General features: G+C 43.7%; 1 protein-coding gene and 1 pseudogene across 1 annotated transcript; both read left to right on the top strand.

The window, feature by feature from the left end:
* Nucleotides 1-10,189: 10,189 nt before the first annotated feature.
* On the top strand, nucleotides 10,190-11,224 carry LOC115291176 (annotated as a pseudogene).
* A 3,639-nt stretch (nucleotides 11,225-14,863) lies between these two features.
* NRROS (negative regulator of reactive oxygen species) lies at nucleotides 14,864-40,448 on the top strand. The gene is made up of 3 exons (XM_029939536.1): nucleotides 14,864-15,080; nucleotides 34,559-34,679; nucleotides 38,226-40,448. Exons 2-3 carry the CDS (start codon nucleotides 34,572-34,574, stop codon nucleotides 40,194-40,196), a joined length of 2,079 nt encoding a protein of 692 aa, XP_029795396.1. The 5' UTR covers nucleotides 14,864-15,080; nucleotides 34,559-34,571; the 3' UTR covers nucleotides 40,197-40,448.
* Nucleotides 40,449-54,779: the final 14,331 nt, after the last annotated feature.

The following is a 54,779-nucleotide window of genomic DNA, read 5'->3' on the forward strand; positions in this document are numbered from 1 at the left end:
TAGAGGTGGAATTTAAGGAAAGGTATTAAGCAGGCTGTGTTTTAGCTTATGGGCAAGTAATAAATTGTATCATGTATCTTGAATGTATCATAGATAAGCTGCTATATAACGATTGCCACTTCAGATAGCTGTGAAATTAGGTGATTAACTAGTTGTTACTTAACCTTCTAATTTCTGTATAAGTCTAATTACATGAAATGGAAGTGGGGGTTTTGATTTTTTACTTTGCTTTTCTGTTTAGAGTGTCATTGTAACTACTGTATTGTAAATGATGGAAAATAATTGCATATGTTAAAAAAACAAATTGTGTTATACTAAAAAAAATGAAAAAATAAATAAATAAACATTAAGAAACTTAAAAAAATATTGTTTATTAATTTTCCACACGCTTTATTTACTTATTTTTCTCGGTATCATTCCAGTTTTAGTGTATGTGCTGCTGAAGCGAGCACTGGCATGTTTTCAATAGTTCAGTTATCCTGTATTATTATCAAGTTTTAGCTAACATTTAACTCTTGTTCTTGTACATGTTTCCAAGCCTAACTCACCCTGAAGCATACCCCAAAACACTATTTCAGGATATCAGACACAACTCTCTCTGAAAAGAGCTCTATCACTCATGCGACTCATTTCCCTCGAGGGTGGGGACTTTATTTTTTGCCTGGTGCCAGCTGGATTGCAGGTCTTGTTTCTTTGGGCTCCAGCAGCTTTGCTCACAACCGCAGGTAATGTGGTCTCATTCTAACAGGAGTTGTTGCTGTCATTTCTTTCGACCAGTTCCAGGAAAAATCTTATTTTTACCTTTCCAAATCCCAATACCTCCTTCTTTCCACTGCTTCTCCTCCTTTGCCCATCAACTTTTCCAACTTGAAGAGTTGGGTTTGTTGTTTTTTGTATTTTTTTTCTCATTTGGAGCGGTTCTTGAATGCAAGTGTTCTTGACTGCAACCAACAGAAACTGATTGTGCACCCTTTGGGCAGGAAAGGAATTCTTGGAAAGATAGTCGGTAGAAGTCTATGTGAAGGCTGAAGATCCTGATGAGCAAATGAGCAGCACCAAAGAGAGGTGGGCACTGTGACCACAGCCATGGTCATGCCATGGGGACAGCGTGGTGGGAAGGCTGTGTCACTGTGGCCACTGAGCACTGTCCCTGGCTCTGCTGCCATCATTGCCTCGGACATCAGAGGCTGCCGCTGTCATCTCTGGGGCAGTCAGCTTCTTTGTATTGCATCCTCCAGACCCACGGATCTAAGCACAGACTAAGATGTTGAGCCTGGATCCTGCAATCATACCCTAATTTCCAAGGCCTGGGGCTCTGTTTCCTACTCTGGCCATGCAAGGAAAGACTCCCCTACATAGTAAGGAGGTTTGGATGCTGACCACTCCTCAAAAACAACCCAACAAATACTATTATAGATCCAAGCGTTAGTACATGGTGTTCTTTTCCTCAAACAGAAGAAGGGAGTCATTTCTGCTCTCAAAGGGATAAATGCCCCTTTTACTCTCCCAAGGAATACCAGCTGCCTGGTGTTTTCTGAAATATAATGATAGAATTAATTTTTATATTTAAATTTTATGAATTTGTAAACATTTATATATTTATTATCTTTATATTACACTTGAAATAATTGGATTATATATTATATTAATATTGTATAATTCATATATATTAATGATCTCCTTAGCAACCATCTCCAACATAGAATTAGGATAATTGTATTTTAAATAAGAAATGTATAGCACTCACTCTGGCAGCACATATGCTAAAATTGGAATGATAAATAAGAAACCTACAATTTCAAAATCTCGAAAACATAACATTTAAAAACACTTAAACAGGGGCGCCTGGGTGGCTCAGTCGGTTAAGCGTGCGACTTCAGCTCAGGTCATGATTTTGCAGTCAATGAGTTCGAGCTGTGCGTCTGGCTCTGTGCTGACAGCTCAGAACCTTAAGCCTGCTTCTGATTCTGTCTCTCTGCCCCTCCCCCTTTAGCACTCTGTTTCTCTCTCAAAAATGAACAAACATTAATTTTTTTTAAAACTATGTTTAAACAGGGAGAGTTCAAAGCAGGGAAATATTTTTACTTTGGAAGGCTAAATATATAAACTCGAAATACTCCACAGCTACAAAGAGAAGCTCTGTGCACTTCTAGATAGTGTGGTCAAATACTGTCACTCCAGCACTTCGTATAATGTTTTTGAGCATTAAGATGTTGACAGTTGCTCTAAAATCTCATCTGCTTTAGAGTGCAATAGTTAGGGAACAAGATGCTTTCCATAAATGTATTTCCCAGATAACCAGAGAGTATCTACCTCAGCACTGATTTTTTTATTCTGATTTTTAAAAATTCTTTTTTTTATGTTTATCTATTTGTCTTGAGAAAGAAAGTGTGCGCAGCCAAGCTCGCACCCACAAACAGGGGAGGGGCACAGGGAGCGGGGAGAGAGAATCCCAAGCAGGATCCACGCTCAGTGCAGAGCCCACGCAGGGCTCGATCGCACGACCATGAGATCATGACCCGAGCTGAAATTGAGTTGGTCGCTTAACCCACGGAGCCACCCAGGTGGAGATTCAGAGTTGTACACTTAACACCACAATTTTAGAACATTTTCATCACTTCAGAAACTCCACACCCATTAGCACTTTTCCCAACACTCTCCAAGTCCCAAATGTAGGTAACTGCTAATCTTTCCATTTCTATCAATTTGCCTATTTTGGACATGTCATATAAATAGAATCATATATGTGGCCTTTTGTGACTGATTTCTTTCACTTAGTATATTTTCAAGGTTTATCTGTGTTGTAGCGTGTATCAGAACTTTATTCTTTTTATGGTCAGATAATATTCCATTGTATAGATATATCACATTTTGTCTTTCTACGTATCCTTCAATGGTTGTTTTGGCTGTTTCCACTTTTTGGTTGTTGCAAATACTGCTGCTATGAACATTCATGCATTTTTTTCTAAATGGACCTATATTTTCATTTCTTTTGGGTACCTATGAATGGAATGACTGGGTCATATGATAAGTCCACGTTTCACCTTTTGAGAAACTGCCAGGCAATTTTCCAAAGTTTCTGCACCACTTTACATTCCTGTCAGAGGTGTGTGAGGGTCCCAGTTTCTCCCCATCTTTGCCAGTGCTTGTTATCTGTCTTTTTATTTTAGCCGTCCTGGTGGGTGTGAAGTGATATCTCATCGTGGTTTTGAGTTGCATTTTTCTGATGACGAATGATGTTGAGTGTCTTTTTATGTGCTTATTGGTCATTTGTGTATCTTCTGGAGAAATGTATGTTCACATTCTTTGCCCATTTTTCAATTGTTGATTTGTATTTTTATTACTGAGTTGTAAGAATTCTTTAGGTAAGTCAGTCTGTTCTTGACTTAGAGCCCTGTTATGAGCACCAGTGACTGAAGTTCACGGTTCATGGGCTACGACCCCTGCAGGGCTGTCTGCTCTATGTTAAAAGGCAACATGGCATGGGTCAGGAAGAGCTAAAAAGCGGTTATAAGAGCATGTCTTCGTATATTTATGTTTATCTTTTTCTCTTACTCTCTGCCCTCACCCCTTATTCTCGGAGCCCTAAATATTTATTACTAGCGAGGTAGAGGCTGGCTCCGTTTATCTCATGTATGAGGTGCCCCGGGTTTGAGACGGCACTCTGCTATGTTTGGGTTAATTATAGTTGCCAGAAATTTGATTCCTGAAAGAATTGAGGCGTTTTACATAAGTAGAGCTAATAAATTGAATAGGATGGGATTAATTGAGGCAGGGTTTGGGGGAGGTGACTCTTCAGTGAAATCATTAAGGTAGTGACAATAACCTGGTAGAGAAGAGGAGATCCCTGTAGGAGGGACTTTGCAAGATGTGAATGGGAAATGCATCGTGGATGCAATGGATCGTGGTGACTATGGTGAGAAGCAATGAAGAGGAAAAATGTCCTTCAGAGTGGTGAAGTTTGCCTAAATTCAGCCTTTGCACTCAGTAATAATAATTGGTTCTGACAGGTCAATCATGCTCTGTTGGCTGGTGTGAGAAAAAAAGAAAAGATCACTCCTCCCCGTTTCCGCTCACCAGCTTCCCCTCCTTTGTGGACCCCACCCAGCCCCCATCTTGTGGCTAAACTGCCCAACTGCCAATTAAAACCCACACTTCCCAGCATGCCTTGCACAACGCAGAAGTCCCTGTCCCCACCATTCATACAGTTTCTCAGCTGAAAGCAGCGGTAGCAAATCAGCTCCCAGCTTCAGGGCGCCCACCACAGGGCCCCTCGCTCTCTGCTTGCTCTCCGGGGGCCTCTCCTCACTACCTCCCCTGACTGTGGCTGAACCTGCTACCACTTGACAGCAAACCACACTTGACACAGGAACAGGGAGGAGAATGGGGCCCACTGCTCTCCATGTCTACGAAATCAACAAGCTTGTACTCCTCCCACAACAAGCTGCTTCTGAGCCTTCCTTCCTCTCTCCCAGGGTCTTAGGAGGCCTGGCAGGCCCCTTGTGGGTCTTCTTTTTGACTGTCTAGGGGTGGGTGTGTGTAAAATGAATTTGAGAGCTTTGGACAGGTGCTCTGTGGCAGTTTGCACCTTGCCTCACAGCCTAGGCCTCTTGGGGAGCACTTCTGCTCTTCAGCGCGCTCCCTCCCCTCTAAGAAGGGCCTTGTCCTACAGCTGACCTCCAGGCCCACATCCCCCTCCCTGTTTGAGGAATCCAATCACCATTTTTTTTTTTTTTAATTCTTTTGCTTCCCTGAGCGAGGACCTTGTTTCATGCTTATGCCTTCTCTTCTGCGGGCATTCTAGAACGCCCTAGCTGTTGGGAAACATGGTCTGGCTATGGAGCAAGCCAGGCTTCAAATCCTGACATGAGTCCACCATTCTGAAATCCAAAAAGCTCTGAAAATCAAAGGTGTTTTTGTTTGTTTGTTTGTTTTGATATTTTTTGTTTGTTTGGTTTTGGGTTTTGTTTTGTGTTTGGCACAAACTTACTGAGTTGCAAAACCTGACTTGACCTGACAAAACCCTACTTTATTCACTTCTGCCCACTTAGTGTAAATATTCATGTTTGTTGACAACACATTAATTTGCTGATTTGGGGGTGTGGTTCTAGACCCTGTTGAAAGAATTAGCTAGCATATGCACTGTGTTACTCTTGTAAATCATGAAAAATCATGATTTTTGGAAACACTTTTGGCCCCAAAATTTTAGGATAGATTATTTTGGACCGATACTATAATGCCACACTGAAGAAGGCTGAAAATCCATGTGAGAGAATACCTCAGAGCTGATCAAAATCACAGCCATGAAAACTGAAGGGTATAGGAAAACAATCGCAATGTATTGTTATAAATTATTTACGTAAATTTTTAAAAAGAGCACATGGAATCTGAACTTGATTTTTGAGAGAGCATGCGGGCGTGCACAGGCAGGGGAGGGGCAGAGAGGGAAGCACGGAATCCAAGGCAGGTTCCGGGCTATCAGCACAGAGCCCCACTAGGGGTTCCAACCCACAAACCCGGAGATCATGACCTGAGCTGAAGTTGGTGCTTAACCGACTGAGACACCCAGGAACCCCTGAACTTTATATTTAGAAAATCATATTCCTGGGGTGCCTGGGTGGCTCAGTCGTTAAGTGTCTGGCTTCAGCTCAGGTCATGATCTCACGGTTCGTGGGTTCGAGCCCCACGTCGGGCTCTGTGCTGACAGCTCAGAGCCTGGAGCCTGCTTCGGATTCTGTGTCTCCCTCTCTCTCTGACCCTCCCCTGCTCACACTATCTCTCTCTGTCTCTCAAAAAAAAAAAAAAAAGAAAATCCTATTCCTTATGTGTAGAAAAAGTGTGGAATGCACCACACCATGATGTTAATAGGCAGTTGTCTCTGTATTATGCCTCCGTGGTTGATTTTCTTCTTTTTAGCCTTTCCAATGTCGATGTAATGCTCTTATAATCAGTAATTTTTTTTTTTAAAACCACTAACTGTTACTAAAAACAAGTTGGTACTAACACTTTTTACTTCGTGGCCTCGGGCAAAACGTGTGACCAACCTGAGCCCAACTTTCTCTTCTGTAAGATAAGACTATTAGTACCTACTTTTCAGAGTTGTTGAGGGACAATGTGTGTACCTGGGAAGGTGGCTATGATTTTGGACCTCATGTCAAGGTCTGCTTTCTCCACCAGCTGTGGGTTGCCCGTTGTTGTCTTACAATAGCCCAGGGAGGCAAAGTCCCCACACCTTGCCTGCTGTGGCTCCTTGTAAACAGGGATGATCAATCAACAGTCCTTTTAGGTCTCTCTCCGTCACGTTGCCTTGACTTTTTTTTTTTTAATTTATTTATTTATTTTGATAGAGAGAGAGGGAGACAGAATCCCAGGCAGGCCCTGTGCCCTCAGCGCAAAGCTCAATATGGGGCTCGAATTCACAAACCATGAGATCATGACCTGATCTGAAGTTGGACACTTAACCAATTGAGCCACCCAGGTGCCACACGTTGCCTTGACTTCTGCCACATGCGGAGGGTTTTCCACACTGCCAAGTCTTATCCCGGTTATGAACTTGATCCCATTTCTCCTCATCTCTACCTGACCCCTCTGCCAAGGAAAAGACATATATTTATATGGCACTATATGCTTTGTGAGAAATGTTCAGCACTGGCCCTTTCTTTCATTACCTTATTTCTTGAAAGAGCAGTGTCCCTCCCTGTGTTTATTTTCATACCCTTGGCACTAATTAGCCAGCAACCTGGCTCCTGGCCCCACCCCTCTACTTAAAAACTGCTGCTTTTAAGATCATTCATTCACTTGTTCATTTAGTCCGTTTCATTTAGTCCATGTAGGTTGATGAGCACTTGGGGTGTGTCAGCAGTGACTAAAAGTTCTTTCCTTCAGGAGCACTCAATCTAGTCGGAGAGGCAGACAATTAGCAAGGACATTTATAATAAGATGTTAGTGACATGAACTTAAAAATATTATAAAGAAAAAGTAAAGTAAGGGAAAAGAAAGTGATGGGGGCTGCCCTTTTGGATGCTATGTTCAAGGAAAGCCTCCTTGAGGAGGTGACATTTGAGGAGAGGCCTAAAGGAAATTAGGGAGTGCGGTGTTTGGGTGTGTGGGGGAGAGAGAGGACATCCAGGCCTAGGAAAGAGCAAATGGTAAAAGCTCGGAGACAGAAGTCTGCTTGGCTCAAAGGAGGAGCTGTCAGGAGGATAATATGCTCTAAGTGGAGCAAATAAGGAGGAAAGTGGCAGGGTGTGAAATCAGAGGGAGCAGAGAGGGGACATGTAGGTTCACAGCCCTCCCAGGAGAGTGATCTGAAAGCCCTCCCTCATGTAATCTGAAACTGGCCCCTGTACTCAGAGCACAGGGAGAGATCTAAGAAAGGGCAGGCCTCTCTGCGTTGGTAGGTGGTAATGTTAATAATAGCTAAGAGAACTTACATACAACGCTTGTCCTAGGCAGCAGCAAGATGAATGCATCCCCAGACCTGCCCTCCAATCTTATACATTTATTTAGAGGACCTGACTGGGCACATAGATACCATGCAGGTGTTTTCAACATCACATCACCACCTCAAGGTTCTGTCCTTGGAGGAGCCTCTGGGAGTGGGAAAGGAAAGTGGAACTCATGCTCCAAAGGACAGGGGAGGGAGGGAGGAGCCTGTGTGTGCCCAGGTCCGGCTCATGGCTCAGTCAGTGGTCATATCTTTTTGGATCACATTTCCCAACAGAACCAGATCATGCAAGGCCTTGAGCCCATGATAAGGACTCGGATTTATTTTATTTTATTTTATTTATTCGATTTTTTATTTTGAGAGAGAGAGGGAGAGAGAGAATCCCAAGCAAGCTCCATGCTGTCTGCACAGAGCCCAACATGGGGCCTAGTCTCAGGAACCATAAGATCATGACCTGAGCCAAAATCAAGAGTCAGATGTTTAACCAACTGAGCCACCCAGTAAGGACTCAGATTTATATTCATCAATTGTGAAAAAGGATTCTCAATGACCAATAAGTGACTCTTCTCAAATCTTCAGCCTCTCCAACTGCCCTAGAGCAAATGACACTTCAACCTTCATTTATTTAAGAAATTTCGGTTGTTGGGGTACCTGGGTGGCTCAGTAGGTTGAGCTTCTGACTTTGGCTCAGGTCATGATCTCATAGTTCTTGAGTTCAAGCCCCACATTGGACTTGCTGCTGTCAGATTGTCAGCGCAGAGCCCATTTTGGATCCTCTGTTCCCTTCTCTCTGCCCCTCCCCTGCTTGTGCTCTCTCAAAAAATAATGGTAATAAACATTAAAAAAAATTTCTGTTACCAGAAAACAAAAAAAAAGAAACAAAGATTCCCTGGGTGGCTCAACCCATTGAGCATCAGACTCTTGATTTGGTCTGGGGTCATGATCTCACAGTTCATGGGATTGAACCCTGCACTGGGGGCCATGCTGGCAGCGCAGAGCCTGCTCGGGATTCTCTCTCTTTCTCTCTCTCTCTTTCTCTCTCTCTGCCACTCTCTTGCTCTCTCTCCTTCCTTCTCAAAATAAATATTCAAACAAACAAACAAACAGAAACAGACTCGTGCAGAAAACAGTCTGGGGGTTTCAAGAGGGAAGTGGTGGAGGGATGGGAAAATAAAAGGGGATTTAAAAGGTGTAAAATAAACCAAGGAGACGTGGTGTACAGCATTAGGGAATAGAGTTAACAATATTGTAACAACCTCTTATGGTGACAGGTGGTAGCTAGGCTTCTCACAGTGATCACTTCTTAGCATATGTGATGTTGGATCACTATGTTGTACCCCTGAAACTAATGTGATATTGTATGTATTGTTCGCCAGCAACACTTCAAGAAAGAAAGAAAATAGACTAGCGCTAGACCAGGTATTGCTGGGGATGCAAACCAATATGAACTAACCATAGTCCCTGCCTGCCAGGACCCCCTGCCCTGGGAAAGGCAGAAGTGGGACAAGAACTGCCCGTGGGCAGCACTGGACAGAACCTTGATCAGAGCCCTGCAGAGATGCAAAGAGATGTTATCTCTCCTACCGTCTCTCCTTGACATCGCTTTATCTCATGCATCATCTTCCCAATCTCTCCTTCAGTCTGACCCCATGCCCAGTCTCATCTCGTAAGCGTGCAGTTCAGATGCTGCCTTCTCCACAAAGCTTCCTTTGGAATCACCCAATAGGTCGTGCACGCTTTTCCCATGACTCCCCCAGTACCTGTCTTTCCATGATTCATACCCGCCCAACTCTGCCCTTAACTGAAACATGCCTATCGTGTGTGTCTCTCCCCCTCAATGTCACAGTGCTAGCTGTGCCCTGGCTCTGACAGGATACTTCTGCAAGAATCTTGTCATCTTGGCACCACGCAAAATCTTTGATCATATGTTGATACCGTATTTCCAGAGAAGGAAGAGGCAGGGTCCACACAGAGGTCAGTTACTGAAATTAGTGGCTGAGGGAGGCCATGGGCTCATTAGCCCAGGAGAGCTTTGTGAGTTGTGTAAGTCCCCACCTGGTGGGCAACAAGGAGGATGAGGAGCTGACCTGAGGACTTGAGACCCGCCCCCTCCCCAAGGCGGTTAGAGCAGAGGAGTAAACACGCCAAGAAAGACCTTCAGTCAAGCTGCCCTGCCTTGCCCTCAGTCTTTGCATTGAACCCTAAGCTTTTCCAGGACTGGCATCATGAGGGGTTGAGTAGTTCCAGTGTGGGCGGTGGCCTCTCCTCTTTCCGTTTTTGACTTTTAGTTCTTAAAAACTACATTCCAAACAAGGGAAATGAAACTACTGAAGACTCCCCGCCAGCAGCCAGCTGATGTGGGGCAAGAGAACAATTCCCAGTGAAGGCCCCCAGGAAATCCCCTCCCTGTCATGTACCAAGGCCAGGAGAAGTTGGGGAGGCACTAGCTCGCTGCCAGGCCAGGCCCAGCCGCCAAGGTAGAGGACCAGATGGAAGCCTGTCCTGTCTGTGGTTGGAGAGGGAGCCCAAGGTGGACTGGAAAACACCACAGGTGGAGATTTCAGTGGGGAGCCCCTGACAGAGGACGGGAGCCCAGGCAATGCCTTGGGGATGGGAGGATTGGGGTCGGCACAGGAGAGGCCATTGCAAATAAGGGTGGCCTCTGATAGAGGGAGGATAGAGTGGGGAGCATCTGTTCTGTGTTTAGGGAAACTGTGAGCAGAACAGATTAGATGAAACCCACTCTCCTTGCTGAAAGGCAAGAAGGCTAAGAGGAAGAAGCTGGCCCCAGCCCCTGCTGTCCTCAACAAGCAGGAGGCCAAGAAGAAGGGTGGTTAATCTCCTGTTGGAGGAAAGGTTCAAGAATTTTGCCATCAGATAGGACATCCAGCCCCAAAGGGACCTCACCTGCTTTTTCAAATGGCCCTACTACATCTGGCTGCAGAGGCGAAGGGCCATCCTCTAGAAACATCTAAAAGTGCCTCTCATGATTCACCAGTTCACCCAGGCCTTGGACCGCCAAATAGCTACTCAGCTGCTTAAGCTGCCCTCAGATACAGACCAGAGACAAAGCAAGAGAAGAAGCAGATATTATTGACCTGGGATGAGAAGAGAGCTGCCGGCAAAGGGGATTCCCCCACTTGGAGGCCGCCTGTCCTTTGAGCGGAGGTTAAAACTGTCACCACCTGGGACGCCAGGGTGGCTCAGTCAGTTAAGGTAAGGGTCTGACCTCAGCTCAGGTCATGATCTCACGGTTCATGGGTTCGAGCTCCGTGTCCGGCTCTTTGTTGACAGTTCAGAGACTGTTTCAGATTCTGTGTCTCCTCTCTCTCTCCCCCTCCATGGCTCATGCTCTGTCTCTCTCTGTCTCAAAAATAAATAAACATTAAAAAAAAAAAACCTGGCACCACCTTGATGGAAAACAAGAAGTCTCAGCTGGTAGTGATTGCACATGACGTGGATCCCATTGGGCTGGTTGTCTTCCTGCCTGCCCTGTGTCATAAAATGGGGGTCCCCCACTGCGTTATCAAGGGAAAGGCCAGACTGGGGCATCTGGTCCACAGGAAGACCTACACCGCTGTCACCTTCGCACAGGTTAGCTTGGAAGACAAAGGCCCTCTGGCTAAGCTGGTGGAAGTCATCAGGACCAATTACAATGACAGAAATGATGACCTCCACTGTCACTGAGGAGTTAATGTCCTGGGTCTGAAGTCAGGAGATCTCGTTGCCAAGATGGAAAAAGCAAAGGCTAAAGAACCAGCCGCCAAACTGGGCTAAGTGTGTGCTTTTGAATTTTTTGTACATAAAATTAATAAAAAGCTCTCTTTCAAAAAAATAACTGGATGAAACACACTTGTAGACACATGTTCAAGTGTGGGAGGTAACAGTGATGAGAGGTTGGAGCAAGATCAGGCTACAAGGGGCATCTAGACTCTTTCCTCCAAATGACAAAGCGCCCAGCTCCTTGCTTTCACCTCAGGTCTCCTCAGAAATCCTGGTGTCCTGCTTGACACTAAACTTAGCTTTGTTACAATTGAGCAGGAGATGTGTATAAAGTCCATAACACATATGGAGCAGGCTCAAAAAAAAAAAAAAAGCACAGAGTTCCCCCAGACTGTCACCATCCTGAGGAGGGACATGCTCGGCCATGGCAGGGCTGGCTGCACGTTGTACTCCAGAAGTGCCCGGACGCCCTCTGCCCTGACCAGCCTGTTGGGAGGGGTCCAATCCTGGGCCATGCGGCCAGGGCTATAGCCTTGCTGGCATGAAAAGTGATCTGTTTTCAGCTGCAAAGCAACATTGGTTTCAACGGGAAGTCTTAGGTCCTTCCAGCTCGTTCTAGAGCTGTTGGTGCAATTTGCCAAGACTGCCTTGTCCCCACACATCTGTCGGGGCCATTGGTTTTCTAAGGGTTTTGTTTTTGTTTTTTGAGGGGTGGAAGCTGCCTTCCTCAAAAGAAATTCTATGAAGAATCTCAATGTAGAAAACATTTAAAAGTGGAGTTGCTTGGGATGAGGAGGTGATGAAGTGAGTCTCACCAGGTGCCTCTGAGGACCCTTAAACCAGTTGAAACTGGTTTTAATGTAAGAAAGGCAATGGCAAGCCGTGAAAGTGCTCTAAGCAGGGAGTGAGACAATCCGATATACATTTTAGAAAGAAGCCCGTGGCTGCTGGGCGGAATCTACATTGGAGACAGAGAATCCTGACAGAGAGACAGGAAGCTACTGAATGGTCCAGACATGAGTTGATGAGTCTAGACCCAGGACAGTGGCAGAAAAGACAAAGAAAACGTTTCCGAGTTAGAAACAGAGGGAATGGGTGACCAATTGGATGTGAGGGGTAAAGTCTCTCCATGAATAGTGACAGCCAAACAGGGAGAGAAACTGGCCAGGACAAAGGATAAGAATTCAATTTTAGGAGACACTGCATTGCAGCCACCTTGGGAGGAGTTGATTGACCAGCCAACAGTCAAAAACAAAAGTCTGGATCTCAGTGGGAAGATCTTGGGAGAGAACGTTGGAACTGGAGATTACAATTTAGGAGTTATCAACATAAAGATTGACACAAAAGACATGTGAGTGGAAAATGCATCCCACAAAAAGAAAAAGGGCTAGAAGAGAAACTTCGTTCTCTTCTATTTGACTTTTATTTAGTTTTTTTCATTAATGTCATCATGATTACCATTGTGAATGAATATTGTAGGAAGCAAAGACAGTTTTCTGGGTATCTGGAGCAGGAAAGACTTACTCTTGGTCTCCTAGGACAGACATTCCAAGAATAATAATGCCATTCAGAACCACAAATCAACAGGCTACAAGAGATGCGAGCCAACCCTCCAGGACACTTTAACCTCTAGTTCTGATGGGAAAAAACAGAACTAGAGATCCTTTCTCTGACTCTCCTACTGTGGTTGCTGCATTTCTCACTTGGGATGCAGCGGGCACTATAAATATTTTGCCTTCTCCACTAGGTTCAAGCTCCCCGAGAACAGGAGCAAGGAGATAATGCACATAAAGCTCTTAGTGTAGTAGTGCCCGGCAGCCCTTTGATGGTGGCTATTATTAGCTCAATTATTCTTTTGACCTCTTGGCAAGAGCTAGCAGGGAATTTTGTACATATAAGATACAAAAACTTAATCCACACAACCTATGATCAAGAAGTTCAAGGCACTTGACGAGGGCACCTAGCGACTCAGTTGGTTGAGCGTCAGACTTGGCTCGGGTTATGGTCTCACAGTTCATGATTTTGAGTGCTAAGAGCTCAGAGGCCAGAGCCTGCTTTGAATTCTGTGTCTTCCTCCCTCCCTCTCTCTCTCTCTCTCTCTCTCTGCCCCTTCCCTGTTCACACTCAGTCTCTATCTCTCAAAAAGTAAACAAACATTTAAAAAATTAAAGAAAAAAGCCATGGCATTCAAAAAGTCCACCACAAAGCAATTTCTGTGTCTTTTTCTTTTTTTGATATGCAAGACCCATAAAAGGAGATTATTAATAAACTGAGTGGATGGCTCTTCCAAAGGTGGACTCTCTTCTGATTGGAAAAATGAATATCCTGCCCATTTCCCAAGTCTGCTCCTGCTTGATCCTTGGCTGTAACCTTGGAGAAGAATTTCTGGGTCAGGAGAGCTCATAGGCATTTATTTGCCACCCCTCAAAGTCTCTAAAACAAGACATTCAAAATGGATTAAAGACCTAAATGTGAGACTTGAAACCATAAAAATCACAGAAGAGAGCACAGGCAGTAACTTTTCTGACACTGGCCATAGCAACATTTTTGCTACAGGTCCTCTGATGCAAGGGAAACAAAACCAAAAACAACCTATTAGGACTATGTCAAAATAAAAAGCTTCTGCACAGCAAAGGAAACAATCAACAAGACAACCTACTGAAATGGAGAAGATATTTGCAAATGACATCTGAAAAAAGGTTAATATCCAAAATATATAAAGAACTTATACACCTCAACACCAAAACCCCCCAAATAATCCAATAAAAAATGGGCAGACATTTCTCCAAAGAAGACATACAGAGGGTCAACAGACATGAGTAGATGTTCATCATTACTTATCAGGGAAATACAAATCAAAACTACAATGAGATATTACTGACATCTGTCTGAATGGCTAAAATCAAAAACATAAGAAACAATAAGTATTGGCGAGGATGTGGAACCTTCGTGCACTGTTGGTGGAAATGCGAACGGGTGCAGCTGTGGAAAACAGTATGGCGGTTCCTCAGGAAGTTGAAAATACAACTACTCTGTGATCCAGCAAAATACTGGGTATGTACCCAAAGAATACAAACATACGAATTCAAAGGGATACCTGCGTCCCTATGTTTATAGCAGCATTATTTACAATAGCCAAACTATGGAAGCAGCCCAAGTGTCCATCGACTGATGAATGGATAAAGATGTAGTATATATACCCAATGGACTATTACTCAGCCATAAAAAGGAAGGAAATTTTGCCATTTGCAATCACATGGATTGAGCTACAGAGCATAATGCTAAGCAAAATAAGAGAAAGACAAATACCACACTTCACTCATGTGGAATTTAAGAAAAGAAACAAATGAGCAAAAGGAAAATAGAGAGAGAAGCAAACCAAGAAACACACGAACTATAGAGAACAAACTGATGGTTACCAGAGGGGAGGTTGTGGAGAATGGGTGAAATAGGCGATCGGGATTAAGGAGTGCACTTGGTGATGAACTAGAGGTGATTAAAATAAAACTTAAAAAAAAAAAGTCTTTAAGGCAAGAAAGCCTGGGGAACCTTGGTTAGCACTGCTGGGAGACCCAAAAAATAACCAGGCTGCTTCGTGACTAACGTGCAGGTAGCCGGGCAGCGGGTGGGGGGCACTGCGTCCTGCCCCCGTCCTCCCCCATCCCCCTGTCAGCCGGCTCTCTCGGTTCTCAGCAGTTCCCTCTAAGATGCCTGCTCCTGCGAGTGCTGAGTCGCTGAGCAGCTTGCGCTCCATGTGACTTCAGTTTCCGTCCGTTCCTTCCGCAAGTGCTAAAATAATCTGATGCCCCAGGGAGAGGAGGCAGCCCAGCCCCGCGTTCGGCTGCTCTCGAGGAGTCCGAGGCCCCGGGAGAGGATGCGCCCCGCGGAGCCGCCTGGGCCTACGGGAGCCGTGAGTATTGCCCGCCGGGCGGCCCTGCTGGGTGGGCGAGTCGCGCGGCTGGGTGGTAGGAGGTCAGCGTCCTTGGCTCGTGTGGCTCGCAGCTCCGGGCTGACGGGGAAGTTGTGGCTTGCTGCATCCAAACGCCACCGCTTTTGTGCTCAGTTTGGGGGCCACAGCCCCGGGTAGGTGGAAAAAAACCTCCCTCCGGGAGCACTTAGAGCCGAAAAATGTGGTGTGGTGTAGCAGAAAGCAATGAAGGCTTCCGATTCCTCCTTCTGGGGTTGAGTACAGGCGCTCTGGGCAGAACTTCTGAGCCTCAGTTTCTTCATCTGTGAAATAGGAACACGAATGATCCCTTCCTGGGCTGAGTGACTGGAGGTAGTAAGACTATACTGTGAACACTCGGCATGCTGAGTGCTTGGACGGATCTCCTTTGCTGCCCCACAACGTGGATTGAGAATCACCATTTCATAGATGAAGCACCTAGACTCCTTTACAGCACACATACTTAGGGATGTCATACGTGTGCAAGTGCGTTCACGGTGTTGGGGATAGAACTTGAATAAGACGGGCAACGCCCATTCCCCAGAGTTTCTGTCCTTGGGAACTTCTGTAGGGTTCTGTTACTAGGACCCACAGCTAGTAAGTATCAGAGGGAAACTAGACCCCAGGCTTTTCTGGCCTCTTCTCCAGTGCTCTTCCCTAGTAGCCCTGATGGCCTATCCATGTGGGCTGGATTATAGAGGTTCAGCCTGTATCCCCGTGCACTTAGGAGCTGTCATAAGTAAGGAGCCACTGACCAGGCTCTACCCCAGAGAGAAGGTGGCCACGTGCCCAGCCATGGCTGGAACTACAGGAGGCTGAGAAGGATCCTAAGAATGGAGCCCCCGGGCACATCTGGTGCACTTGCAGGGGACCCCACTGGAGGTTTCTGCCCTGATGGGTGCAGCCTGTTGGAGTCTGATGGGAGAAATTTTCAGTATACAGAGCCAGCCCTGTGAGACCCCGTGATGTGCCCCCTTCGCCTACTGGTTGTGCTGCACAGACTGCTTCTGTGGATACTGATGGTTTGCTAGGTTTTATAGCCCTTAGACTTATTTATTTTTCTCACACATCCCATAGGTTTGTACATGTAAGTCTGGGAATTCCTAGGGGTGATTATAAAATCATGGGCCAAGAAAAAAAAATAGAACAAAAAAACCCTTGATTATTGCCTTTAGGTTAAAACAAAACAAAACAAAAGGGTGTTTCACAAAGAGGGTGCTTTCATCGAGTGGGTGCCCTTATAGGAATTTCATGAAAACCCATATAAACCTGATCCCACATTGGGCTTAACCTGTTGATCCAAGAGCAGCGACTTCCCAAACAGAAGGCAAGGCCTGGGGTCTTTGGCCTGAGGCCTGTTTTAGGAATGCATTGACCTTTTTCTCTGGCTTCTCTCTTCCTCACAGAAGAGTGATTCAAGTGCCAGTTATAATTTTCATTCTGGCTGCAGCGTGCATCCACACCACACAGTGTAAACTAACCTCTTGGATGGATAACTAGATGTGTCTCACACTATCCTCAGACACATTATAATCAACAGAAGTTAGGGGACAAGTGGGCTTTCCACCGTGACTGAAAAACATTATTTTTCTCGGGACATGCTATATGCTCATGATGCTTACTGATATGTCTGGATATTAGTGACAAATCTTTTTGCCTTTGATAGAAGTTCTTTATTATACTCATTTCCCACCCCTCAAACTGTTCTTCACAACATCACTAATAAATTATATATTAAAAATATATTTATAAATTTATATAAAATATTAATAATAATATGTGCTCAATGTGTGTGGGCTTCTGGGCTAGGTTTGGTGATGATCTCTGAAAGCTCAGAGAGGTGAGGAGAGGGAAAAAGGACGCTGGTACTTGGATCTTGTCAAGCTTCACAAGCGGCTGCAAACCTGAGTTCAGGGGTTTTTTAGTTGCAAATGACAAAAATCTAACTCAGCCTGGCTTCAGAAAAAAAAAAAAGATTAATTGTTTCAGATAACCAAAAGTTTGTGTAGAATAGCTTCAGGTATAGCTAGGTCCAGGTGCTCAAACACTGTCAGATTTGCTTTTTCCTGTTATTAGGCGGGTCCTAAAGTTGTTGGCAAAGATAATCCCATTCCTCCATGAATTCAAAGAACTGCATCTCCAAGCTTAGTTCCCACCAGTGTGGCGTCTGGAGCAGGAACAGCCAGCCTCTTTCCCAATAGTTCTACCAACAGTCTTTCTGTTGATTGTCATGGGCTTGTCATCTGTGATGTACCCAATGTAAACCCATCCCTGTGGTCAGGGAACTAGGGCTCTGATGGGCCTGGCCCAGGCCTTGTGCATAGGCCCCTTCTTGGAGCCAGGGATTGAGGTCAAACCCAAACAAACATGGAGTTCTTAAGAAAGGAAAGGAGTTTGTTTCATGGCAATGTAAATGTACTTAATGCTACTGAGCTTTACGTTTAAAAATGGTTAATGGGGTGCCTGGGTGGCTCAGTCAGTTGAGCATCAAACTTCTGTTCCGTTCATGAGCTCCTGATTTGTGAGTCTGAGCTCCACATTGGCCTCTGTGCTGACAGCTCAGAACCCGGAGCCTGCTTCAGATTCTGTGTCTCCCTCTGTATGTCCCTCCCCTACTCCTTCTTTCTCTCTCTCTCTTGAAAATGAATGACCATTAAAAAATAGTAATAAACAAAAATAAAAGTGGTTAAGATGGTAAATTTTATGCTATGAGTATTTTACAATTAAAAAGCAACAAAATCAAAAAAGTAAGAAAAAGGAAGCAGTGGTCTCCTTAAAGGGGAACTGAAGAGTTGTTACCAGAAGGAGAAATGAGTGTGGGTAAGAAAAACCCACTGATTTCCAGAGCAAATGGAATCAGGTGCTCAGACCAAAGCGCATGTATCTTCTCACTGTAATTCATGAGTGATTTCAGACCGAACAAAGGGAATGAAGGAGGAAGTAGACCCTGCCGTGTTCTCACCAGGGAGGTGGGCATGAGGCAGAGCTCGTGCCTGTGATGGGCTGAATGTGGCCACAAAGCCCTGTGAGGACGCAGGGAAGCCCCACGTCCAGCCCCAACCCAGAAGGTCGCTGTAGTCAAGGGATAGCTTAGTGCCCCAAGAAACCTTCTGCTGCCACTTCCAAGGAAAAAAAGAATCGGGAGGGGATTTCTCCACAGAAGATAGCCCTTCGGGCTCTGTTTTTTTTACCTTGACTCTTCTCAAGCAGGACCTAAGTGTCTGAGGCAGCCCAGCACCTGCAGTGTCAGCAGGGGCTCACCTTGGTGTACACATCATGTTCTCCAGTAACCTCATGTCACTCCTTTTTAGATGTCAGGTTGGACACTGGCTCCTCCTGGTCCTTCCTGTTGTTACCCCTCATCTAGACCAGCCATGGTCCCTTGAGTCTCTCCTGCCTTTCTGCTGTCTCCTGAGGGATCCTACCAGATGCCAAGGCTGAGCTCTCTCCCTCAGGTCTTTCCATGGCTGGCCCTGGGTCACCTCCTTAGCTTCAGACATGCTAATGGTCTCCCTGTCACTGCCTAGATTGACACCTGTAGACCTCCTCCTGGGACTCTCCTGATGGTCTTTCTCTAGGTTTTCCAGACCTTTTCCAACCCCTGAATTGAAGCTTCCATTATACTTAGTAATACCGACTTCTTATTTCCTTCTAAATTCCCAGGTTTTTCCTAGACTTTCTAGCTCTTTTTGCAAACCTGTAAAGGCCTTCATTTTTGTCATAGTTACACTTCATGGCATTGACACAGGAGACCATGGCCCCAGGAACACTCAGGGGTACTATTCAGAATATCAAGCACTGCATGGCACAGGCACTGACCAATCAGAATGGACATCGTCATTAGAATCAGAATCCTTGGGCCCCTGTTGGGTCAGGTGTTAGCTCCCTGGTTGCTCAATCATGGTGGGGGCCTGGCAGTACCAAGAGAGGGGCCGGGCTCATGGGATACCTATTTACCAACAAATGCAAATCGTGCAACCGGCTGAACATTCACTCACCATATGTTCATGGCAGGGTGCACATCCAGCATCTCATGGTTCGTGGGTTCGAGCTCCGTGTCGGGCTCTGTGTTGACAGCTCAGAGACTGTTTCAGATTCTGTGTCTCCTCTCTCTCCCTCTCCATGGCTCATGCTCTGTCTCTCTCTGTCTCAAAAATAAATAAACATTAAAAAAAACCACGTCAGGTTCTGTGCTGGCAGTGGGGAGCCTGTTTGGGATTCTCTGTCTCCTTTCTCTCTGCCTCTCTCTCGCTTGTGCTCTCGCTCTATCTCTCTCAAAAGTAAATAAACAACAAAAAATCTTTTGAAAAATGAAAAATTAAAATGGATTGAAGTATGGATAGAAGGATAGGTAGGTGGTGAGCTATGTGATAAAAACAAATATAGTAAAATGTTAACAGTAGAATCTAGGTGATGGGTATGCCAGCAATCACTGTCAAATTCTTTCAACTTTGCTGTGTGTTAAAATTTTTCATAATAAAGGGGCACTTGGGTGGCTCAGTCAGTTAAGTGGCCGACTTTAGCTCAGGTCATGATCTTGTGGGGTCATGAATTTGAGCCCTGGGTCAGGTTCTGGGCTGACAGCCTGCTTCAGATTCTGTGTCTCCCTCTCTCTCTGCCTTCCCCTGCTCATCCTCTGTCTCTCTGTCTCTCAAAAATAAATAAATGTTAAAAAACTTTTTTCAGGGGCGCCTGTGTGACTCAGTCGGTTGAGCCTCCGACTTCAGCTCAGGTCAGATCTCACATTCGTGGGTTCGAGCCCCGCATCAGGCTCTGTGCTGACAGCTAGCTCAGAGCCTGGAGCCTGCTTCTGGTTCTGTGTCTCCTTCTCTCTCTGCCCCTCCCCCTCTCCTGCTCTGTCTCTCTCTGTATCAAAAATAAATAAAACATTAAAAAAAAAACTTTTTTCATAATAAAATATTGGGGAAAAGTTAAATTACTGACAATATCTAGTAACTGCTCATTTTACTTTTCAAAAACATAAAAATTAAATAACAAAAATATCAAAAAACTTTGATAAGAGCTATAACTCTGTATAACATATTATTATATTATATGGATCATTGGATCATTGCTCAACTGAAGTATTAGAATGAGATGAGGAAGTGACTCATGCACTGGGCCTTGAAGGGTGAATAGGAGTTTGGCAGCTGGAGAAGACTAGAAAAGGGGCCTTTCCCACAAAGGAAACTGTGTGAAAATACATGATTTAGGCATGGATAGCAAGTATCCTGGGTGGCTGGGGCTTATGGCATTGCGGTTGAATTTTGCTGGATTCACAGACTAGGTTTGAATGGCAGCTCTGACATTCTCTTAACTCTCTGGCCTGAACCTTTGTGAGACTCAATTTACCATGTATAAAATGAATATGATAACATACCTGCTAGGATTTTGTGAGGATTATTATGTGCAAAGCACTTAGCATAACACTTATCCCAAGGTGAGCACTCAATAAACATTAGCGATTGCAATTGAGAGCCTGAGGCAATTTGGGGGCTTGAATACCACCCCACTGAGCCCGTCAGTTATCTGGAATCTACATCACTTCTTTCCTCAGTTGTGCTCTTTCTCAAGGTAACCAAGGCTGGCGGGGGGGGGGGGGGGGGGGGGGGGGGGGGGGGGGGGGGGGGGGGGGGGGGGGGGGGGGGGCAGAGGCAATATAGTTCCACTCCGGGCCATAAGCCTTGGTTCTCACCTATAACCCCTTCCCTGCCCATGTCTGCCACAGACTTTGGGCGGTGTCTGCTCATCTGAACATCCTGGGGCCCAAACTCCACAGCTCAGACGGATGGGAGAAGGCGCTGCCACTCCTCTTTATTTCAATACCACTCCCTGGCATTGAATTCTGCCTTTAATTCTGACACTACCTTGTCTTACTAATAAAGTCCACAACATTTCCGTATACTAACAAAGTTCTCCACACATTCTCTCATTCAGTCTTGACACAACCCCGTGAGGTCAGCCAGGCAGGTATCATTGTCACCTGAGGCCACAATGGGGTATGAGAGAGAAACCTGCGATGGTGAAAGGAAATGACAGGTTTGAAACTAACGCATTGTTCGTAGGGTTCCTGTCTACAGAGGTTATGTGGGTCTCTCGCAAACAAAAGTGACAACACGTTCCCACTCCCAGCCGTGTAAGAGCAAGGTGTTATGGCCCCAGTGGGAGCATATTTGCATTTTTTAAAAACTGTGGTCATGGACCAGGACAGGGTGAGCTGACCTCCATTGGTTCTAAAGGGCTGACCCTGACCACATAGGGAAGCTGCTGACTCATTTGTAGCCTTGAGGCGACTAAGTTGGGCAGGATAGTGTTTAAGCAACATTCCCTCCACATAGGCTGCCAGGAGTTGGTTATAGGAAGAGCCCCAGAGGAGTAAAGCTGCTATGGCCTCCAGCCCCTCTCCAGGAAGGGACAGAACCTAAGCCATTTCCAGATGAAGACTGCCCCCCTCCCCCCATCAGCCTGGCTGAGCAGGTGTGCTAGGCTGTGGTGGGAACGAGAGATCTGAATTTTAAACCAGTGCTTGGAAACCGTTGCACTGTGTCCCCTGTGGCATCTTGTCCATATCATCCCATCTCTCTGGCCTGAGTGTTCTCACCTCCAAAATACTGGCGGGCAGTTAGTTCCTTCAGAAACACTACAATTCTCCTGAAGAAAAAAAAGTCAGTTACTAAATTTGAATGAACATGCATGCGCCAGAAGTCATGGGCAACAAAATTGTCCTTTCTCACATAAATTCTTGGGGCCACACATCCAAGGAACATTCTAACAAATTCAAATGATACTCCTCACTTATTTGTGCAGGCTTAGAGTGGGATCCAAGGTCTAGAAGCAAATGCGAAAGGTATTTGCACAACCGGCTGTTTACAAAGCACTGAGCCCCCCTTTGGAGTGTGTTTAAGCACAGGCAGGTTGATTACCTGTCAAGGATAACTCTATAAAAACGACAAAGACTATTTTTTTGAATCTTCTTTTAAAACTTACCTTAATAGGGGCGCCTGGGTGGCTCAGTCGGTTGAGCGTCTGACTTCAGCTCAGGTCATGATCTCGCGGTCCGTGAGTTTGAGACCTGCATCAGGCTCTGTGCTGACAGCTCAGAGCCTGGAGCCTGCTTCTGATTCTGTGTCTTCTTCTCTCTCTGCCCCTCACCTACTGTGCTTTGTCTCTCTCTGCCTTTCAAAAGTAAATAAACATTAAAAAATTTTTTTTTAAAAACCTTAACCTTAATATAGTAGCAACCCTACCACACAAGTATTATAATTCATTCCCATTTAACTGGGGAGGAAATCGAGGCAAGCAATTGAGTGATGTACTGAAGGTCAGAGCCAGGCTTCGGACCTGTTCCATCTGTCCCCTTAGCCTGGGCTCTTCCTTCACCCTTATAGTCATCTTTCCAGAAGCTGGACTAAGAACATGCATCCCCAAATCTAAATCCCCGAGGCCCTAAACAAGAAAGATATGTCTATAAAATGACTTATTTTAGTTATTAGTCAGTGATATTTTTCTTCCATTAACTCCAAATATCCCTTTAAGCATGCTCACAATAATTTCAATTTTAAGTACCTATAAGAAATGCTCTATTTTTGTTATATTTATTAGTCTCTGATTATAACATATATTTTAATTTTAAGTAATAGTAGATTGATTTCTATTCTTTTAAAGCTTGTCTTGGGGCACCTGGGTGGCTCAGTTGGTTAAGCATCCAACTTTGGCTCAGGTCATGATCTTGTGGCTCATGAGTTAGAGCCCTGCATTGGGAGTTAGAGCCCAGTGCAGAGCCTGCTTGGGGATTCTCTCTCTCTCTCTCTCTCTCTCTCTCTCTCTTTCTCAAAATAAATAAATAAACTTTTAAAAAACTTGTCTTAATATAGTAATTGAAGTTGATTGTTGGAAAATTAGAAAACACTAAGAAGCAAAAATACAGATATGAAAAAGTAAATATTGAGTGCAATTCTCTCCACTGTTGAGATTCAGATGTGAACCCTTTTAAGTATTTTCCATGTACATGCAGATGAGTGCAGATTCCTTTAGTAAACTTGGGATTATACCATACATTCTGTTTTGCATGTTCCTTTTTTCTTCATATTTTATTATGAACATCTTTCCATCGTGAAATATATTGCCACTGAAACATTAACTATAGTGCATTCTTCCTGTCATAGAGTTGTATCATAGTGTAGGTAGCCAATCCTTTCATTGTTGAACTTATAGATGGTTTCTATAATTTTTAAAATTATTATCACTACTATTGCACCGAATATCTCAGTAGAAATATTTTTACATACATTATAATTCCTTAGGATAAACCCCTAGGAGGGGAATTGTTGAATCAAAAATAATCTACATTTTCAACATCTTTGATAAATTTTGTAAAATTGTCCTTCAGAAAAAGTGTGCCAATCTTCCCTCCCACCTTCAGGGACTAAGATGATTCTAGGGGTGATGAGAATTCAAAAGCTATTATGTTGCCTATGTTTTAACAAGTTCACTAAAAAGAGAGAAAGCCAGAGAAGCAAATTGTGAGGTCTGAATTCACACATCACAAGTCTAAATGCCGTTTTGCCCTAATCCTCAATATGCAAGTTCTTTCTTAGATATGTCCACCATCTGAACACTAATTTTACACAAAATATAGGAATGTACTAATTCAACCAAAGATTACAACTGGTTCTTCACTTTGATGACTCTTCTTTATTTTCTTTCACATATAATCAAATTTTTAAAAATCTTTGGATTTAGAAGTACGCATTTTGGACATTTAGCTGAAAAAGATAAAAAAAATAAGTCAATGAATGCATGTGAATATTCAACATTATTAGCCATTGGGGAAATGCAAATCAAAATCACAAAGAGAGAGCACCTCACACCTACTAGGATGGCTGGAATACAAATGACAGAAAATAGTGTTACTGAGCACGAGAAGGAAGTGGAACACTCCTGCTCTGCTGGTGGGAATATAAAGTGGTGCAGAAACTGGGAAACAGTCTGGCAGTTCTTCACCATCAAACAGAATTACAATATGAACCATCAATTTCATTCCCAGGATGTATAGGCATGAGAAATGAAAACATGGCCACATAAAGACTTGTACATGAATGTTCATAGATGCATTACTCATAATAGCCAAAAGGTAGTAACAATCCAAATGTTTGTCAACTAATGAATTCATAAACAAATGTGGTAAGTTTGTCCAGACAATGAATATTATTCAGCTATAAAAAAGAAGAAAATACTGATTAATATGTGCTGCAGCATGGATGAACTTTGAAAGCATTATCCTAAGTGAAAGCAGACAGACATAGGAAGTCACACATTGTAGGATTCAATATACATAAAATGTCCAGAATGGAAAAATCCATAGACATGGAAAGTAGACTAGTGTTTGTCAAGGGAGCAGGGAAGTGACTGCTAATGAGTACAGGGTCTCATTTTGGGGTGATGTAAATGTTCTGGAAATAGACAACGGTGATGGTTGTACAACTCTGTGAACATACTAAAAACTACTGGTGAATCATATAGTATGTGAATTATGTCTCGATTTTTAAAGTATATTTGTGGCTTATTTGCAGGAAAAGAGAACACAGAGAATATTTAAACCTTTTTTTAGGCCTTTGTAGATTTGATAACTAGTTATCAAAGTAATCTTAAGCTCATTATTCAAAAGTTGAATAGTTTTTATCTTGAATTTATTTATTTATTTATTTATTTATTTATTTACTTATCGCCTCAATCAGAAAGACTTGGGTACCCCACTCTTCCTATCTTGAATTTAAAGTTTGAACCAATAGAGCCCCTGGCTGGCTAAGTCAGTAGAGCATGCAACTCTTGGTCCTGAGGTGGTGAGTTTGAGCCCTGCATTGGATGTAGAGATTACTTGAAAATAAAATCTCAAAAAAAATCCAACATAAAGTTTAAACCAAAATGTCATTCTTGCTTTTCTTTTTTTCCCTTCCCTCCCTCTCTCCCTTTCTTCTTTCCTTTTCCAGACTACATTTTAAGCCATAAATATATCTTGCTAAACCATTTGCTTGGTGTCAGTACAATTTCTCCAAGCAAAAATCTTGCAAATCAAGTTAGTTGTATGTGCAGATTCTTATAAAACAGAAATGATGTCTACAACCGTCTCACATGATGATTTATCAGTACCCAAAGTCAGTCAATTTTCCAGTAACAAGAGTCTAATTGTTTGTAGAGTGCACTTTTAAAAAATTTTATTTTGAAAGAGAGTGGGGGGGCAGAGAGAGAGAGAGAGAGAGAGAGAGAGAGAGAGAATCCCAAGCCAGCTCCGTGCTGTCAGTGCAAAATCCATCTGGGGCCTGGATCCCATGAACCGTGAGATCATGACCTAAGCAGAAATCAAGAGTTGGTTGCTTAACCAACTGAGCCACCAAGGTGTCCCTAGAGTGCACTTTTTAAGACCATTTGTGCTTTTATGTGTTAAATTTTCATAACTTATATAACTTTAAGTTTATTTATTTATTTTGAGAGAGAGAGGGAGGGAGCGTGCATGCAAGCATGAAAGTGGGGGAGGGGCAGAGAGAGAATCCCAAGCAGGAGAGAGAGAATCCTAAGCAAGCTCCACACTGTCTGCCAAAATCAATAGTCTGATGCTTAATCGACCAAGCCACCCAGGTGCCCCTAACTTTGAAACTTTGAAACTATTTCTAACTTACAGAAAAATTGCAAAACAACGAAAAGAATTCCCATAAATTCTTCACCTCTCTTCACCAGTTGTTAACATTTTGTCATATTTGTTTTCTTTCCCTCTCTATTTATTAAAAATATATATATGCATATTTCTGAATGATTTGAGAATAATTTTGCAGACATTATGCCCCTTTACTTCTAAATAATATAGCATATATTTTTTAAGTATAAGGATAATCTCTTACATAAATGTAATCAAATTCCAGACATTTAACATTGATACAATACTGTTATTTCATCCATAGTTTGCATTCAAATTTTGCCAAATACCCCAGTAAGACGCTGTAGTAATTTGATCATTTGGTTAAGGAGGTGTCTGCCAGTTTCTCCACCATAAAACAGTTATTTTCACCTTTGCAAAATAATGACTAATCAGTAGGGAGCTATTTTAAGACTGGATTAATATCTTGTTTCCCACCACATTTTTTGCTCTTCAGTTTTCCTATTCCTTAATAATTCTTGCTTGTAGGATGCACTTGGAAAAATATACTGCTAGATTCAGATTCTAACCACTGTCTCTAATTTTCAGGTAGCATCATAAAACTTGCATGCATCTATCGTCCAGTTTTGTCCTTTGGGCTTAAAGCTTATTAAAGAGCAAGTCCTATGTTAGTTAGCCCCTTTTTGTTGGTAAGATACAACAGTAGAGCCAGCCCTTGAGGAGTGTTGGGGGGGTGCTATCCAGAGGAAACATGGAGCTTGGAAACCTTTCTGACCCTGCAGAGAACCATCAGGAACCCCAGAGGCAGCCTCAGAGCCCATTCTCACTGCCCAGCCTGTAGGGCCCGCCCTCTGGTCATTCTTCCTATTCCCCCTCCTCTGATCTCTGTTGAGATGAATGTTGACTGTTTTCATTCTTTTCTGTTCACATACCTTGTCATCTGACTCTTAGCTTCTGCGTCCTCACAGTAAGATCCCTCCAACATTCAATTTTACCTTCTCTGTGTGGCATTTAGCTCCAATTTCCACTGTCTAATTGTCTTCCTTGTCTCTGCGTTGGGGTCACTCATAGGGTGCTGGGTGCATGTAAGGATTGACCTCCTCTGATCAGATGCTTCCCCAAGATTCTATTAGCTTGTTGGAGGTGGAGGTGGAGGTTCAGGTGGAGATGGTGCTGAGGTCATGTGTTTCCCTTGAGGGCTGCCTCCCCAGAGAGACTGTAGGTGTGGAGGACAGAGCTAGCGACCTGGACAGTGCAAGTTATATTAGTACATCAGGTCAGAACACATGATCTAACTCTCTAGGGCTCCTTTCATGAAGGAGAGAAGCAGCCCGGAAGCTCTAGCTCAAATGTTAAATGTTAGAATTTTCAGGATAGCTTTAAGGTATATGTGTATATGCATTTTTAACTTAATAGCTGTATACTGAACACCTTTCTGAGAAGGATATTTGAAAAACATATGTTCCAGGGAATGCTGGGACAGAAAATTACCATAATTTTCCCTCTGCCTTTAGAAACCCCAACATCTATTTCATTTTCCCTATAAATTTTTATTTTGAAAATTTTCAAACTTACTGGAAGGTTAAAAGTATCATGCTAAATTTATCAGTTGGCAATATTTTGCTTTAATTTCCTTCCTTCTTCTCTCCCTCCCTCTCTCTTTCTCTCTTAGGCCATTTGAAAGTAGATTATAAAAGTTGTAGAGGTTATGAAACGTCACCTCTAAATACTTCAACATGCATTTCCCAAGAATGAGCACTTTCATACATAACCAAAAAATCCTTATCATACCTACAAAAATTAGTGATAATCTGATAGTATCATTTACACATAATACAATGTGAAAGCATATCATTTAGTACACATATAATCCCAGTTGTCTCAAATTTTTCTTTTAGAGATTTAAAAAAATCCAAAACCCATTCAAGATATGTGCATTACATTTGGTTATTATGCTTCTTCTTCTTTAATGTTTATTTATTTACTTTGAGAGACTTAGAGAGCATGAGCAGGGAGGCCAAAGAGACAGAGAGAGAGAGAGAGAGAGAGAGGGAGAGAGAGAGAGAGAGAGAGAATCCTAAGCAGGAGTGCAGAGCCCGACGCGGGGCTCACTCTCACAAACTGTGTGAGACCATGACCTGAACCAAAATCAAGAATGGATGCTTAACCGCCTGAGCCACCCAGGTGCCCTGGTTATTATGCTTCTTACTCACTTGTAATCAAACCTCCCCCTTTTCTCCTTCGCTGTCTTTATGTTTTAAGACTGACTTCTTTGAAAGGTCCAAGCCAGTTGTCTTCTAGGACCGTGTATAGCCTGGATCTGTCTGATTGTTCTCTCACGACTGGGTCCAGGGCAAACATTTTTGGCAAGGGTACTGCCAAGATGGGGCTCTTTGTTTCCCAAGGCACCGCACCTGGAGTATCAGGTGGTCTCACTATGGGAGATGCTACATTTGAACATTTGGTGAGGGCTAAAGTCACTCTAATTTTTTGCGATCAAAGAGACCAAAGCTGTTTGCCTGCGGCTTTCAAATACTTCTTGGTAGTAGGAATTATTTGAAGTGGTCACAGACTGGGGTTTCTGTTCTTTATTATTTATTCTCTGTGGTGTGTGACCAGCTGCCCTTCCCTTTCTCCCAGGATCCCAGGTGGGATTTGCTCTTTTATTTTTAAACAAAGGCAGACCCCCTTTCTGGGGAACCCTCTAGCTAGCAACTGTGCCTTTCTTAGAGGTCGTCCACTGCACACATTCACACCCCACACTTGTGCATTCTGTGCCTCTAGAGATTTCCTCCCCTCAGACCAATCTGAAAGTTACCATCTCTCTCCAAAGTCCTCTTTCTTTAAAGCATTTTCAGCTTATTTGATTATTTTGAGGAGAAAATTCTCAATTACATGCTAATATATGTATAACATTCTTAACACTCCTGATAGCGCCTTTAGCAAAGAGCGTGCAGTCCCTGCTCTGGCGGCAGCTGCCGTAGTAACAGCAGTGACAGGAGATGAGGACATGAGAGTGTGAGAATCAGGTGATATTCGGGGTGCCCCTGAATATTAGAAATCCAGCATCCTTTCCTGAAAATGAATCAGAACCCTCCCACACTACAAAACCAAAACTCATGTCAGAGTTATTCCTTAGCATTCCCAAACTTTTAGTATGAGGAAATCTTTTTACGGACAAAAATACCTGTAGGATCAGCCTTTCCAGGTGGTTGTGTTTGACTCCCAGCTGAGTAAGACATTGCATCATGATAGAAAGCTACTTAGAATTAATAACATTTAAAAAGAAGTTTTATTTTATTTTATTAATCCAGGAAAACCCACATGCATTTGGAAAACAAGTAGTGTTCATATATGTTTAAGTGTTAGGGGGTCTAAGAATGCTGCTGCAGTCCTGAGCAATTTTGACTTTTGTGATGACATGGAAATTTCAGGACTTTCAGAAGCAGAGAGCAGTCAAAAGATTTCACTCACCCTCTCCTCCCTGTCCTTTGTGTCGCCCATGTGTCCCCTCACTGGAGCCATTCCTTGGCCGGCATACTGCCATCTTCTTCCGTTAAAGCGGTCCCGAGCCCAGGACTGATGTGGTCATGGGGATGAATATGGCAAGCGCTCGCCCAGCATACAGTCGAGCTGTTGCTGGCAGGATCGGGACACCCTGTCCCACAGGAGTAAATGTTCCCACCCCTTTCAGCTCACAGGGCCACCTACTCAGTCTTCTTTTACCTTACGTGGCTCAGTGAAGCAGGACCTCCTCCCTCCTATCTCGTGGAAACAGAAAAAGCAAACAAGCATACCTTCTAAAACAAACAGGAACTTTTACAGCTGATGTGCATTCTTCTTCCTCACTACTAGTGTTCTCTTGTTCTAGAATAGTCTCGATTCATGTTGTCTTTATGAAGTGAATTGGTTTTCATCATTTATGTATGTTCATACTGGATATGAACAGAGAAAAGCCAGGCAAGAAGCCATATTGTATTTTTGACTGAAACACCTTGTCGGGCAGCCTGGCTGGCTCAGTTGGAAGAGCATTCGACTCTTGATCTCAGGATCATAGTTTTGAGCCCCACATTGGACACAGAGATTACTTAAGATAATAAATAAATAAAAATTTTAGAAAGGAACACTGTATGACATGGGATTTATATGGGTTGAATCACAGTTTCCATGATAACCAATTAGAATGCATGGTCTCCAGACCATTGATTGCACAGAGGATGCCATGAAGTACTGGAGGTCTTGATATTTCACGGACTTCTTAGAGAAGGACCAGCAAGGGCATTTTGTGATGACTGAACACAAAAAGAATAGTTAGAAGATAAAGAATAAACATAAATGCAATACTAAGAGGACTTCAGTCTAACAGAAGGTGGGATTTATAATCTTGATATCTCCAAGTCAAATGTGTTACAGACGCGGTTCAGTACCAATGTCCTGCTAGCCCCTGCATCACTAGTGCTTGGCTTTCAGAGCTTTTCACTCATTAGAAGCTGACAATCTCTGGCATTAGCCATGATCATGAAAACCATGACTGGAAAAGATATACAGAGAACTGAACTTATAGAAATTGTTAACTGAATATAAGAATGTAGAATTGTAGACTGTATATAAAAGAGAATGACTTACCATTTTTTTGCCTGCACGCTTAGAAGGACCTCTTCAATTTTGTTACCTGGTTTAAGAAGAAGCTATAAGCTGAGTCTAATAATGCCATCTGCTTCTCATTTCAGGATCTCACCCTTTATATAGGGGACTTTCCCAGCAGTCACCCAGACCAGGAGATGCAACACTTATTCAGACCCTATTTGGGGAATGATTAGCAGTTTCTTGTGGCTACAGTTCTTCTGTGGTTCATAGTCCATAAAATGGGAACCATCCAGGCCCTTTTAATTATAGTGAGGGGAGGTTCCAGGTTACCTCATTTAAATTATTAATGCCAAAAGGCACCTGGGTGGTTTAGTCAGTTAACCATCCGACTTTTGCTTAGGTCATGATCTCACAGTTTGTGAGTCTGTGCTGACAGCTCAGAGCCTGGAGCCTGCTTCAGGTTCTGTGTCTCCTTCTCTCTCTGCCCTCCCTCACTTGTGCATGCTCTCTCTCTCTCAAAAATAAATATTAAAAATGATTTAATTATCAATGCCATACTACCATGTGTGCCCTCCATTATAATTATTTTCCTTTCACTTCCCGTTCTCTACCCAAAATGTAGTTAAGATGATTTGGCTTAAAAATGGATGTGTTTTCTAGAAAATGCCAGAGAGATTGGAGTGAAGTGCAACAGTTACTTATTTGCCATAAGCTTAGACGCCCTCTTACAGCTGGGGACTCTGTGGAGTGGTCCTCACCCAACTAAGGTTAATTGTGGGGGGAGGGGAAGGAGTCTTAGGCACACAGCTGAGGGTTCGTGGGATTTCCAGTGAGATTTGCCATCCAAACTCATCTTGTACTCTTTGCAGTGCCATGGCTCTGAGGAATCCTTCTACACACTCTTGGAATAGTGTTTCTCAACCTGAATGGTTGAGAAAGAATAAAAAGCCTTTTATTTTTTGGGGGTCACTATAGATCTTTTTTGTTTAGGACTGACCATAAGCCTTCACACTTACATCATTGTATCTGTCGGGGTCTAACCAGGAAACACAAACACCCAGATTATTTGTTAAAGAGGAAATTTAATGCAGGAAACTGGCTGCACATGAAGAGGCTATGAAGCTAACCAAAAAACAGACAGTCAACCGGAGGTCAGGAATTTCAGGAAGCTGTGATCTTCAGGAGAAGGATAAAGGCAGGATGTTACTAGAGTTTAGGAGTCGCCAATAGAAGCTCAAGAACTTCTCAGTCCAAGGCAGAGAGAGAAGGAAAGATTCAGTCCTCCTTCTGCTGTGTAACTTCCCATCGTGCCTCCCATTGACCAAACCCCCCGGAGGCCAGCTGCCACGCGGAGCTTGGGAAACAGCCTTCAGAAGTCAGTCCTGTATGGTACAGAGCAGGGTAAGGCACCTATCTGAGGACAAACAGCTCTCAACAGGCATAGTCTTCTGTTACTTGGATTAACCTTGTTCTGGAATTTATTAACATAGAATTTAAAAAATTTTTAACATTTGAGAGAGAGAGAGAGAGAGACAGAGACAATGTGAGTAGGGGAGGGGCAGAGAGAGAGGGGGACACAGAATCTGAAGCAGGCGCCATCCAGGCTCCAAACTGTCAGTACAGAGCCCGACGTGGGGCTTGAACCCACAATCACGAGATCATGACCTGAGCTGAAGTTGGATGCTTAGCTAACTGAGCCACCCAGGCACCCCATAACATAGAATTTTTAATGCAATCTTCCTGCATACCTGTCACACATCAGTCGGCATAATGATATATTCATTCTTCCTTTCAGATTTTTCATTCTTTCCCCTTCTTTGTGTAACTGTTGAATTACCTTAGGGATTACATGTAACAGCCACTCAACCAGCTCCATGGTGTTTGAAACTCATAAATAATAATTATGTTATTAACTACCTTCACAGTTAATGAAGCACTTTCATATATACTGCTTGATCCTATAAAAACTCTGAATAGTTGTTATTATTATCCCCATTTTATGGATATCTGAGTCTTGGAGCCTTTATATGAATTGCTGAAGGACAAAAAACAGAATTCAAGCCCTGGTCTGTTTGGTTCTACCTCCCATAATTTTCCCATGCTGCCTCATGATAGAAGGAGTTGCCCAGAGGGAACAGCAGTAATTTTTCTGGGCTGGTTGGCTGAGTTTAGGAGGAGGGAGAAAATATATTTTAAATTTGCAAAAATTTTCTCATTGACCCAGAGATTAAAATTATACTCAGGGCATGACATCAGGCCTATCTAATGAAAGGGACCCCTGTGAAAGGGTCATTGTCACAGCAACACATACCATCCCGAGCCTCACAGAGGGGTAAGGGAGGAAAGTAGGAGGGTAAGTCCATGGTTCTCATTTCCCTGTCTGTCTTCAATAAAATATAGGACTTCCAGTGACATTTCAATGTCAGGTAAACAGTGAATTTCATTAGTATAACGTGTCCCAAATATTGCATGGGACATTTTTGCACTAAAAAGCTATTTGTTGTTTACCTGACATTCAAATGGCATCTTGCAATTTTCTAAGTCTGGCAGCCTTATCTCCAGGTGGGCAGTGATCCCAAGGTTGTTTCCTGTTGTGTGTGTGTGTGTGTGTGTGTGTGTGTGTGTGTGTGTGTGTGTGTCCTGTGCAGATCCTAAGGACAAAGCCCATATGGCTCTGCTTTTGCCATCTGTGCTCTGTACATGCTATGAGGTAGTACTTCCTGCACAGGTGCAGAAGCGCAAGGAGGGCCGGGAAGGGGATTCCCAGAGTCCAGCAAATACTGATGAATTCGGAATTGGAGGTTCCCTCTGTGGTAAGGAGTGCTGACCTGACATGAAGTAAAGGTTAAAGTTGTTTTACCTGGTTTCGCTTTGCTTCTCTTTTAGTCTGTTTTCACTGGTGAATATTAAAATCTGACCAGGAAGTTAAAGTTAACCTAGAGATGTATAAACTTATTTAAAGAAAGAGGAAGGGGCCCCCCATGGCCTGGGTCTGGTGTGAGGCAGAAAGGGCTGTGGGTCCCATGGAATAGGTGAGGAGGTTCATTTCCGTGCTGGTGCTGCTGGTCTAGGAGAAGGCTAGGGGGCAGGCCCCATGCTCACTCCTGGGGGGCGGGGGGATGTCAGAAAGATGGAGCAGATGAAATGCTGGGGCCAGGCACTTCTGATTGTGAGGAATGCAGAGCTGAGAGGGGACTGTCACTGGACACTAAGCCCTCTGAAGAGGAGGGCAGTCAATTCAACAGCACCCTCAGGGAGACAAATGCCTGTTACTCATCCTGGAGCTCAAGGAAGGGGACCTGGGTGGGGGCTGCTCTCAGCCCTGCTACTAGGTTGATCTGGAACCTTGACTATTATCTCTGGGCCTTTGAATATTCTGTTAAAAATTCAATGCCAGAGAATATACTATATTTCCACTATGGTATGGTAAGTGAAACTATGGTTTCACTTAGTTCTAAAATTCTGTTGGTATACATATAATTTCAGCCTTCTCATGGTTCCTGTTCTGTGTTCACTGGCCAGTAAGAGGGCTGGCAACTACACCTCATCAATAATCCTTATTATACCTGAAGATTACTTTTCATTTGCCCCTCAGTTTTTTCTCTTATCCAGGCAAAATATCAAAGTCCTTTTTTTCCCCAAAGGGCTATATTCAAATGAGTCAAAACTAGTGAGATCTACCCTTCTAAAAACCTCATCTCAACACTACAATCAGTAACTCTACAGGACGAGAAGCTACAATTAGTATTTCAATCCCAGTTCACCATTCTTTTGTTCATTCATTCATTTATTCATTCACGCATGCAGCAAATATTTGTTGAGCTCAGGTAGATCTGAGCTTTGGGAGGAAAACGTCAACTGAGCTACAAAATGTGGCACACTCTAGGTGACCTGAGATCTGGTTCCTCCAGTCCTTTGCCTCTCTCTTCTGTTTGTGGGCTCTTAGAAGTTTCAGTGTTCTGCCACCTGTCCATCAAATGGTAGAGGCAAAACAAAAATAAGTTTCTTGTCTACAGTTGTAGTGAAAGGTTGAAAGTGTTGGCTAACTTGAGGTATTTGAATAATCTGTGGGTTTCCACCTCTTGATAGCTGTGGGCCTCCAAGGCCAGACATAGCTGGGAACTGGCTCCTTCTACCAAAAGTGCAAAACAGCCCTCTGAGATGACCTTCTCTTACTCACTTCTTCCTTGCCTTCTGTCCACAGTGCTGCACTTGAGATGGAGTTACTGCCCCTCTGGCTGTGCCTGGGTTTTCACTTCTTGACAGTGGAATGGAGGAATCAAAGTGGAATGGCCACAGCAGCTTCCCAAGGGGGTTGCAAATTGGTGAGTTTTCCAGGGAACTCTGAGCTGTCTGTTGGTTTTGTCCTGACAAGGTTTGGTCTGCTTGGAAGACGGATGCATTGTCCATCAAAGCCGCCAGGGAATGAAAGAGTCTGAATCACTGTGTAGCTGCCTAGCACGGGGCCATGTGCAAGCTGCTCCCTAACCAAAGGTTAAGATGATACCTGGGAAAGACCAGGCAGTCCTTGCTCCTCTTTCTCATTCCTGCTGCAGACAGGAGGCCCAGAGACAGGCATAGCTTAGTCACCTGAACAAGAACATCTGGTTAAAAATCTGGATGACTGAGGTCTACTAGTGGTATCAGAATCCCTGAGTAGGGCGTAGTAAAACTGGATAAGCCCTGACTCAGAGCTTGTATGCGAGCTGATAGCAAACCCCGAACAGCTGACTGCAGAGCAACTCTCTTGATCATGTTGAGGCTTAAGACAAACCCTCTCCAGGGCTTTCAGCTTATATGTGGAAACAGACCTGGCTCATAACAAGTGGGTACATTTCTGGAAAACTGCTCCCTTGCCTATAAGTCAAAAGTTTGCTTGAGAAATATACATTTCATAAACATTCCTTGAGTCCTATTATACACTAGGTACTAGGAAGACAAATTGGATATCGGGGTTAATGTATTCTTAAAGCTGTTAAATCTTAAAAACCCAGCTGGTCATGGTTCTTAACCACCTTTAGTAACCTCTAACCACTATGCTGTGGGATACTCTAGGACAGAGTGGGAGTGATAAGCCAGACCAGGTTTAAGTTCCAGCGTGGGGTGCCTTGGTGGCTCAGTCAGTTAAGCACCTGACTTTGGTTCAGGTCGCGGTCTCATAGTTTATGGGTTCGAGCCCCATGTCAGGCTCCGTGCTAACAGCTCAGAGCCTGGAGCCTGCTTTGGATTCTGTGTCTCCCTCTCTCTGCCCCTCCCCGGCTCATGTTCTATCTCTCTGTCTTTCTTTCTTTCTTTCTCTCTCTCTCTCAAAAATAAGTGAACATTAAAAAAATTTAAATCCTAGCTTACTAGCTGGTGACACTGGTGGGGGAAGGGCACTCTGTGTCTCAGTTTCCCCATTTGTAAAATATGGAATAGCAATACCAGCCAATAATACCGTAATACTGCATCGCTAAGATGAGTAAATGAGCTAGTGTATATAAAACACTCAGAACAGGGCCTCATTTGTACTAAGAGCTATGTGTTTTATCTATTATTATTGTTGTTAGTGTCTGCCACTACAGACTTCCATTAATTCCTTACAGAGTCAATTAAAGATTAACTTTAGGGGCGCCTGGGTGGCTCAACTGGTGAAGCATCTGAATCTTGATTTTGGCTCAGATCATTGTCTCATTGTTTGTGGGATTGAGCCCTCAGTGTCGGGCCCTGCACTGACAGCTCTCTCTCTCTCAAAATAATAAATAAACATTAAAAAACAACATTTAAAGTTTAACTTCACAGGAGCTAATTCAGGATGAAATCAGGCATAGAAAGAGGAGGGAATAAAGTTCTCTGATAGACTTTCAGGGTTCAGACTAGGCTGCCTGTCTGACCCTCTCCAGTGGGCAAGAGCAGGGGTCAGCTGCCACAGGGCCCGAAGAGTGGATTATCCATGGCTCTTGGAAGGCTGAGGGTTTGAGGGTCCAGTTACCTCCAATACCCTTCCTTGCCAAAGCCACATGTTTTCCTAGAGTGGACGTGGTGAGGTTTTCTTGGGCTCTGACTGCCACGTGGCACTTCAGTGGGGCCACAGGGAACTTCAGAGGTTGACCCTCATGCCTACAGCAGCTGTGGTGAAACAGGGTCTCAGGGCTTGAGGAAAGCCCCTAACCGCAACATTCTCCAGAGAGTCCCTGTTAGGGGGAGACCAACACTTACTCAAATAAAGAAACACACCTTGTTTCTGAATGGGGAGATTCAATTTTGTGAAGATGTCAGTTATCCCCCATTTAACCCCTAATTGTAATGTAATCCCAACCAAAATTCCAAAGACTTTTGAGGGGAGGGGAAGTGTGAAAGGAACTTGGCAAATTCCCTCTGCTGTTCATGTAGAAATTAAAAACAACTCAAATGTGCAACAATAGAGATTCATTAATCAGGCGATGCTAATCATTATAGCTAACATTTATTAAGCACTTATGTGCCGGGTTCTGTATTGTTTTATGTAAACAATCAGAAGAAATAGAAAGCCCCTATGAGAAAATTACAGGTATAATTTCCATGCTGCAGGTGGAATAATGAAGGTCCTAACTGGTTAGGGAGCCAGCCCAAAGTCACCCATGTGATAAAAAGCAGAACCAAACTGGTCTGACCGTAGAACTCTTGCTTTCAACCACTGTGCTGTTCATGCAACGAACTGATAGAGAGTTGTGTAACAGAATGTGATCAAATTTATTTTCATTGCCGAGACAATATGTCTATACATATTATCAAAGGTGGTAAAATTAAATTACTGGACAGTTTGTAGAGTATGGTCTCATTAAAAAAATTTTTTTTCAACAATCACTGACTTTGTCCTACTGACCAATCCTTGAAAAGGAATTTCATTATTCTTCTATTTTATCACTTAAAACTTTTTTCCTGGACACCTGACTCCTGTGACTGTTTTTGCCAGTCTTGTAGAACATTGGGCTGTGTTAAAGCATCTTTAACGTGATTTCTGCAGCGAGAACAGGGTCGTCTCATCCATCCTGCCTCCTCGGGTTGCACGGTTGTGGTAGAACATAGCCAGGACAAGCACTGAATTGGGCATTAGAAGCTCAGGGCTCCTGTCCCTGCAATGCCGCTGGCTCTTCCCTTCTCTCCAGATACCATTTCTCTGTACAGTTCAGGGTGATGATGAGCCCTAAAGTCCTTTTAAGCTGTAATATTTATCAACCCAGAGTGTAGAGGAGCGCCCCCAGCAAAATTACTTTGGGTGACATGAAGTTGCCACAGCATCTTGGTTGTTTGGTGTTGAGCCTGTTGGACACACAGGTGTTAGGGTACTAGCGATAACAACATAATAGTGACTGTGATGATAAGTGGCGCTCACTGTGTCAGGCGCCATGCAGCCTCTCGCCGGATCTGACTGCAATCCTCTGAGCTAGGTACTCTCTATTTTCATCTCCATTTTTTCAGATGAAATAACTTAGACTCAGGCCAAGTTATTTGCCCAAGGGCACGTCGGAACAAATGGCAGTGGTGGGGTTCAAACTGGGTACAGCCCTGGCCCTCAAGCCCTCTCGCAGTTGAAACCAAACTGCAAGCACAGTTGTCACCACTCAGAACCAAAAACACAAGTGCTCAGATTTTCTCTGACATGAGGTGTCCTTTAAGTGAGGCCTGGAACTCAGCTCCTAGCTGACTATTTCAATGCGAAGGTTAAGAACAAAGAAAAGTTCCCTTTTGTTCCACATTTTCCTAGCCTTAAAAAAAAAAAAAAAAGAAAATCTCTAGCGTCACTCTTAGCAGTTGCAGTAAAAGTCGAGTGAATGAGTCACATTTCTGTACATAAACTTGTCTGCCCTGGAGGCCCTCCTCCCTGCTGACCGGTGTCTGTCTGACCCTAGGTTGACAGAGTAGCCAACTGCCAAGGGCAGAACCTTGCATCCGTGCCCAGTGATCTCCCGCCCTACTCCCAGATGCTCATCCTGGATGCCAACCCGCTTAAGGTCCTGTGGAACCATTCCCTCCAGCACTACCCTCTCCTGGAGAGCCTCAGTCTGCATCGGTGCCACCTGGAGTGCATTGGCCGCGACGCCTTCCAAGGGCAGGCCCGTCTGCGCAGCCTGGAGCTGCCCGACAACTCCCTCTCGGAGAGCTACAAGGAGACAGCGGCTGCCTTCTACCACCTGCAGGCTCTGCAGAGGCTGGACTTGTCCGGGAACTCCCTCACAGAAGACATGGTGGCCCTCATGCTCCAGAACCTCTCTTCGCTAGAGTCTGTGTCCCTGGCGAGGAACACCATCATGAGGCTCGAAGATTCTGTCTTCGAGGGCCTGGGGCACCTCAGGGAACTGGATTTGCAGAGAAACTACATCTTTGAGATTGAGGGTGGCGCTTTCGATGGCTTGACTGAGCTGAGACGCCTCAACCTGGCCTATAACAACCTCCCTTGCATCGTGGACTTCAACCTCACACAGCTACAGTTCCTCAACGTCAGCTACAACGTCCTGGAATGGTTCCTGGCGTCAGGGGGAGAGGCTGCCTTTGAGCTGGAGACGCTGGACCTCTCTCACAATCAGCTGCTCTTTTTCCCACTCCTGCCCCAGTGCAGCAAGTTGCACACGCTCCTGCTGCGGGACAACAACATGGGCTTCTACAAGGACCTGTACAACACCTCCTCACCTCGGGAGATGGTGGCCCAGTTCCTCCTTGTGGACGGCAACGTGACCAACATCACCACGGTCAACCTCTGGGAAGAGTTTGCGTCCAGCGACCTTGCGGACCTACGCTTCCTAGATATGAGCCAGAACCAGTTCCAATACCTGCCCGATGGCTTCCTAAAGAAAATGCCTTCCCTCTCCCACCTGAACCTCAACCAGAATTGCCTGATGACGCTCCACATCCGAGAGCACGAGCCCCCAGGGGCGCTCACTGAGCTGGACCTGAGCCAGAACCAGCTGTCAGAGCTGCACTTGGCCCCGGGGCTCCCCGGCTGTCTGAGGAGCCTCCGGTCATTCAACTTGAGCTCCAACCAGCTCATGGATATCCCCACTGGCCTTTTTGCTGATGCCAGTAACATCACTACAATTGATATGAGCCACAATCAAATCTCACTTTGTCCCCAGCCGGCTGGCTTGGACCTTCGGGGCCCCGCAAGCTGTGTGGATTTTAGGAATGTGGCATCTCTGAGGAGCCTCTCTCTCGAGGGCTGCGGGCTGGGGGCATTACAAGACTGCTCGTTCCAGGGGACCGCCCTCACCCACTTAGACCTGTCTGGCAACTGGGGCGTTCTGAATGGAACCGTCGCCCCTCTCCGGGATATTGCCCCCACGTTACAGGTCCTGTCTCTCAGGAATGTGGGCCTCAGTTCTAGCTTCAGGGAGCTGGACTTCTCTGGGTTTGGGAATTTGAGAGACTTGGATCTGTCAGGGAATTCTTTGACCAGTTTCCCACGGTTCAGGGACAGCTTGGCCCTACAGACCCTGGACCTTCGAAGAAACTCACTCACAGCCCTTCCCCATAGGGCTGTGTCTGAGCAGCTCACGAGAAGTCTGCGGACCATCTACCTCAGTCAGAATCCGTATGACTGCTGTGGGGTGGAGGGCTGGGGGTCCCTGCAGCGCCTGCACACTGTTGCCGACTCGGCCATGGTCACTTGCAACCTCTCCTCCAGGGTCATTCGCCTGATTGAGCTGCCCAGAGACGTGCCTCAGGACTGCAAATGGGAGCGAGTGGACATGGGCCTGCTGTACCTCGTGCTCATTCTTCCCAGTTGCCTCACCCTGCTGGTGGCCTGCACCGTCATCTTCCTCACCTTCAGGAAGCCCCTGCTTCAGGTCATCAAGAGCCGCTGCCACTGGTCTTCCATATACTGACCTGGCTACGTGCCAAGGTTAGACGTGTGGTCTGTGAGCAGAAGAACACTTTCTCTGCCAGATTTCCAGGTCTGATGCAGAGAACAAATCTGGTGAATTGAGGTTTAAGTTAAAGCTTAAAGTGTTTCCAGCCCTTCATTGCCCCACCTTCTTCTATCGTTGTGATTCACCTTCATCATCCTGGTAAAATATTTATTAAGTGATGTTCTGTGAAAATAAAACACATGTCTCATAAATACTTTTTAAAGCACACCGCACCCTGTGTTTTTTCTTTCTGTAATGTTTTCTGGTAGTTTCACTTAGATTACTTTTTAGGGTCCTTCCCTTGTTGACATCCATGGAGCTGCCTAGAAAGGGTGGCAGTTTGAGCAAAAACAACTCCAAGGGCATGTCCTGTGGATGGCGAGAGACAGTGCCCTGGGGGTTCACCAAGGACAAGAATTTCAGAGCAGAGCCGGGAGTCTGAGATGAGAATTCTCACCTCCTGTCCGGCTTGCATAGTCACTGCAGCCAGAGTGGGCCTGTGGTGGGGTCCTCTCTCCGTGGCCTGGGTTCACACCTGCGGTCTCTGCAGGCAGGCACGACCCTTTGGTGAAAAAGTTAAGAGAACAACACCTGAGCCCTGAGTTCATTGTGCAGTGAATCCAACACCAGGCGCAGCTCTTGCACTAGGGAAAGTAGAGTCGAATGTAGGAGGGAGAGAATTCTGCTAACTTGTAGCCTTCCCCTACTCTTCACAAAAATCACAGACATCTTCTCAGCAGATGTTGAGTATATGTGCACTCACTACATTCCTAGTTTCTTCTTTCCCTTCCCTGGGCAAACAGAGAATGATTTCTGGGCTCCTCGGTAGTTTAGAATTTACGCTGTCCTTGCACTTTTTATCCCTGTGCATCAAATCATAAAGGGGCTAAATGCAGAGGGGGAGGGGTGAGGAGGTGGGGAGAGGATAGCAATCCCACAAGCTGATTACTATTACCGTGAAGACTACATGTCAGCAGAAATGTTTAGGCAAATCAGAGAGATAAAAACAGTGGTCTTAATTTGACAAAGCAGAAACTTCCCTCGGACTTCCCTCGGCCACTCTACTAGGGCAGAAAAGGCCATTCCAGTAAGGCTCTGCCCTCAAGCCCTATGCCAGCCTGTGCGGTGCTGCCCCTCCATCTCTCCTGCCAGCGTGTCTCTCTCCAGCCAGCACTGCCCCAGCCTAGAGCCTTGCATGTCCCTCAGGTCACCTTGAAGCCTCTGTCCAGTGCTGTCCTGGGCGAGCCCCCTCCTCACCATTCATAAGACCAGACGCCCCTGATTTCTTCCCAAGTCAACACAAACACTTCTTCCCGGGGTCCTCTTGTTTCCCAGGGTGACAAGAGCTAATGAGACAAATGAATCTATGTGCAGCTTGTACATTTATGGTTTCTCTGGAGTTAGTGTGTCACCCCTCTTATCTGTTAATGGTCTTAGTTTCTTGCACTGCAGGTGAGTCTGTGTGATTTAAGCAGCATGGGGGGGTTAGTAAAAGGATACTGGGAGGCTCTGGACTCTGGGAAGGCTGAAAGACAGAGCTAGGAAATGGACAGAAACCCGGATGTGACACCGCAGTTCTGACTGCAGCCCGAATCATGCCACAAATGACTGTGAGGACATGACTGCGGCCACCCCTTTACTGCTGGGCACCATAGTTTTGCCCAACTGTCATTGACAGCTCTGAACAAGACCACTGCACAGGGTTCACTGCCATGGCTGCTACCTACTGCCAAAATACATGGCCTTCCAAATTCTGCTCTCTTGTATCACTAGCTCCTGATGCACAGTCTAGAGCAAGTGGACCTGGTCGGTTGACCTTAGGTCATGTGCCCCTTCCCTGGTGGTAGAAAATGGGTTCTGCTTCCTATAAGTACTTATACAGGGTGGAGTTCTCAAAACAGGAAGGGAAGTTCAATGTTGAGAAGACCAAAAAAAAAAAAAAAAAGAAAGAAAGAAAGAAAGACAAATGTACACCACACACTCAGGCAGCATGTACATTTTAGCTGAGGGCTTCTTGTGGCAAATTCTTAGCATAAAGGAATGACTCAAGTAATGAAAACTTCAGGGAGACCCTCAGGTCAGCCAGCGAGACAGTCTGGGGTCTGGCAGCTTTTTGAAGCCACTCAAATCACACCGTGTAGCTCACCACTCACTCTACCTGTCCTTATGGCCTCGCCTTGCAGAACGGCAAATTGCAAGGATGTTGGGACAGAGCCCTACTCCCGCCTGTGGCAGTAACTTCAGAAGGCTGTGGCCTTTTCTAAGTCAATTGGTCTGTCGCTAGGGTCCAAAGGTGATTTCCTAGGTTTCTTTCAGTATGGGGAGAAGAATGAGAACAGCAGGTGGATTTCTGCATCCAGAAATTCCATATGCATCCAGAATTCGCTATGATTCACTAGCAAGTTCTGTACCTTTGTCCTCCTTTGCCCACCCTTCCTTCCACCTTCCAGAGAAGAGTACACTCTACTGTCCACTCTGGGTGGGTTACGGGCACAAGGACCCACAGAGCCTGTTCTGAGAATGTTGTGCGCATAAGGACTCCCAGACATCCAGATTGAGTACCAAGTGGTTCTTCCTTAGTGGATGGGAAGTGGGTCCATCTCCAGGTGCCACATGCCAGAATCGTCAGAATCAAAGATACATAATGTCAGAGATTCGACTTTTAACATGAGTAATAGTAATTCGGATTTTGAAAATCCCAATGCAAAACAAAAGCTTAAGAGTTTTCTAGAGGCCCAAAGTGTTACTAGGAGAGGTCAACTGATTTTTTAAGAACCTAGTTGCAAAAATTTGGATAAACTGAAATCCTTGTTTCATGTCACTGATCATCTTTGGTCATCATTGATCCATACGGGGCCCACTTTTATTTGTTTAATGTGCCAGATACCATACATTTGCCCCTCCAGATCCACTCTCCACCCTTCTCTGTCCTGCCCCAGGAGGTCAACCTCAATGGGCTCCTTTGCTCTCCAATTTCCGATTGTGCTTGGCTAAGAGAAGGAAGATAATGACGTCAGGGTGTTTATTCTCCTGACTGTTCCCTATGGATTTGTCTCTCAAACTGGCTGCACTGACAACCAAAGTTCACACTCCTCTGCCTCAAGGCTCTAGGAGTCACTAGGGATGGGTGACTCTGTCATTACTAGCCCTGTGTCCTTGTATTATGCCTACCTGTCCCTTTGTTTTATTTTTTAATTTTTTTTACGTTTATTTATTTTTGAGAGAGAGAGAGAGAGAGAGAGAGAGACAGAGCATGAGCATGGGAGGGGCAGAGAGAGAGGGAGACACAGAATCTGAAGCAGGCTCCAGGCTCTGAGCTGTCAGCACAGAGCCCAACGAGGGGCTCGAACTCATGAACTGTGAGATGGTGACCTGAGCTGAAGTCGGACACTTAACCAACTGAGCCACCCAGGTGCCCCTCTACCTGTCCCTTTGAAAGCAGTCTCCTTATAAATCCTCCTTGAGTTACCCTTGTTTGGACGTGGTTCCCACATTTACTCATCTGGTTCCTGTTGGGACCCTGAGCAATGCAGTTTGTTATTTATTTAGTAATACTGAACTAAAGACATCTCAGGACTTGTGTCAGAAACCCACAGAAGGCTAAGGATGCAGCCAGAGGGTTGAGAGGCAAGTCTCCTGGAGATAATTGTCCTTGTGATTCATTGTGAGTGGACAGGAGGAAGAAGCTGGACATCAGGAAGATGGCATATCTCATCACATTACAAATAAATTCAGATGTGGCCCAAACTGGAGAGGAAGAAGTCTCCAGTCTTGGAGACCTTCTTTTAAAAAGTCTGAGTAGGAGCACCCGGGTAGCTCAGTCAGTTAAGTGTCTGACTTTCATAGGTTCATGCCCAGTGTCAGGCTCTGTGCTGACAGCTCAGAGCCTGGAGCCTTCTTTGGATTCTGTGTCTCCGACTCTCTCTGCCTCTCCACTACTTGAAGGCTGTCTCTCTCTGTCTCTTTCTCAAAAATAAATAAACATTAAAATGAATAAATAAATAAATAGGGGCGCATTGGTAGCTCAATCGGTTAAGTGTCCACCTTCAACTCAGGTCAAGATCTCACAGTTTGTGGCTTCAAGCCCTGCATCTGGATCTGTGCTGACAGCTCAGAGCCTGGATCCTGCCTCAAATTCTGTCTCTCTCTCCCTCTGCCCCTCCCCCATGCGGGGGTGCCCTCTCCCTCTCTCTCCTTCCCCTAAAAATAAACAATAAAAAATTTTAAATAAATAAAATAAAATAATAAAAATAAAAGTATGAGTATTGTGGTGGCATGGAGCCAAAGAAAACAGACAATGGGGCATGGAAATAAGCGTTATAAAGAAAAGAAAAAGGAAAATACTCCTCATTAACTAGTCATGTTCTATTCCATCCTCATCAACAATTATTAAGTGCTTATTTTGTGCTAAGCTTTTATAAGGAAAATTTCACTTAATTTGGGAAAACCTCAGACTGAGAGCAGTTGAAATTTGCCCAAGGTCACACTGAACTGTGGGAAAGACATTATTAGCATTAAGCTGAAGAGGAGAAAAGAGCTTCAGCAACTTGACTGTCTTTATGAAGTTCACCGAACTGTCTACAGACAGCACCCCGCGGGTGACCAGTGGCTGCTGACCGGTGCAGGTTGGCTGATTAAGTGGCAGATGTGGGGAGGTTCACAGAGGGCACAGATAAGGAAGCCCACAGTGCTTGAAGACCTCCGAGAGCCCAGGCAGCTCTTGGTCGCAGGGCCCCTGAGCCCCAGAAAAGACAGAGGAGAATTGCCACACTCAGGCCTCGACATTCCCCACGGAGTCTCTCTCCCATGGTACTTACCAAGGGCTCTTAGAACACTTAGTGACTGCTCCCGAGAGCTGCCTGTGTCTTTCGCACTTTTGTTTTACCTGTCCCATCATCATGTCAGTGCAATGGTCGTCCTCAGCAGCCTTTGTGGGTGTTCTTGGTCCTGTGGACATTCCTCAGGTGCTCAGTCCTGCCCTCTGGCCACCTTCAGATCCCTTAATTTGGAATATATGGAAGACTAGATTCCAAACTTCTATCGTATTTAGAACTCTTATCCCTGGACACAATATTCCTTCCCTCTGCTTATTTCAAGAGTGTTTAGCTTATAAAAGGGCAGCATATACCATTTTATGTATAAGAACATGCACAGCAATACTGATACTGAGTCTGTATCACAATGATTAATCCCGAGTTACTTTAAGCAATAGCATCTCACATGTTGCTGAAACTGAGAGAAGTTTCTTGCATAATCTCACCATCTTAGGGGAGGTGGCATTAGCAGATCACAGTTTGAAAACAGCCTTTCCCACAGATCTCCAAAAAACATTATCTAAGTGGAGGGTTTGGGGGAGGTATACAGCCAGACCCAATTTAAATGGGGCTAAAATTGGCTGGCACACTGGACTGTCCTGAGAAGTGCAACTCCAAAGGGGCCTCTAAGCCTCCAAGGGAGAAGGGGGGCCAACCTGGGGAGGGCTCCGAGTGAGCAGGAGGGTCATGCTTTTTGGAGGGTGGGGTGCTTCTTTCTTTTCCGGCTGCTGTTATCGATGTGGTGAGCACATCCCTTCTGCTGAATGCCCTGGAGAGGAAGCCCCGAGCTTCCTGTTGTCTTACCAGTGCTGCAAAATGCAGTGTAGACATAAAGAAAAATGGGGGAAAGAGGAAGAAATGGGAAGCTCCTCTGGCTAGGGAAGGGCTTTCCAGGAGGAAACCCAGCTCATCCTTTCCTGGAAAGGTAGAGGAAAAGGCACATCCTAGATGTCAGCTGCTTCTCACACCAGTCAGGATCCAGAAAATAATCTCTCCATACAAAAAGGAACTCTGTAAGAAACAACAGAATAGACAGCAACGTTGAAGATCTTAAAAGAATAAAGAAATTGTATAAGGTGATACTGCCAGAAAAATACACCCATCCCCTGTGTTAAGGCCCTCAACAGCCCTCTGTTCATAAGACTCTACTTCCAAAGTTTACAGTGTTGGAGAGAATCATTTTAATATCAGATTCTGTCTTCTTTTGCTGCAATGAGCATCTTAGCTATCTGGGAGATCTTTCTTGAGATCTAGCTGAAATAACACCCTGGCCTCCAGGGTGGAGTAAACAGGGGTGACAAAGGGTTGTCACACATCATCTATCTATCTGTCATCTATTTGTTTATTTATATCTTTAAATAACATATCACTTACCAAAATAGTCGATCTTTGCCAGGTTTATCCCCATTAAAATCTTTGGCTGTGTGTCTTCCCCAAGCCCTGCTCTTGGACAATGCTTTTTGGAGATTTGTGGGAAAGACTGTTTTCAAATTGCAGCTGGCTAATGCCACCTCCCTAAGACTTTGGGATGATTTGAGAAACTTCTTCTCTTAAACTTCTCAAGCCAACCCTGACTTTCCTGAGGTATTTTTCTTTAACAATATTATCTTCCTCTACTGCCCGTGTTTCACATCACAGAACATCCTTCCTCTTAAAGAGATAAAAACAACAAAAATTCCACTTTGATCATAGCAGTCGATTAGAAAAGGAAAACTCTCCAGCTTTCTAACTTTTCAAAAATGTCATACTTTCCCCTTGAAATATGAATAAGTTTTGCATCTCCAACTGCATGTCCTATAGTATTCCTAACAGGCAAGTTAGGGGGGACGTGGTGACAGAGGCAAAGGGACATGGACATCTGTGTTGCTAATATCACATTACTTTCTTTTTTGGTTACATCCAGTTTTGTTTCTAAAGACAATGTTTTCCTACTTCACTCTACTCTTTTTTACTAGAAGCTTCAATGATGTTTAAATAATCTTCTGGATTGATAGTTCTGAAAGATTATCAGATATTCTGCACTGTATATCACCTCCCAGAGAAAAGACCTGATATGCGTATCAAGGGACAACCTAAGGCACAGAAGGTCTGTAGAGGGAGGTGCCCATCTCTCTCAGCTGGCTCTCCTTGGGAGTGGGGACCATGGCAACAAAGACTGAGTTAACCTTTCCTTTCTTTTCCACTGTTCAAACAAAAAATTGTCATTAATTGCAAAAATGGCTACAAATTCTACTAAAGCATTAATTGAAACAAATACAATGCAAGTGGTTCCTTAAGAAAGAAAAGATTGTACAGACACAGGGATTGAAAGCTTCAATGATAATGATGTAAAAAAAAAAAAGTGGAGCATCTGGGTGGCTCTGCGGGTTATGCATCTGACTCTCGATATTGGCTCAGGCTGTGGCCTCATGGTTGTGAGATCAAACCCCGCCTTGAGCTCTATGCTGAGTACGGAGCCTGATTGGAATTCTCTCTTTCCCTCTCTCTGCCCCTCTCCTGCTCACACACATGTTTCTCTCTCAAAATATATAAACACTAAAAAAAAGTTTCACATTATGCGGATTGGGTAGTAATGAAAACGCAGTGCAATGCACGAGGATGACAAATTTTGAGCAGAATCAATCTACTTAATGGATCTAGAGAAGGTAGTTACCCAAGATAAGGCAAAGACATATAGGCATTTACCTAAGTTCCAGTTTCACATGGATTTCAATGCCATTTGGATATGTTTATGAGGATAGATAGTTGAAGAAATTGTATGTGAAGAAAAAATAAGAGGGGGAGGGAGAAGGGTGGGAGATGGGCTAGATGGGTGGTGAGTACTAAGGAGGGTACTTGTGATGAGCACTGGGTGTTGTATGTGAGTGATGAATCACTGAATTCTACTCCTGAAACCAATATTGCACTGTATGTTAACTAACTAGAATTTAAATAAAAAATAAAATAAAGTAATTTAAAGAACAAATAAACAAAAACAAAACAAAACCAAAAAAACTCCCCAAAACTGAGGGCCCACAAATAGAAAAAGAATGCAAGATCCCCATTTTATAAATATTAAAAGTTAAAAGCTTAACAGAACAGTAGAAATTCAAAGTGTACAAAAAATATGAATAGTTCAGCAAAGGTATTATCAATGGGAAAATTTAATAACAAAAAAAGTATGAAAAAGGGGAAAGAAAGTAAAAATTTGATTTCATAAAGACAGTTTCATTCAGAAATTAAGGACTGTTTGCATAAAGAGTGTGTTCACAGACGTGTCTGGCTGGCTCAGTCAAAGGAGGATGGGACTCTTGATCTTGGGGTTGTGAGTTCAAGTCCCACATGGGGTGTAGAGATTATTTAAATAAATAAATAATTTAAAAATCTTATTTTTTAAAAAAGACTGTGTTCACAAACAAGAAACTGGTATTTGTGAAGTCACACCCTGAAATGAATCCTGGAGAAAGGGGTTCCTGCCACTATTCAGCTTTCTCTAGGTTTGGGGGACCCCAATGCCATACCCACTTCTCTTAGGAGGTAGAACAACTTGGGACTTTCTAAGTTTACTCAGACAAATTGGTGAAATCTTTGATAGCCGGGTTTTATTTTCTTCTGATAGCTATTAACTTAAGTACCCACCCACCCGCTTTTTAGCACTTAAGATCTTATAAATAGGTATAATTTGTGTCTCAGGCCTCAAAGGAAGAATATTGCTGATACTTGAATTATTTGAGGAGCTCAGCCTCTGGTCACTGGCACTGAATTCCATTGGGTCATCACTGAATTTATCATCTTTTCTCTTCCTGATTGATTTAATCTTTCCTCCCAAGTTTGTATCTCCTCACCCCGCTTCTATCATTGTTAGGTGCTCTTCTTCAGTGTATTTTTGTGAGTTCACAACTAAATTTTGCTTTTTAGGGGGGACTTAGCTTTCCAGTGTTGTTTTATTTGCCCCATAAATGTCAGTCTCTGACCCTTGCACAAAGCAGGACTTACTGTTTATTTTTGTATTTTGTTTGTAGCTTTAATCACTTAGTCATTTAGGGAGATGTATTTCTGTTGCATGGTTACCAAGATGGTGACTGTCATGGCTCATTTGTTAAGACTTAACTGATGCCTGAACTTTCATGTCCGTAAAGTTTGTTCATTTTCAGAGGACAAGTGAAGTTTGAGTTGGTAGACGAAACTACGAGGTTCTCATATTACTGGGTTTCAATATTAAATTCTAGATCCTGCTTAATTTCTGGTGGCGGATGACAGTGCTTGCTCATCACCTCCTATGAGATGACTGAGTATAGTCTCTTTTGGGGGCTTATATCAAATGAGGGAGGGTTGCTGTTTGAAAGATCCTGCTCCTTTGAGTCCTCAATGACTAACAATTTCTACCTTTCATGGGGCACAGTCTTCTTCCCAATCCCAACCTATTCTTTTCTACATAAATGATTCTTAAACTAATCATCTAATAATAAGTTTTTCTGCTATCAGTTCCTGAGCCCTGATAGTAGGAAGGTAGGCAGTCTCAGGTCTGGCTGCTGAATCTACGCTGAGGTTATTTATGATAGAGGAGCAGTGCTAGGGTAACAGAAGAGTTTTAAACTTGGAGTTACAGCTGCGGTTATAGTCCCAGTGTGGCTTTTAACTCAATGCGTCCTCTTAAATCACATATTTCTCTCCTGGACTTCGCCTTCACCACCGACCAAATAAGGAGGTTGAACTGGATTGTCCCCATAGTGCCTTGCAAATCTAACATTTCATGGTTCTGAAAAGCTTTCTGTTGGACTATGTGAATGAAGACATCAACTATTATAAATATTTGTAAATTAAATCTTAATTTTTAAAATAAAATTAGAAAGGGGGGGTCATTCTTCTTAGGTAAGAAATGGAGTGATACAAAGGGACCCAAAGATGATAATGAAACAGCCTTAGCCTCTGCTACACACTTTTATCTTATTGTGTATAACTGTGAGCTTCCGTATTTTTGAGAACACATGGATGTTTTTGTGTTTGTTTTTTGGCTTGTTGTCTGTGAGCCTTCTGGCCAGTTTTGACCCAGTAACCCTCTGAGACAGGTGTGTCTTAGCTCCACCTTTCTCTTCAGGGTTCCAGGATCCACCTAAGGGATACTGACCAGAAACTTCCCGCTAATGCCCCTAAAATGGGCTGGAATTCCCCTCTGCCACAAACCAACTGACAGCAACTGAGGAGAATGGGGCAAGAGGAAGGTTAGAAGTTACCAAGCATGACAAGGGTGCTCTGCTAGAGAACTGCCCACGGGTTTCTTGGTATCAGTCAACTGGAACTTAAAAAAACACAGCTTCATCACCCCACTGCCACATCCTTCAATCTGGTGTCCTAATCAGGGAATTATAGCTCAGTGTGTTCCCTATGATTTCAACATCACAGGCCTTTTAGTTTTGCCAACTGTTAAGAATAGTCCTTCATTGGCTTGGGGCTTATTTCAAGTTCAAATGCCCAGAAGAAATACCTCACTCCTTGTTCCATGCCCCTCAGTGCTCTACAACGAGGGAATGGGCACAGATCCCCAAGACATTCATTTATTCAGCAAGTATTTAGTGAGCCTCTGCCATGTGCCAGGCATTACTTAGCTCTGGGGATATATACAAAGGTATTTTTCTTTTCATTAGTTGTCATTTATAAATGCTTTTCTTCACTTCCCTCTTTGACCCTCCACTGTTCTTGACTCTTGTCAGTATCCTTGAGAGCTAAGTCCTGAACTATTCTGGTGAAGGGTAAGGTACTCCTTGCTACAAAAAGAGAGTATCACAAGTGTAGTATACACTCTTATCTGTGTCCTCAGTTTTCTTAATTTAATGTGCTCCTGAAAGATAAAAGAGTTTCTGTTCCTATGCCAACCATTTATTTGTCACATAATGCAAATCTGCACAGTGGCCCTTTTTTACTCTTGATACTAAAGCTGGGGAACACAGACATTAACCCATCACAGATCCAGTTATCCAAAAGACACTTTATCTCAGGCTCTGAGCCTCAGAATCTGAAAGAAACTAGGAAACAAGTAATATTGACATGAGCCTTGGTGCCAGTCAACTGCCTATTTATAGTACTTTCAAATCCATGCTTGACCCTTCCCTGTTTTGCTCTGGATCCATCCGCACTAATATAAAGAAACAGTTGGATAAATAAATGAAGAAGAGGAGATAAGTATTCCCTACAGAAGAATTCAAAATAATGCATATAGACACATACCACTCCAAAAGGCAAAAATCAGCCTCCTCTCATCTCCCTTGCTTTTGAGTATGGGTTACAGTTAGCAACTGGCTTCCAAAGAATATGGAGAGGGAAAAATAACAGCTTTACAGTGGAGAGATGTGGCAGATATTACTTGAACCAAGTGATCAAGATTAACATCACCAGCATGTCATGTGGATATTATGCCTCCTCTGACGTGATGTGATGTGATGGACTTTTCATCTCTGTGGCATTCTTTCCAAAACCCATAGTGTCAGTCTAAGGAGAAAAACAGAAGACAAACCCACTGTAAGGGACATTCTACAAATATCTGACCAGTAGTCTTCAAAACCTCAAGGTCATGAAAAACAAGGAAAGGCTAAGAAACTAATAAACTAAACACAACATATTATCCTGGGTTGGATCCTGGAACAGACAAAGGTCATTAATGAAAGAGTCTGGTGAAATATGAGTCTGGAGTTGAGCTAATAGTAATGTATCAATGTTGGTTTCCTAGTTTTGAGAAGGGGAAACATATTGCAAGGGGTATAGGAACTTTTTGTTATCTTCACAACTTTTCTGTAAATCTAAAATTATTCCAAAACAAAAAGTTTACTTAAAAAGTTTTCTAGCAAGACCAATTAAGAGAAAAAAAAAAACACAGATTATCAAGATTGGGAATGTAAATAAAAATACTGCTACAGATACTACAGCATTCAAAAGATAACAAGATGACAAAACTACCTTTGTGCAGAAAATTTAATGATTTAGGTGAAATTAGCAGTCCTTGAAAAAGACAAGTAAATAAAACTGTTACAGAAGAAAGAAAAAATTGAATTGTCCTATCAATTAAATCTGTAATTAAAATATTTCCACAAAGAACCTTCCATGTCTAGACGGCTCCACTAATGACTTACTCAGAATATTTATGACAGATACAATATAAATATTGTTCAAATACCTTCAGGAGCACCTAGGTGGCTGAGTGCGAGTTCAGCTTGTCACCAATTGTGAATTTGGCTTTCAGCCAATAGTGTGTTGGGGTCACCAATTATAAGTTTGGCTTTCGGCTTTGTCCGGCAAAGCCCAGGATGGCAGAAAGGATGACTCAAGACTCCATGCAAGTCAAGAGAGATGAGAGGGAGGCTAAGGGAAGTCTCCCCGAGTTGCTGTCAGGCTCCCGTATTTATTAGGCAGACATTATAGAGAAAACATTGCTCAATGCTTTTGGTGGTTACGTGCCAGTAAGAGTGTATAAAAAGTGTGCAAACAAAAAACCCCAAGGCATTCCCAAGACTACAAAAGAGCAGATGCCAAAAGCAGGGTGGAGAACAAGATAAGATATTCCATAGATAACATGGTCTAGGGAATTCATGAGCACAAGCAGGACCCAAACCCTAAATATGCATTAACTAGATATTGGTCAGCTCTTTTAAGCAGGGCCAGAAAGCAGTGTAATGGGTTCCCTATAATCTCCTTAACAAGGATATAGGTATTTGATATCCCATAGCTCAGTTGGTTAAGTGTCAGACTCTTATTTCGGCTCAGGCCATGATCTCATGATTCGTGAGATAGAGCCCTGCATTGGGCTTTGTGCTGACAGTGCAGAGCCTGCTTGGGAGTTTCTCTCCCCCTCTTTTTCTGCCCCTCCCACACATTCTCATGCATGTGCTCTCTCAAAATAAATAAACTTAAATTTTTTTAAACATTTATTTATTTTTTTGAGAGACCGGGAGAGACAGAGCATGGGTGGGGGAAGGGCAGAGAGACAGAGGGAGTCACAGATTTCGAAGCAGGCTCCAGGCTCTGAGCTGTCAGCACAGAGCCCAATGCAGGGCTCAAACTCATGAACTGTGAGATCATGACCTGAGCCAAAGTCAGATACTTAACCGACTGAGCCACCCAGGGGCCCCTAAATAAACAAACTTTAAAAATACTTTCAAAGAATAAAAGAAAAAAGAATACTTCCCAATCTGTTTTATGATGCTAAGATAATTCTGATAGCAAAAAAGGAAAATTATGTTACAGTACACAAAAGGAAACTATTAAGCAATAAATATCTTTCATGAACCTATATATAAATATGCAGACCAGAATATTCACAAATCATATTGAACAATATGCATATAAATTATATCACATCTTGATCAGTAATGCCACATTTACTTCACTAATGCAAGATTAGTGTAAAAGTTGCAATCAACTAATGTAGATTTTACATTAAAGATTAAAAGAGAATAACTGTGGAACCATCTCAATATGCAAAAAAGTATTTGACAGAATTCAATACCAGTTAATGATGGAAAGCTTGGCAAGCCATTAATTGGAGAAAAAAACTCTTTTAATCTGATAAATGGTATTTATCTACACAAAGCCTGTAAATATCATCACACTTAATGCTTAAATAATGAACACTTTCCCCCTAACATCAGAAGCATGATTGATTCAATATGGTACCAATACCGGAGGTTCTAGCAATTACCATAAAACAAAAGAACAAAGGTATACAAATGAGAAATAAAGAAATAAAACTGTGATTATTCACAGTTGACATGATAATATACACAGAAAATATAAAAGAATCTGCAAATAAACTATTAGAATTCATAAATGAATTACGTAAAATTGCTAGATAGAAAAACAATCTGCAAAAACCAGTTGTATCTTTTTGTCTTATTATTTTTTTATTATTTTAGAGAGAGCACTGAATGGGGGAGAGGGAGAGAGAGAGAGAGAGAGAGAGAGAGAGAGAGAGAGAGAATCTTAGATAGGCTCTGGGTTCAGCTCAGAGCCTGATGCAGGGCTCAATGGCACAACCATGAGATCATGATCTGAGCTGAAACCAGAAGTTAGATGTTCAACTGACTGAGTCACCCAGGTGCCCCCCAGCTGTATTCTTATATACTTCTATAATCAATTAGAAAGTAAAAACCTTAAAAATGGAACTTATAATAACATAAAAACACCAAATACCTAGAAATATATAATGAAGGATGTGCAAAGCCCTATACTAAAACCTACAAAGCATTGCTAAGAGAAATTAAAGACAACATATCAATGGAGAAAAATACCATGTTCATGGATTAGAAGACTCATATTGCTAAGATGCTGCATCCCACTAAATTGATCTATAGATTAAGTGCTATCCCAATCAAAATTCCAGTAAGGTTTTTTTTTTTTTGTAGAAATCAATGGGAAGATTCCAAAATTTATACAGAAATGCAAAGGACCTAAAAAGGTCAAGATATATTAAAAAAAATGTCAACAATAGCCAAAACATGGAAGGAGCCTAAATGTCCCTCACCTGACGAATGGATCAAGAAGATGTGGTATATATACACGATGGAGTACTACATGGCAATGAGAGGGAATGACATATGGCCATTTGTAGGAAAGTGGATGGACCTTGAGGGTGTCATGCTGAGTGAAGTAAGCCAGGCAGAGAAGGACAGAAACCATATGTTTGCACTCATAGGTCTAGCAGGAAAACAAGAGAGACCTAATGGAGAACCAGGGGGAACGGAGGAGGGAGAGAGAGTTGGGGAGAGAGAGGGATGCA

This window comes from Suricata suricatta, chromosome 5 (genome assembly GCF_006229205.1).
Source record: "Suricata suricatta isolate VVHF042 chromosome 5, meerkat_22Aug2017_6uvM2_HiC, whole genome shotgun sequence".
In the NCBI taxonomy this organism is placed as follows: domain Eukaryota; kingdom Metazoa; phylum Chordata; class Mammalia; order Carnivora; family Herpestidae; genus Suricata; species Suricata suricatta.

Coding starts and splice junctions, on each gene's coding strand:
- NRROS (XM_029939536.1), top strand. CDS start 34,572: ATGGAGTTACTGCCCCTCTGGCTGTGCCTGGGTTTTCACTTCTTGACA. Junction 34,680..38,225: donor CCCAAGGGGGTTGCAAATTG/GTGAGTTTTCCA, acceptor GTCTGACCCTAG/GTTGACAGAGTAGCCAACTG.